Genomic DNA, 72,089 nt, shown 5'->3' on the forward strand with positions numbered 1-72,089 from the left:
ATTCAAATAATTACAACTCAAAAATTAAGAATTAATTTTCATTGTATCATATTAAGTATGCTTTTCCCAACCCTCCTAAAATGAAATAAATATATTTGCATTCCAACTCCTGTACAGAATCATAATGGTTTTACAAAATTTGAAAGACAAATGTATTTCCTCACCTAAATAAAGGCAAATTTGACTTAATTCTCTTTATTGAGACATATTTTAAAATATGAACATGCTATATCATATATGAATCATTTTTATAGTATCTGCATTACTCTAATGTAGTGATTTATGCAGACATTTCAATTACTCAAATCAGTTATCTTTGTTGACTGGAAAATTGATTGGTAGTCTTGAGTAGACCCTCAATTCAAATAGGTTTATGTTAGCTCTGACTATGTGAGAACAGAAAACTTAATTAGACAGGGAACCAGCATATGCATGAGCATGTGGGTAAAAACCCAGTAGAAAGGATTACTAGCTAAAAGAGTAGTTTACTCAAATTATGTCTGTCAGGTTTTGGGATGTTCTTTTTGTGGATTTTATTGAATAATACAAAATAATTAAAATAATAGTATGGGTAAAAAACATATACTGATAACTTTAAGGCTTTCTAAACTCTTAGATTATTCAGAGGTCCTTTCCTTTTTTAAAAAAAATACATTTATTTATTTACCTGAAAGAGTTACACACAGAGAAGAAAGGCAGAGAGAGAGAGAGAGAGAGAGAGAGGTCTTCCATCCAATGGTTCACTCCGTGATTGGATGCAATGGCTGGAGCTGCGCTGATCCAAAGCCAGGAGCCAGGAGTTTCTTCCGGGTCTCCCACATAGGTGCAGAGGCCCAAGGGCTTGGGCTATCTTCTACTGCTTTGCCAGGCCATAGCAGAGAGCTGTATTGGAAGTGGAGTAGCTGGGTTTCTAACCGGCACCCACATGGGATGCCAGTGCTTCAGGCCAGGGCACTAACCCACTGCCCCACAGCGCCCCCCTCCCCCCCCTTTTTTTAAGATTTATTTATTTATTTGAAAGTCAGTTACACAAGAGAAAAGGAGAGGCAGAAAGAGAGAGAGGTCTTCCATCCACTGGTTCACTCCCCCACTGGCTACAATGGCTGGAACTATGCCAATCTGAAGCCAGGAGCCAGGAGCTTCTTCCAGGTGGTCCAAGGACCTGGGCCATCTTCCACTGCTTTCCCAAGCCATAGCAGAGAGCTGGATTGGAAGTGGGGCAGCCGGGACTCGAACCGGCACCCAGATAGGATGCCAGCACTGCAGGCGCTAGCTTTACCCGCTATGCCACAGTGCTGGCCCAGATCCTTTCCTTTTACCCCCAAAGAAGAAATTCATTTTGATTGTAGGAAAATGTTTATAGATAACAATGACATATAGTGGGTCTGGCAATGTGGCACGGTGGGTTAAAGCCCTAGCCTACAGCTCCGGCATCCCCTGTGGGTGCTGGTTTGAGTCTTGGCTGCTCTACTCTATCCAGCTCCCTGCTGGTGCTCCTGGGAAAGAGGCGGAGGTTGGCCTAAGTCCTTGGGCCCTTGTACCCACTTCGGATCAGCTCAGCTATGGCCATTACAGCCATTTGAGGTGTGGGCCAGAGAATGGGAAACCTTTCTCTCTCTCTTTGTTTCTGCCTTTCTCTCTAACTCTGTCTTTCAGGTAAATAAAAATAAATCTTTTAAGGAGCGGGGGGGACACTGTGGCATAGCGGGTAAAGCCATCATCTACAGTGCTGGTATCCAATATGGGTGCCAATTCAAGACCTGGCAGCTCGATTTCTGATCCAGCTCTCTGCTATGGCCTGGGAAAGCAGTAGAAGATGGCCCAAGTCCTTAGGCCCCTGCATCTGTGTGGGAGACCCAGAGGAGGCTCCTGGCTCCTGGCTTCGGATCGGTGCAGCTCTGGCCATTGCGGCCAACTGGGGAGTGAACCAGTAGATGAAAGACCTCTCGCTCTCTCTCTCTTTATCCCTCTGCTCTCTCTCTGTCTCTCCTCTCTCTGTGTAACTCTGAATTTCAAATAAATAAATAAATCTTTAAAAAAAAGGCATATAGTGACATCAGCCATTATCCTACCACAATGACATAAGCATTGTATGTACATTTATACTTTTATTTTAAAAAAATCATGCTAACTTTATTGTTTTATGCTTAAATTTTATATATACTCTATAAAGTTATTTTAAAGTTTTGTTTATTTGTTTATCTGAAAGGCAAAGTGACAAAGAGGGAGAGACACAAAAAAATTTTCCATCTGTTTGTTTACTCCCCAAATGGCCACAATGGCCAGGGCTGGGCCAGGTCAAACTAGGGGTCTGGTACTCCATTCAGGTCTCACGGGTGGGTGGAAGGGTGAATGAGGGTCCCAAGGACCTGAGGCATCTTCTGTTGCCTTCCAGGCACATGAGAAGGAAACTGGATTGGAAGCAGAGCATCCAGGATTGCACCTAGTGCTGTGATGTGCGATGCCAGTGTTGCTAGCAGTCGCTTACTTCACTGTGCCACAACGCCAGCCCCACTCTCAACTATTTTCCAATACTTTTAATAGGTTAGTATTATGTCAATAAATGAATGCACTATACACAGTTTACTAATTTACTAATTCAGTTCTTCATGATTCAATTCATGAGTTGCTTTTGGAGACAAACAATTTTGATCAGTCTTCACTGGACAGCATATAGTTTTGTCCTCATCTCATTATAAACTGAGAGGGCAGAAATTGTACAAAGTACAATTTTATGTTAACTATTATTTTAAAGATTTATTTTATTTATTTGAAAGACAGAGTTACAGAGGGAGGTAGAGACAGAGAGAAGTCTTCCATCCGTTGGTTCACTCTCCAGATGGCTGCAATGGCTGGAGCTGCGCTGATGCAAAGCCAGGAACCAGGAGCTTCTTCCAGGTCTCCCCCGTGGGTGCAGAGGCCCAAGACTTGGACCATCCTCTACTGCTATCCCAGGCCATAGCAGAGAGCTGGATCGGAAGAGGAGCAGCTGGGACTAGAATCAGCACCCATATGGGATGCCAGCGCTTCAGGCCGGGGCTTTAACCCGCTGCACCACAACGCTGTCCCTATCTTAACTATTATCTAAATTTTAAGCCTTTTGCTTTGTAGGTCTGAATTACTCTCTACCAATGAACCCTTTATGCTAGCAGGAAAGGATAATGTCTTCTATTCTATGTGCATGTGAATAGTATTTAAATATATTTTCATTTTGTAGTTCTATAGGTTCAACTAGTATCCAATTGTATTTTTTTTTCATTTCTTGATGCTGATGAGGCTCACTTATTTTTTCTTTGTGCACATTCAGCTGTATTTCTGTGTGTGTGTGTCTGTATGTGTGTGTATGTGTGTCTCATTTGTGTTATTTGTTTGGTTTGAAGTTTATAGAGCTTGATTTTTCACACAGATTTTTAGGTAATTTTTGTCTGTTTTGAATATTGCAATATTTTCCCTAAATTTTCATTGCCCTTTTGTTATGGTTTATCCTGTTTTCATTAAAATTCTTAGGTTGTGCATATTTAAGTCTGCCAAAGTTATCCCTAGGGTTTATCTTTTTGCTACCTTCAAGAAGGCTTTCTCCACTCCAAGTATATGTGAAAATCAGCTTTGTTTTCTATACTTTCATAGTTGTGGTGCTCTGCAGATATATTTTTTAATTCACTTTGCATTTGAGTTCAATGAATGTGTGGGGAAATAATCTCTTTTTTTAATTACCCAGTTTATTTAACACATTTTAATAGATGCAAAATTGCTTAATTAACTCTGTCACTGACAGACTTCTGGCTCTAGATGATAGCATCTCCACCCTGATCCCAGAGTCCTTCAGTACTAGCTCTTATCAGTAAGAATGGTGAGTAGATTCAGTCACAAAGTATTGTCATGTGTCCAGTGATCTGTTTTCATGTTGATGTCTCATTAAACTGCCCTCTGCTTGAGGCTGTTTATCCAGCAGTGAATCCTCTTACTGTGTCCATCCAACCTGCCTTACTAGCCAGTGAACTCTCCTGTGAAGGATTTGCCTTACCACAAGTTCAAGGATCAACTTTTCTTTCAACATGTAACTGCAGGGGCATGACATGAATACTTATGGTTACTTTTTTTTTTTTTTTTTTTTTTTTTGACAGGCAGAGTGGACAGTGAGAGAGAGAGACAGAGAGAAAGGTCTTCCTCTTGCCATTGGTTCACCCTCCAATGGCCGCCGCGGCTGGTGCACCTCGCTGATCCAATGGCAGGAGCCAGGTACTTATCCTGGTCCCCCATGGGGTGCAGGGCCCAAGTACTCGGGCCATCCTCCACTGCACTTCCTGGCCACAGCAGAGAGCTGGCCTGGAAGAGGGGCAACCGGGACAGAATCCGGCACCCCGACCAGGACTAGAACCCGGTGTGCTTGTGCCGCAAGGCGGAGGATTAGCCAAGTCAGCCGTGGTGCCGGCCTACGGTTACTTTTAACTTAAGTCTTCTTTAGGTTTAGATGGATTTCTCTAAGCTGACTCCTACAAACTTGGAAGTAATGCCTTTGAATCCAGTCTTGTTGCTCTGACCCTCATCCCTACTCAAATTGAGTTTGCCTTGAAGAGTCTGGGATTTGCCTGAACATGGCAGTGCAGAGCAGACTTAGAGGGATCTTCGAATCTTCAGAAAGTTCACAGAAAATATCTTTGGGTAAAACTACACGGATTTCAAGGGTTCTTTTGCATCAAAATAAACTTCTTTTAATTCTACTTTCCCTTGACCTTTTTGAGGTACCCTCACAGTAGTTTTCTGTGTTACCAATAACAAATTATCAAAAATTTGCTGGCTTTAAAGAAAACAAATGTGTTTTCTTCTAGTTCTGCAGTATCACTAAGTTGAAATCAAGATGTTTGCAGGGCTGCACTCCCTGCAAAGGCAATAAGGCAAAATCTTTTCCTTGACCCTTCCAGCACTCCTTTACTGGTGACAATATCACTCTGATTTTTGTCTTGATAGTCACATTGCCACATCTTCTCTCTGTGTCAAATGTTCCTGTGCCCTTGTCTTACAATGACACTTGTGATTGCATTTAAGGTTGGTATGGTTGAATATGGTTTGATTGTGGTCTACAAGATTCAGTTGATAGAAGGTTGGTCCCCAAAGCAGTGATAATGAGATGTTGAAACCCTTAAGAGATGGGGCTCACTGGGAGGTAGTTAGATGACAGGAATAGCACCCTTGGGAGGAATTACAGCAGGTCTTATGGTACTGAATGGACTGCTATAAGGGAGCTGATACCTCTCAAGTCCCCTTCCTCCTGGGCTGCTTGCACTTCCATTATCGTGATGCCATCCACCATGAGACTGTCAGCCGAGCAGACATCAGTGCCATACCTTGAACCTCCAGCACTATAAGCTAAATAAATCTGTTTCCTTTATAAATTACCCAGCTTTTGATACTTCCTTGTAGCAAATTAAAAGGGACCAAGATAGTGTGTACTGAGATAAAGCAGGATAATTGCCCTATCTCAAAATTGTTATATCACTCACATCTGCATTGGCTTTGACATTTAAGTAACAGTTACAGGTTCTAAGGATTGGAGCTTTATATATTTTAGGGTCATTATTTACATAATTAGAGTACCCAACTTCTGAAATCAAATAACACTAGGTTTATATCTCAGATCTAGCATTCATTAACTGTGTTGACTTAGGGGATGATGTAAACTCTCTATGCTCCAGTTTCTTTATCTGGGAATATGAACAGGAAAATACATACTCCACATGCTTATAGATAAGAAAGTGCATGGGACACAACAAAAAATTAAAATTGTGTGCCAATATTCTCAAGGAACACATATACAAAATTTTCAACAAAATACTAGTAAATTGACACCAACAATGCATCAAAAACATCATTCATAAGTGGTATTTAGCTCAGGGATGCAGGGATGGTTCAACAAGTACAGATCAATAAACAATACATCACATCTACAGAATTAAGGGTAAAAATCATATGATCAATTCAGTAGATATGCACAAAGCAGTCAATAAAATTGAACATCTATGCCTGATAAAAATATCTTGAAAAATTATGTATAGAAGGAACATAAACTCAACACAGTTAAGACTATATAGGACAAACTCACATCCAACATCATACTGAACAGAGAAAAGCTGAAAGCATTTCCTGTAAGATAAGGAACCAGACAGGGTGTTTACTTTCATCACTCTTAATCAATGTAATGTTGCAAATTTTAACCATGGTCATTAAGCAACAGAAACAGATAAAAGACATATAAGTAGTAGAGGAGAAAGTCAAATTATCCCTGTTTGCAGTTGACATAATTTTATATATTGTGGGATATTAGATCAATATGTAAAATAAGTAGCATTTTTATACATCAATAATGAATTCATCAAGAAAAAATTTATAAGAATTATAAGATGAATCACAATTGTAATAGTTGCTCAATGGAAGAATAAATAAAGAAAATTTGGTATATATTCACAATGGATTATTATGCAGCCATAAAACAAGAAAATCCCGACATTTACAACAAAATGAATGGAATTGGAGATCATTATACTAGGTGAAATACTTCAGACACAGAAAAGATATATCATGTTTTTTCTTATGTGTATGTTATTATTTAAATAGTAAAAATGTGTATATGCCATATTGATATATAGATATTTGTAAATGTTGTTTAACTGAATTATAGTCCTTATCTAATAATATACATTTATTCCCTCATTTTGTGATCTTTTTCATGAATCCTACCCTGCTTTCAAAAAATGTGTGTGTATAATGTATATATATATATATAAAGTGAATATGGGAAAATGTCAAAAATGATTAAATCTATTTCAACTCATTTTATTCTATTTCTGTATTTAAAATATTTTTAAAAAGAAAATGACAACAAAAGTAGTAAAATCAGTACTGAAGATTCATTACATAATAGGCTTTGTACCGTTCTTTTCATATATAATTGTATTAAGTCCTTCCATAGAACTTTGAGGATGCTACAAGCTTGTGGGCAAGCCAAAGCTTAAAGATGGTAAACAGCTTATCTCTGAGCATACCATTTGGTAAGCTTGAAAGCTGGAATCCTTAAATACAAGTCTCACAAACGTTGAGATCTGTGCCCTCAAACAATATCTTACATCTTCTTATGAGTCTGCCTTGCCTAAAAGTCCTGCATTTAAAAGTTGTATGACATATCTTTATTGTGGTTTTATACCACAGAAGATGGAGAAAAGTGTCTCTCTAAATATCATGTCCATAAAAAGGTCAGGCATGACAGGTGAAATTTTAGCCATGGCTACATGGAGAGAAAACAATACCCACGAAATTCCCAACACCAAAAACGATTCTTGCCTGCTGAAATTCACTGACAGAAGCCACTTTAGGTCATCTCCTTATGCTTTGCTGAGGACTGCAGCCAGTGGGTCACAAGTATGCATCACCTGGGGAACTTGTTAATACACAGGACTTTGGACTCACCTTAGAGTTTCTAATTAAGTAGATATGGGTTAGACCCTAAGGATTTATAGACTTACCATGTTCCCAGGTGATTATGATGATAATAGTTTGGGACTCTCACTTTGAGGGCCATAGGTTAGTCAAGGACTAATTCTCAAAACTGGCAGCACATTGGAATCACTTGCAGGTACTATTAAAGCTGTGGACCCTCAGGCTTTATTCCATTCAACTAAATAAACATTTGATGGTTGATCTAGTTGTGAACATTTTTAGAAGGTATCTCAAGGATGTGCAGCTATGCCTTGGAAGATGGCCATTTACACTGGGCAGATAACCAGGCCCAGTATCCAGGGAAGGTTTCTTACATTGGGTCACATACAGCAATGGCTCCAAATAATGGACTTCCTACTTCAATAACTTTTTTTCTTGACTAACTTCCTGAGTTTGTACCCACATGACTGGACTCTCTTTTTTCACATCTATTTTCTCTCAAAGTACTATTTCCCGGAATTATGGTTCTTTTAAATTTCTGTGTATTTTTTCTGAAATACTTGACAGTTTCTTAGTGTGTTGATAGACGTTCTTCCCCAGCCTATTGTTTACTGTGAGGGATAAGCAGATATTGGCGTGATTTTTCCAATACAAATATTAAGGATTTCATCCTTTTGTGGAGAACCCTTTCAGGAATCATTTAAGAATATTTGAAAATTTTATTGACTTTTCCTCAGAATTTAAGAGTTAACAAGAAATCAGATTTAAGGCATATGCTCATAAAAATACTGCTAGCATTAAGTACCAGGATAACTTGAAATTGACATATAAGTAAATTTTATCTTACTTGTTACTCATGTTGATTTATCAAATTGACATATGTGTATTTGCTCAATAAAAGAGTCCATTGAAAGCATTTCATATTTTATGGTAAAATGTGACAGTAGTTATTAAATGATACTTTTTGTCTTTATGAAGATACTTGTGAGAAATTAGTTTCCATTCTGTTATGAGTACATGATGTGATTTTACTGAACTGTTCATTTGGTGTTGGGTTTTTAAGGCTTTGATTTATACTGCTGATTATGCTTCCCTCCTGACATTGGCTCATAAAAAGCTTAGAACCAAAATTTAAGTCTAATTTTAGTAAACTGTAAAACTTCTAGAGTGCATTTTTTGATCTAGTTTTATTCATGACTGCATTTAGGATCCCAATGTTTATTTTGCCTCAGTCCTAGCTATCTATGTAAATAAAATTTATGGGAAGCCATGGATTTGAATTGAATTCCTGCAGAGGATCTAACAGGTCAAACTAATATAGTTTAAGCATAGTAATTAAGAAGGTGGCCAGCTAAGTTATCACCATTGATTGGTTGATGAAGTTGTAGCCAATTAAGTTGCTTTCTGTGTCTCAGTTCCATTTTTTATACATGCTGTCTGATGGCACTTGTCAGAATTCTCAGAACTTGTTCTGGTTTGGGGAGCTGCCTGGTTTGTGGATCTTTACTCTTTTGCTTTGCTGGAGTAACCTTGTAATGGGTTATGTTGAACTTGTTTCCTCTAAATTTATGCAGATGTTCAGACTCTGATGTCTTAATGTTAATAGCTGATGTATCAAGGGTGGAACTTGATTTAATTATGACACCTGAGAGGTTGGGCTGGTGGGAAGGTTTTTAAGTCACTGGAGGCACGTCCTCTGGGAGTGGTTCTTGTGAGAGGGTTGCATGTTTGACTTCACGTTCTACCTAGCTACTCTCTCTGTGCTTGCTGACTAATCGTGTGATATTTTCTCTGTTCTGCCTAGGGGAGCTTCTACCAAACACCAGGCTATGGAGCTGTCTGATCCTGAACTGTGACCTCCAAATTGTAAGCTGAGATAACTTTTCTTTTCTAAGATGCTCCTATCAAGGATTTTAGTTAAAGTAACAAAAGAAGACTAATAGAAAACTCCACTGAATTTAGTTCAAGGGTGAACATCCAGCCTGAGGGCCATTTCAGGCCCACAAAAGTATTTGCTCTCGTCCTGCTGGAGCAACCGCAGGTGGGATTCAAAATCTAATAAATCTATAGCAGGCTAATTTATTTTATTTTATTTTTTTATTTTTTGACAGGCAGAGTGGACAGTGAGAGAGAGAGACAGAGAGAAAGGTCTTTCTTTTGCTGTTGGTTCACCCTCCAATGGCCGCCATGGCCGGCGCGCTGTGGCTGGTGCGCTGCGGCTGGTGCACTGCGCTGATCCGATGGCAGGAGCAAGGTACTTATCCTGGTCTCCTATGGGGTGCAGGGCCCAAGTACTTGGGCCATCCTCCACTACACTCCCTGGCCACAGCAGAGAGCTGGGCAGGCTAATTTTAAGTTGATATTTTTTATGACCTGTTAATTACATTATAAATATCCAAATGGCCCTTGACATAGAAAAGGTTTATCACCCCTGAGTTAGTTTGTTTTAGTAACAGTTTGGCACACTCAATGAAATTTGGTGAATGGTGAGTCCCAGAAACATCGGGTAACAGAGCATAAGTGCTTATTTTGCCTTGGTCCTGTCTGTCTGTCTTGGATTTTGAAGCTCCACAGACTTGTGTTTGCTCTTTCTGAGTTTTAGCATATCTTTGGTTCAAACTGGGATTGCAAGTTGGGACAGCTGCAAGATTGCTGATACAGGAGCTCCAGGTCCTGAGTCAGAAACAGAGTGAGTTTGGAAGCAATTGAAATAGGTCCTGCAGGAAGGCCTCAGGTCTGTGAGCAGGTCTGACAAGACTGAGCTGGTTTCAGTAGGCTGTTAAAGCTTTTAACAGGGAATCATAGATTCTTCTGGATTCAGGGAATCTAGTACCCTGTCTGGTGGACCTCCATCCAGGATTAGTTTATGTTGTGAGAGCACATCACCGTGAAGGGCTACCACCTGTCATTTTGTGCTGTAAGAGGCTGTGTAAGCTTTTTAGGTTTTGTGGCAGCTACCTGGGTCAGACAGAAACTGTATTGGTTCCAGTTCTGTTTCTCCCCTTGGAACTTCAGCTAAGTGCAGGTGTAAAAATTCTTAGAATCTCTAGTGTTTTTTAAAGGCTAATGGGTAAAACTTTATAGAAATAACTTGGAATTACAGTGACTACAATGAAGAAGTTTGGGTTTGGAAAAAATTATGTGTAGGGCACATGAGAAAAAGAAGATTCAAAAACTCCACAGAATCAGTGGAGTTAACTTTTAACAATGAACGCTTTTAAAAAACTAAACTTTACAGCAAGGAAAAAGTTTATACAATTCTAGCCCTTAGACCGTGGTGTCTGTTGCTTTAACCACTTTTTGCCTGGTTAACATTTTAAGCTTCAGACAATAACAAAATATCTTAGTCTGGCATTGAAAATGCTTTTTGTCTGTCATTTGTTAATTGGGCCTTCCCTGAACTGTTATTTAAAGTATATAGGCTCGGTTGGGAAGCTGTGTGCTTTTGTTATTTTGAGACTTGTCTTTAGTGAAGGGAATTGACAAATGTGGATACAGTCTCATTTATGGATCTGTCTCCCTCTCTGCACCCAGAGGAGAGAGAAGAGTAGATCACTGGGAGCTTCTTACAGTGAAGAAGGTAATTTAGATTTGTGTAACAAACCTCATTAAGACCATTTTGTCTTAAGTGCTTTTTCCTTTGTCATAGCAGATAAGGGTATGTAGCCCTGATCTGTTCACAATGAGCACTGTGACTGCAATCATAGAACAAAGATTCTGTGACTCTACTCTTTTGCTGAAATGAGTAAAAGGGTCAAGGGTTGAAGAAAATATCCTTACTGAATGATTTTTGAAGAAAGACAAATGAGCCTTTAGAAAAATAGTTGATGTCTGGGCATGATATAGCTCTTCTGCTGTGATAAGAAGTAATTTTTTTTAACTTTTATTTAATGAATATAAATTTCCAAAGTACAGCTTATGGATTACAATGGCTTCCCCCCCATAACTTCCCTCCCACCCGCAACCCTCCCCTTTCCCTCTCCCTCCCCCCTTCCATTCACATCAAGATTCATTTTCAATTCTCTTTATATACAGAAGATCAGTTTAGCATATATTGGGTAAAGATTTCAACAGTTTGCTCTTCAGAGAACTGGCCGATGGAGTACCTTTTGGAAGCTTTCCATTTAAATAGAGAACTTAAAAAATAACCTCCATTTTGGTGTTTCCCAAATATCTTCAACTTAATTAATATACTTAAGTAATATTTGGGGGTAATATCTTCTAGACTCCTTCAAATGACTGACTAGTTCCATGAATTCAAGCTTCATTAAGAGTGAATATATAAAGTGAGTATAAATGGGTGTGGTAAATCATAGATGATTTTGTCATAACTTCTGCAGCTTGAAGTCTTGTTCTGAGGAATTCAAGGGTAGAAATGTCATTTATTTTCAATTAAGTTAAAAGACTAAAACTTGTTCCTCAACCCTCTGACTTTATTGTTTGTTGATGGATGGTGTGAAGACAGAATAAGTATGGTTTGGGCTTGTGGTAGACTTCCTGATTTCCTGCATTGGTTAGGATAGGCTATTTGAAACTGTTCTGAAGAGAAAATAACCATTGACTGTGATCATTGAGAAACTGTGATGTATGTGTTGGAAAACATTGAGTAATAACCTGTTGAACAGATATTTGGCTACATCATATGTGTAAACATGTTCTATTAGGGCCAGGAGAATAATGGCAGGCAACTAGAAATAACTTTTTTTTTCTTTTTTTTAAAGATTTATTTATTTATTTGAAAGAGTTACACAGAGAGAGGAGAGGCAGAGAGAGAGAGAGGTCTTCCATCCACTGTTTCACTTCCCAATTGGCCACAATGGCTGGAGCTGCACTGATCTGAAGCCAGGAGCCTGGAGCTTCTTCCATGTCTCCCATGCAGGTGCAGGGGCCCAAGGACTTGGGCCATCTTCTGCTTTCCCAGGCCATAGCAGAGAGCTGGATCGGAAGAGGAATCTCCGGGACTAGAACTGGCGCCCATATGGAATGCCGGCGCTTCAGGCCAGGGCATTAATTCGTTGTGCCACAGCGCCAGACCCTAGAAATAACTTTTTATTCAGAGGAAGTGGACATGTGTTTTAGTGGGTGATGATAAGGGGTTAAAATGTGTTTTTTAAGAGAAAAAGTAATTTTTTGGCCTGAAGTAGAATAATTCCAAAAAGAGGAGAGGAAGTGTGAATATAGGAGAAATAGTTGAAGGGAGATATAAGAAATTTATAAAAAGTTTGTGAAAGAAATTTTCTTAGCTGTCTAAAATCATAAAGGAATTTAAGAAGAAAAACAGCATTAATATCAGAAGTAACTACTGAGTTAGAATTTTTTTATTTGTATTAAAACAAGATTTTTTTTTTTTTTGGTAAAATTGACCTGCCTTTAACAGGAAATAGTGTGGTATAAGATCTTAAAAGCACTTAAGGAAGCCATCCTGTCCATAGAAAGCCGAGTATTTTTCCTACAGGTTTGTGGCTTTTTGGAATGACGAAATGACCTTTGAATTCTTTTGACTGCCATTTTAGTTACCTTATTATTGTGACCTGTGCTCTTATTTTGAGTACGTTTTGAGCCTTGGATATTTGACCTCTAAAATTCAAGTTCTAGTTTAGATCTTTTGACTTTAAACTCAGTTTGGATCGTTCCGGAAGCATCACTGGACCCCCTAAAACTTTTTTTTTTTAAGATTTATTTATTTATTTGAAAGTCAGAGTTACACAGAGAAAGGGAGAGGCAGAGAGACGTCTTCCATCTGCTGGTTCACTTCCCAATTGTCCACAATGGCCAGAGCTGCGCTGATCCAAAGCCAGGAGCCACGAGCCTTCTCCGGGTCTCCCATGCAGGTGCAGGGGCCAAAGAACTTGGGCCGTCTTCCACTGCTTTCCCAAGCCATAGCAGAGAGCTGAATTGGAAGTGGAGCAGCCAGGTCTCAAACCGGCAGCCATATGGGATGCCAGTGCCTCAGGCTAGGGCTTTAACCTGTTATGCCACAGCACCAGCCCCAAAATATCTTAAACTGAAGAGATTATTTGATGAGTTGTACCGCATGGGAAATATGGTCAAATACATGATTATACATCTTTGAGTTGTATTTTTTTTTATTTGAAAAGCATAATGACAGAGAGAAATCTTTTATATGCTGATTCACTCCCTATATGGCTGCAGCATTTGGACTAGGTCAGGGTGAAGCTAGGAGCTCTATTTTGTCTCCCACGTGAATAGCAGGAACTTAAGTAGTTGAATCGTATTCTGCTGCCTCCCAGATAGAGCAGGGAGCTAAATTACAAGTGGAGGAGCTGGGACTCCAGCAGGCTTTCTGATAAACCATGCAGGCAAACTCAAGCAGCAGCTTATCCAACCCTTTGAGTTGTATTTTTATTCTTTGATCACTTGATTTTTGGATGGCTGGTTCATGGTGACCCAGACTAAAAAGCTTTTTACAAACTCTTGGAATTCTGTTAATAGTACAGCATGGAGACTGTTACTATGACTATATTCTCTCAAGGTCTTAAATCACTATGTTGAGACATCTGCTGAATCCTAAATGGTCTATCTTCAGCTTGAATTAAAACTCAAGGAAATGTGGTATCATGAGGTTGCCATAAATTCAAGATGATGTGTGGAGACTGGAAACCGAGGTTGATGATGACTAAGGGTGCCACTTATGTCTTATGTTTTGGGTAAACCTATTGAGATGAGCTTGATCAAAAGGAGGAGAGCATCAAAATTTGTGGGAGGTGGTAGAGTTGTACTGAACACACGAACTGGGCCCATCAGACCAATCCAGTAGAAACACAACAACAGAGTTATTTGGGTGGTTGCAAATAGCCTTTGTAGCCTGTCAATTGATTAGGCTGTAAACAATTACATAGTTAAGCTGTAGCCAGTTAACTGGTTGATTGAATAGGCTGTGAACAATTAAATCAATACCTCATTTCTGTTTTCTTATAAAGGTCAGATCATCATTGTTTGAGTTCTAGGAACTTTCTCTGATTCTGATAGCTGCCTACTTCATGAATCATTTTTGTTTTGCGTTGCTATATGAAAGTAAAATTACTTGGCCTAAGACATTTTCCTTCTAACAATACATGAGCTTCTTCAAAAAGTTCATGAATAATATAGTTTATTTAGTTTCACTTTTACATAAACTTTGTGAAGCCTTTGTCAGAAAGCACCTGGAAAATAGAACTAATATGGTTTTTAAAAGATTTTATTTGTTTAATTTATATAGACAGTTACAAAGATAGAGAGGGAGAGACAGAGAGAAAGGTCTTCCATCTGCTGGTTCACTCCCCAGATGGCCGCAATGGACGGATATGAGTGGATACAAAGCCAGGAGCAGAGTTTGTTCCAGGTATCCCATGTAGGTGTAGGGGCCCAAGTACTTGAGCCATCTTTGCTTTCCCAGGCCATGGCAGAGAGCTGGATCAGAAGAGGAGCAGCTGGGACTCAAACCAGTGCCTGTTTGGGATGCTGGCCCCACAGTGGGAGGCTTAACCTACTATGCTACAGGACCAGCCCCCAAAATATATTTTCTTTGTGCAAAATTTTGGAATCTACTCATAGTTTGCATAATACATATATTCTGTAAGCTTTTTGAAGGGCTTTGCTTTTTAATTGTTGGATCTTTTACTTTATGATTTTATACTACATTCTATGCATTTTTGTAAATTGGGCTAATTCCTGAAATTTAAGAATTAAATATTGAAAATTAAGTGTAAGCAATATTAATGATCTCATTAGAAATATGCTAGCACTATGAACTTTGTTTAATTGAAATAATTTATTACCTTCTGCTTTCAATTTTATTAAGTAATTCTAGTTTCTTCATTATTCAGCATTAAATAGAGCTGTTGAAATTATACAATCATAAGTTTAAAAGTGGGAGTATGCATAGGTGATTTATTTAGGTAACTAAATAAAACTTTGACATGAAAATACAGTTAATGCAGCTTCTGAAATAGTGTTTGGTATCAAAGTGTAGATTTTTTTCACAGTATAGAGTTTTGCACCTATCTTTGCTATCCAGAATTTTCTCCAGAAAACTAGTCACATTTCTTACAGTGACTCCATCCAGCCTCATAAATGAATACATTGTAACCTTATATTTCACAAGAAATACTATTTTGAAGGTATGCTAAATGCAGCCTAATAGCCATTTTTACATACCAGTGATGAAAGAGAAGTAACAAAAGGAGATATTAAAATTTAGATAAGGTAAATAAAATAAAAATCATTTAAAAGAGAACATAAGGGACTACAAAGAATGTACAGAGTGTATGGGTACAGAAGAGGGAGTTTTGGGGCTGGCGCTGTGGCGTAGTGGGTAAAGCCGCTGCCTGCAGTGCCAGCATCCCATATGGGTGCCGGTTTAAGACCCGACTGCTCCACTTCGATCCAGCTCTCTGCTATGGCCTGGGAAAGCAGTAGAAGATGGCCCAATCCCTTGGGCCCCTGCTCCCACTTAGGAGACCCAGAAGAAGCTTTGGCTCCTGGATTTGGATCAGCGCAGCTCCGGCCATTGCAGCCAATTGGGCAGTGAACCAGTGGATGGAAGATCTCTCTCTCTCTCTCAGCTCTCTCTCTGCCTCTACTCTCTCTGTGTAACTCTGACTTTTGAATAAATACATAAATATTAAAAAGAGGGAGTTTTGATGATTCATAAAGTGGAGAGGATGTATTAGGAGAAAGTTGAGGGTTTTATGGTTTTTGTCTGTTTGTTTTAAAGAATTTAAATTTTTTGAGAGGTAGAGTTATAGAGAGAGGGAGACACCATGAACAATGAGAAAAAAAAAATAGAAACAGTTCTTCCATGATAAGGAGAAGCTGAAGAGAAAGGCAAGAAAAATTGGTGACAAAAATAACATCTTTGGGATAATGTTAATTCTGTTTTCTAAACTACTGTAGATATAGTTATAAAAAGTTTTCCCCAGAAACCTTTTATCTAAGGTATACAAACATCATGCGTTTCGTAAATACAACTTTAGGAACATAGTGATTCTTCTCACTATTCACCCTCTGACATGCACTCCCACCCTTCTTCTTCCTCCATCAGCTATTCCCATCTATTTTCAATTAGCTTTATACACATAAGATTAACTCTATACTATGTAAAGAATTCAACAAATAGTATGAAAACCAAAAGTGTTATTCAACAATGAAGACAAGAGCTGTTCAAAGTCATTGCATCTCAAAGGATCAATTTCACTTTTATAGATTACCTTTTAAGTGCTCTATTAGTTACCAATATTAGGGAGACCATATGGTGTTGGTCCTTTTGGGACTGGCTTATTTCACTAAGTGTAATGTTTTCTAGTTGCATTCATTTTGTTGCAAATGACAGGATTCCATTTTTCTTTTTACTGTTTTGCAGTATTCCATGGTGTACATAACCCATAATTTCTTCATCCAGTCTTCAGTTGATAGACATTTGGGTTGATTTCAGATCTTAGCTGTTGTGAATTGAGGTGCATAAACTCTTTCATATGCCGATTTCATTTCCCTTGGGTAGATTTCCAGGAGTGGGATGGCTGGGTCATATGGTAGGTCTATATTCAGATTTCTTAGGTATCTCCATACTGTCTTCCACAGTGGCTGGACAGTCATAAAACTTTATTTTATTTTATTTTTTTTATTTTTTTTTATTTTTTTTTTTATTTTTTGACAGGCAGAGTGGACAGTGAGAGAGAGAGAGACAGAGAGAAAGGTCTTCCTTTTGCCGTTGGTTCACCCTCCAATGGCCGCCGCGGCCAGCGCGATGTGGCCGGCGCACCGCGCTGATCCGATGGCAGGAGCCAGGAGCCAGGTGCTTTTCCTGGTCTCCCATGGGGTGCAGGGCCCAAGCACCTGGGCCATCCTCCACTGCACTCCCGGGCCACAGCAGAGGGCTGGCCTGGAAGAGGGGCAACCGGGACAGAATCCGGCGCCCCGACCGGGACTAGAATCCGGTGTGCCGGCGCCGCTAGGCGGAGGATTAGCCTAGTGAGCCGCGGCGCCGGCCCAGTCATAAAACTTTAATGAACAGTTCCTCATAAGTTATAATACTAGTTCATATGCATGGATATATTACTTTTATTAATTTTGGCTGTATTTATATCATTTTAATTTTATTATCTTATTAAATTTCTTATTAAAAAGACAGAAATATATTTGAGCTAGAATTTCTTTGGAGAATTATTAGTTTTTAAATTAAATTTTCTCAAATTCTCTTTAGAGATCTAAGTTTGTAGCCAAGGAATATTTTTCATTCTCTTTTAGATTAAATATAAAGTTTTCTAGCCAAAAATTGGTTCAGTTATTAGGAATTCAATATATAGTTTTCCAGGGCCGGCGCTGTGGCTCACTTGGTTAATCCTTTGTCTGTGGTGCCAGCATTCCACATGGGCACCAGGTTCCGGTTCCAGTTACTCCTCTTCCAGGTCAGCTCTCTACTGTGGCCCGGGAAGGCAGTGGAGGATGGCTCAGGTGCTTGGGCCCCTGCACCCACATGGGAGACCAGGAGGAAACACCTGGCTCCTGGCTTCAGATCAGCGTAACTCTAGCCATTTGGGGGATGAACCAATGGAAGGAAGACCTTTCTCTGTCTAACTCTGTCAAATAAATAAAAATATATGTATGTATATAGTTTTCCAAACATCTAATGTTAATAGACATATCTTAAGATTGTTTTTAAGTAAATTGAATAATTTAATATTTTATTTACAGAGTTTCTAAAACATAAAGACCCTATAGTTTGGTAAATAGAATTAACTTTTCAAAGCCCAGGATATAATCACACAAAATCTACTCTCCTCTGGAGTTGAGTCCCTTCATTGGTCCTGTTTAAATAAAAAAAAAAAAAAATTTCCTTTTAACAATGTTTAAATTGTTATTACTTTAACTATTTCCATCTACTTACTAGCATTGCCTTAGAACTTATTCCAGTTTTGATATTTTGTTCTCATATTATTATAAAGCTGGGAATTGTCTGTAAAACATTATGGTTAGCATAACGGGTAAAGCTGCCGCCTGCAGTACCGGCATCCCATATGGGCACTGGTTCAAGTCCTAGCTGCTCCACTTTTAATCCAGCTCTCTGCTATGGCCTGGGAAAGCAGTAGAAGATGGCCCAGGTCCTTGGACCCCTGCACCCATATGGGAGACCCAGAAGAAGCTCCTGGCTCCTGGCTCCAGATCAGTGCAGCCCCAGCTGTTGCAGCCATGTGAGGAGTAAACCAGTAGATGGAAGACTTTTCTCTCTCTCTCTCTCTCTCTCTCTCTCTGCCTCTCCTTCTCTCTGTATAATTGGCTTTCAGATAAATAAATAAATCTTTAAAAAAAAAACAGTATTGTGGTATTTGTTTACAGGTATAAAATACTTATAATATGATCTACATTTTTTATATATTCAGAACTTATGTTTGCCTTTTCATCGCAGGCAGTGTAGCTATGATTAATAACAGCAACTGCTGATGAATAAAGCTGTAGAATAACATAGAGGTTGGGACTGGTGCTGTGGCACAGTAGGTTAATCCTCCACCTGCAGCATCCCATATGGTGCCGGTTCTAGTCCCGGGTGCTCCTCTTCCAATTCAGCTCTCTGCTGTGGCCCGGGGAAGCAGTGGAAATTGTCCCAAGTGCTTGGGCCCTTGCACCCATGTGGGAGACCCAGAAGAGGCTCCAGGCTCCTAGCTTCAGATTGGCCCAGCACCTACCATTGTGGTCATTTGTGGAGTGAATTGGTACATGGAAGACCTTTCTCCCTGTCTCTTCCTCTCACTGTCTGTAACTCTGCCTGTCAAATAAATAATTTTTTAAAATAATAATCTATGAAGATTTGTAACCAAATAGAGTAGGCCAGTGTGCGGTATCAGTGGGTTAAACTGCTGCCTGCAAAGCTAGGATTCCATGTAAGCAATGCTTTTGAGTCCCAGCTGCTCTGCTTCTGATCCATCTCCCTGCTAATACATCTTGGAAAGTAGCAAAAAATGGACCCCTGCCACCTATGTGAGTCACCACTGGAGTTCAAGATTCCTGTTTTAAGCTTTTTGAAATCTCAGCTGTTGTGACCATTTGGGGAATAACCACTCAGTGGATGAAAGAACTGTCTCTCTGTCCCTCCCTGTCTATAACTCTGCCTTTCAAATAAATTAATTGTTAAAGAATAATACACAAGGCTTTAAAATACAGATAACTGAATTCTGGTAGCAAAGTACAAAGAAGAAGTGACACAACATGAATTGCCTCATATAGATGTGATTGTGGGCAGTTTAGTATAGCTAGATAGCAATGGCTTATCTGTCCTTGTAGCAGATATATAAATCTGAGACTCAGCATTCTGTGTATAAAAAAGTCGTGTATAGTTTTAGATGTTAAAGCTGTTATTTATGCTGTCTTACTAAATCTCTAGTTCACAACAGTGCTGTTTTGGTGTGTATGATTTTTTAATGGTATGAAGGTTGAAGTGTTTAAAATCTCAAGGCAGCATAATATGGGAACCACCTAAACTTTGAAAACGAGTCACCTTCCCAGTTTTTCCAGATCCAGACAGTAGCAAAGAATTAACTGAAAAACCTTGACTTGACCATGATTTACACCTGACAAGTCTGTTACCCTATAGACTGATGTACTCCAAATGTGTGTGTATATATTTAAAAAATATATATATATAAATAAAATACATATAATTTTATTTTATTTGAAAGACAGAGAGACAGGTCTCTCATGCATTGGTTCACTCTCCAGATGCCTGTGAATATCCAGGTTCCTGAGCAAGGCCATACCCAGAGCCAGGAGCTCTGTCCAGGTCTCCCATGAGGGTGCCAGGGATCCAACTACTTAAGCTATAACCTGTTGCCTCAAGGATGTGTGTTAGAAGGAAGCTAGGATTGGATACAGAGCCAGGACTTGAACTCAAACACTCCAAGACTGGATGTGGGCATCCTTCTGCTGCACCAAATGTCCCCGTACCCCATGTATGTTTTCTCTTGCTCCTTATACTCGCAGGCTGGGTACTGATTTTAGATTTAGAGTAAATGAAACTGCCTTTCAAGGTACATAGGAAATACTGTAGTAAGTGAATTAGTTATAGACATGAGTAGAAGTGAAAGGCAAGGAATTATTAATGCCTGAAAGAGAAAACCATGGGAAAGAAGTGGCACAGCACTGAATCATGGTAAATAATGAATATACTATAAGAGATAGAGATCAGGGTAGTCAAAAGGCTACTGCATGCAGAAAGCTGAATATAATAATGCTATCCATCAGTTATCAACTCCTGATTTGAAGAGAGATTTAGAGAAGAAATGAGAAAAAAAAAAAAAAAAAAAAAACCATGATTGTCACTGAGAACCAGGACTGTTGCTATGAACCTAAGAGGAATCCCATAATTAAAAGACAGAAGGAACCAACCCCAGCAGTAGGAGCCCTAGGTTACTTATGGTTTTCTCCTTGAAACAGTAATTTTTCTGGCCTGAAGGAGAATTAGGGGATGTTAATCCTCCCCTACTATATGGCCCAAGAAATAGAAAAACTACATCAGTCATTGTCTCTCCACTCCGATACCTTGTTTTTTTTTTGTTGTTTTTGTTTGTTTGTTTGTTTGTTTTTTAAGATGGAATAGTATACCTGCATTCCCTTTGATTTTAAGTGCCCACGTCCCATGATTAATTTATCTGGCCAATAAATAGGAAAGGAGGCTTGAACATTACAGCGCTTCTCAATATTTTTCATGTTGTGGAACCCATATAAATTGATACTGATTAACACTAGACAAAGTAGAAGGGATTTGCTTGTGTCTGCCAGCAAGTCTTCATTTTTCTGACCAAAATTATAGTTATAAAAGAGGTTACATACTGAATTTAAATGCAATGAATGTTTTTTTTTTTTTAAAGAGGAACTTAAATACTACTGCTAAAATAAATCTTTTGGGGTGAGATTCTGATGCTGTGGGTAAGATGCTTGATAGATACCAGCATCCCCATACTGGACTGCCTGGCTTTGAGTGTCCATTTCTAACTCCACCTTCCTGTTAGTATGTATCATGGGAGACAGCAGATTATGGCTCAACTACTTGGGTCTCTGCCATCCATGTGAGAGACCCAGATGGAGTTCCAGGCTCCTGGGTTTTGCCTGGCTCAGCCTGGCTATTACAGGCATTTGGCGAGTGAACCAGTGGATAGAAGATAAATACTGTGTTTGAAAATCTAGAATTCCCCCAAAATCTGTTCCCTGTCTCAATATTTTCTTCAAACTTTTGTTCAAGCTTTAAACAAGGCACTTATATAAATACCTTTCAACATGAGGAATTCTGGGGCTATCACTGTAGTATAGTAGGCTAGGTCTCTGCCTGCAATCCCAGTATCTCATTTGGATGCTGGTTCATGTCCTAGCTGCTCCTCTTCTGATCCAGCTCTCTGCTTATGACCTGGAAAAGCAGTGGAAGATGGCACAAGGGCTTGGACCCCCGTACCCACATGGGAGACTAGGAAGAAGCTCCTGGCTCCTGGCTTCCGATCCACCCAGCTCCAACTATTGCAGCCAGTTAGGTAGTGTACCAGCAAGTGGTAGATCTCTGTAACTCTGCCTTTCAAATAAATAAATAAAATCTTTTTAAAAATGAAAATGAAAGACTTTCATACTGGAGAATAAATGTTGCTTTCTTTTTTTCTTAGAGATTGACTTATTTTATTTGAAAGTCAGAGTTAGACAGAGAGAAGGAGAGGCAGAGAGAGAGAGGGAGAGAGGTCTTCCATCCGCTAGTTCACTCGCCAATTGGCCACAATGGCCGGACCTGTGCCAATCTGAAGCCAGGAACCGGGAGCTTCCTCCAGTCTCCCATGTAGATGCAGGGGCCCAAACCCTGGGGCCATCTTCTATAGATTTCCCAGGCCATAGCAGAAAGCCTAATGGCAAGTGGATCAGCTGGGAATTGAACCAGTGACCATATGGGATGCCAGCACTGGAGGCAGTGGCTTTACCTGCTAAGCCATAGCTCCAGCCCAATAACAATCTTTTTTTTTTTTTAAAGAATCTATCATTTTAAGTATTGCAGTATTGAGCATCAAAAGGGGTTCAAGTTCAAATATCTTGCAAAGGCATTCATTTGACTGCAAGTAATATTGCATCCTCTGATCCAAGAACCTCCTTAAAGTTATCATAGATGTGTTTTTTGACACATCTCCCAATATACATGCAGTTTCTATGGAAAAATCCCATTCCTCTACAGCCCTTAGGTTGTCTGAAATCCTACTCCTACTTTGCCTTCTCCATCTTGGCTCAGTGTTTATTTTCATCTGTGGCCAATGCCCTAAGCATCTGAGGCAGACTCCAAGTGAGTGCAGTGGAGGATGGCCCAAGTCCTTGGGCCCTGCACCCACAAGGGAGACCAGGATAAGTACCTGGCTCCTGGCTTCAGATCAGCGCAGTGCACCGGCCGCAGCAGCCATTGGGGGGTGAACCAACAGAAAAAGGAAGACCTTTCTCTCTGTCTCTCTCTCTCACTGTCCACTCAGCCTGTCAAAAAACAAACAAACAAACCAAAAAAGTTAGCCTCAATCGCTCTGGCCAATTCAAAGAGAAGTGCCAAAGAATCACCAGTATCACAGGAGCAGGTTTGGAAGCTTATGGAAATGCATTTTTTCTTGACTTCTCTTACTGGGCATAAGGTCAGTAACAATCTGCAGGTGAGAAGTGAGCTGATAGGAAGCACTGTGTCAGGGCCACAAATAACATTATCATCTTTCCTTTGAGAGAGGATACGGTGAAGATACTTATTTTCCAAACATTCTAGGGTTAACTGCAACTTGGTAATGTCATCTGTGACAATCAAATGGCAAACACCAAAGCAAGTCACATAGGTTTACCTCTCCTGGACACTAGCTGTCCAATCAAAAACTATTTTCTTTAGAACTGGTCCAAGAATTAAAAAAAAAAAAAAAATCTCTTTACTTTCAGGGCCCAAGTGACTACAAAGAACAGATGCTAATGCTGTAGCTGCACTTTGCTCCTCAATCTTCCCTTTTTTTCAGAGCATGTTCATTGCTATCAATAAAAATTATTCTTGTTTCCAGAATAAATTTATACAGCAATTTTGAAGCCAGCACATTTTTAATATCTTCAAAAGCTGCTTGCCTTGTCTTTGTACTCTTATCCAGGGTTAGGTCAATTAATTCCTTCAACTTGTACTCTGAGTCATCTTGAGGTCCTTCCTCATGAAGGACTTCTTGTCCGTCTTCAGCGACACTGGAAGGATCCTTTGAACCACCACTCATAGTTTCTGTCAATGCATCGGCATCCCTAAAAGATTGACTGTTTCAATGCTGGCCACTTGCTGCTGTTACATTCACTGCCGCTGCTCTTGAGCCTCTGTCATCACTGCTACCGTGGTGGGAATTGTGAAATTATGTAACCTCAAAATGGCAGACAGACTTTAAAGACAGGCAGCCATCCGTAGTCCAAATAGTCTACTGGATGCTTGCTATATTTCCTGACAAATATTATAAAAATATTTGACCCTGATTTTGTTCTACTTGAAAAAAAGATGCACCATATTTTTAAAAAATTAATCATGTTCAGTATTGAAGTACATGGAATCCCAACGAACATTCTATGGAGCATTAAGATAGGAGTGGCAATTTGATCATTTGGACATGACAGGTGGCTAAGTTTGTGCTTATAGGATAGCAAACAGTTCAGTGAAACAGTCTTGAGTCAAGTAGTGAGACTATCCAGTAGTAGAATATCTTGTCCGTGTATGTAACATTTTTTTTCTCGAAGACTAATTTATCTTGTAAGAAAGTCATGATCCTCTATTTTTTCTAGTATCACATCTTTATTACTTCCAAGTACTTCATCTTCTTACAAATTTATTTATTTTTCAGCTCATCTGCTGTAAAGAATGATTTATTTCTTTTATGTAAATTCAACATATAAAAACATTTTTTAGATAATGTGAGTGGCATAATTTTACTCTATGCTGTCACTTTAAAAGTAATGAACCCTAATTCATAGTAGCACAACAGTGTACCTCATCTGAAGGAAAATGTAAAATTCCTTCTTTCACCAAAAATAATTATTTAGAATTGATCAAATGGTATTTTGGAACTTGGTAGTAGTAAATATTTTATATGAAATCATTGAGGTAAATCTGTACCTTTCTTATATTTCTTTAAAGTATATCAATATTAATTATTTATATACCTATATAGATTGTAATGGAATACAGAGACACTGAATTAATTTCACTTAGAAATATGAATCAAAATAATGAAACTTCTTATGCTCTGTTGGAATGGTGTTTACTGTTATTCCAAGTGGTGGTATCATTCAAACTAAAACAGTTTTTTAAAAAACTTCTGCAAATCTGATTATTTTGTATCACTTCTACCAAAGTCCATGTTAGTGGGAAACTGTGGTCAGACAGGATGTGTGAGGATTCTCTTTACCATCATCAAAATCATTTCAATTCCAAAAATTTGCCCCCCCACAAAAAATCTCATGGTATTTAAGTTTAATAGCTTTTAGCTTTCAAATCATTGGGGTGGGCATGGAACTGAAGAATAAAAACAAAACAAAATAAAACAAAAAAACAGAGAAATAAAGGATGTCCTTGTACCTTTTTCCTGTCTCTACATCAACTGATTGAGGTACCTCTATGTGTGACGAAGTTCTACAGAGTGAACAAGTCTTGTTTTGGGTCTAGAACTAGCACAGCCAACAGTAGTGGTTTGGAGACTCCTGCTGATTTTCTTACCCCTGTATCTTAAAAATCTAGACATTGAGGCAGTTGTGTTGCCACTCTCATTGTTGAGAATGGTGCACAACTTAGACCCTTACGTTTCCTTGATGATCTTGATAATTAGTGTTTGTTCTAAGTTTTGAACTTCTTGATTGACAGCTTCACCTATAATAGACTTTTCCATTTTTTTCTTAGATTGTTTTCAGGACAAAATGTGGCATTAGCTCTATAGACAATATAGCAGTGGATGATATTTCCTTTCTAGACTGTTCCCCCTTTCTTAACCCAGACAGAAAGTACACTGCTCAAGAATTCATGTATGCTAACAAGCACTGCATTACAGAGGATGGACTGTGAATGACCGTGCTGATAATAGATTACTTTCATTTGCAGTAAGTGGAAGTGTCCTGCTCCCTCACTGTTGTCTTTATCTCCAACAAACTTATGCAATATGGTGTGTTCATTTTTGAAGCATACAGGATTCGTATATCTCAGTAACAGAGGAAGGTGAGATGATTGGACTATTTAATTACATTCCTTTATGCTTATCAATACTTAGGACCATAATTCATTTAAAACTAGCTGATGGCTTTGGTATTTGTGAAGTAATTGGAAAACAAGTGTCTTCAAAGATAGAATGGAAACAAGTATTTACGACATGGAAACATTTTTCTAAAGATCAACAAAATGTTGATCAAAGTTGATTTATGTGGGTCTGGCGAGCCTCCATCTGAGAGGGTTGATTTTACTTTGTGTAAATAATCATGTGACAAGCAGCTAAAAGAGAAAAACAAAAAAAAAAAAGTTTGATAAAACATCAAGTAAAGTGATCTTCCAAGGAAAATAAACATCATGGATGTAAAATTGTTTAGGAGATCAATTCATAAAAACAGCACCTATTAAAACATCCTTAGCTTAATGAGCCATGTGTGGTCATTTGGGTAAACTTCTAAAATTACACAACATGGTTCAATTGTTGCCTCATTTCACTGTAAATGAGGTGAATATAAATTGTCAGGATAAAGTCTGACAAATTGTAAACCTTAGCATAGTTTCAGAGCTACAGTATTATGGTTGGATATTATTTGTTTCTTGAAACCAAACTTGTAATATCAAGAACAGTTTTCCATAAGAAAATTTTAAGTGCTCATATTTGAGAACCTCTGACTTTCAAAACTATTTTTATTTACTAATTTCCATTTTTAAAGATTTGTTTATTTACTTGAAAGTCAGAGTTTACACAGAGAGAGAAGGAGAGGCAGAGAGAGAGAGAGAGAGAGAGAGATCTTCCATCTTCCATCTGCTGGTTCACTCACCAGTTGGTCACAATGGCTGGAGCTGGGCCAATCCAAAGCCAAGAGGAGCTTCTTTTGGCTCTCCCACAAAGGTGCAGGGGCCCAAGCACTTGGGCCATTTTTTACTGCTTTCCTAGGCCATAACAGGGAGCTGCATTGGAAGTGGAGCAGCCAGGACTCGAACCAGCACCTATATGGGATGCTAGCAATGCAGGCAGAGGCTTTATCCACTAAGCCACTGCACCAGCCCCCTACTAATTTCCATTTGCTCCTCACTGAAACCCTGAGAGGTAAGTATGCTGGGACAGATACTGTTAGTGCTTTCCCTGTTTGAAACTATCAGCAAGAGTGGCTAAGATTTTGTCTAAGTTCATGAAAGTATTACTGACATAGTTGGTCTTAGAATCCAGTAACATTCATTTATGATCTGTTGCTTTGCCCAAGCTACAGTTACACTTATATGTGAAACTGAATTTTAACAAAGGTTGTAGAAGTCTTCTATTACATGTTTCTTTGTTGTTTTATGGATTATTTCCAATGATATCCATTTTAATCGCAGAGGTCAAACAAAGATAATTGGCTAATATTGAAATTGTGTTTATTATTTATCTTTACCTTATGAATATTTTTGCTACATTTTTAGTTATATTTTTCATTAAATATTTGCACAGTTTCTTCATTGGTACTTTCATTTGAATATTACATAAATATGTCAGGTTATCAGTTAAATAAGGCATTATAGTTTTGAATTTTATTTTTTACATTAAAAATGTATCTTTTTCTAACTCATGCCAGGGGATCCCAATACAATCCCATCAAGGTGGCATGTACCAATGCCATCTCACTAGTCCAAGTGATCAATTTCAGTTCACAATTGATCACACTGATAGGTCTAAGAGTCAAAGGGATCACACAAACAAGACTAGTGTCTGCTAACAGTAGCTGATAGAATCAAAAAGGGAAGGAACGATCCATCATGGGAAGCGGGATACACAGTAGACTCATAGAATGGCAGATGTCCTAAATAGCACTCTGGCCTCAGAATCGGCCTTAAGGCATTGGATATGGCTGCAGAGCCCCTCAGAGTATTTTAGGCATGGAAAGCCAAGACACCCTGTAAAAAAAAAAAAAGACCTAAATGGAAGATCTCTGCGAGTGAGATCCCAGTGGAAAGAACGGGGCCATCAAAGAAGGAGGTACCTTTCTCTGAAGGGAGGAGAGAACTTCCACTTTGACTATGACCCTGTCTGAATAAGATCGAAGTCGGCGAACTCAAAAGGCTTCCACAGCCTTAGCAACTCATGACTAGAGCCTAGGGAGATTACTGACACCTTAAACAAGAGTGTCAAATTGTTAAGTCAACAACAGGAGTCACTGTGTACTTACTTCTCATGTGGGATCTGTCCTTAGTGTGTTGTCCAATGTGAAGTAATGCTATAACTAGTACTGAAACAGTGTTTTACACTTTGTGTTTCTGTGTGGGTGCAAACTGATGAAATCTTTACTTAATATATACTGAATTGATCTTCTGTATATAAAGATAATTGAAAATGAATCTTGATGTGAATGGAATGGGAGAGGGAAAGGGAGATGGGAAGGGTGTGAGTGGGAGGGAAATTATGGGGAGGGGAAGCCATTGTAATCCATTAACTGTACTTTGAAAATTTATATTTACTAAATAAAAAATAAAAAAATGTATCTTTTCTCAGAAACAAATATTTCATGTATTTTTAGGACATGGACATCTATTTCTAGGTAAATTTTTCCTGAACACTTTGTATGCAGGCTCTAAGTTGCTGAATGTTTGCATGACTTCCTTTCTGTGTTTAGGAAAAGATGCTGATATATTAAAGGGGGGTCAGAAATACATTGGAAATTTAGAGCCTTGATATTTATTTTAGCATAAAGCTCATCAACCTTTGGGAGAGTGAGTGGTAGTAGAGGGTGCTTTTTGGTGATTTGATTGCCAGATTTCTCTTAAGTTTTGAGTGTCCTCTCTGAGTCAGTAACACTATAGCTAGAAGGCCAGGTTAGTTCCAGATATTACATATAGAAAAGAAAACAATTTCTGCTGCTTCGAATGAATACCCAACCAAAAAATCTTGGATTAAGCCCTAAATGTAACCTGCATTTTGACATTGGTTCTAATTACATAAAAACGAATTGTTTTAATATGTCATTGTATATTTTTATTATGCATGTTAAGAAATTCAGCTGTATTCAGATTTCAAATGGTATGTTTTAATTATAGAGTGGCTAGAATATTCTCTATGAATTATGAGTGGTGCTATTATGTTGCATATTATAAACTTTAATTTAGTTTTATCTAGACTGAGAAGAATAGGAAGAAAAAAATTAAGGTAATCACCTTAGCAACTGATTTCAGTAGTTTGGCTGGCAAATAACCAAGTCTACAGGGTTATTGTTTGAATTTTTTGAAAAATACTAGTTGAACATGTATTACAACTATAGAAACCTTTGAATTTTATTATGTAGAAAAGCACCTTCCAGGAGTAGCAGAAATAATGAAAAAAAGCAACTATTTTTAAAGCCATGGGCCTCTCCTAATGGAAAACATCTATTAAAGCACAGATTCCTACTGTTTTACTCTAAAAGACTAATCTACCAGAAAAATGACAATTTTATTGTCTTTATAATTTGAATATTATTACTAATATATAGGGAATAGTAAAAGTGATTTGAATATTTAAGCACTAAAAAACCTTGCTTGAACATAATTTGATATTCAGGCTCCTTAGGGAAACAATATTTTTGTTTCTCTATACTTTCTAATTATTGTTATTTATGAGTATTGTTGACACACAATTGAGAATATCTGAGGGCCTCTCCTATAATTTCATTCTGCACTGTAATTAAAGATACAGAATATTTGATCAACATAATTAGACAATACCTTGAACCTAAAGAATATATGTAACAGCAGTTACCTACCGCAGGTGTCTTCTCTTGAAGTACACAGAGAACAGTTTTTAAAAAGTACAGTTTTAAACATAAGCAAAATTCAAAGTTTTTAATGTGTTAAAGTCTCAGGGTATGTCTTCTTATTAGGCTAGAAATTAATCACAAGCCAATACTTAGAAAATGCCTATTGATTATGACAAATATAATTTTAATATTTTTGCCTTCTGTCCCCAAATATATAAGTTAAAAAATGTTTTGAACCAAAAAGTATTATAATACCACATAGCAAAACTTTGAGATCTCTTTTAAACCAATACTTAAAGAATAATTTATAGTCTTAAATATTAATGAAGTAATTAAGAGTGTAAATTAATGATAGAGCATGAATCTTAGAGATGATTTGGAAGATGTAAAAATTTCAAAATATTCTATCAACAGAAATGGATAAGGCAGAAATATTAATTTAACACATGTTCATTGAACAATTATGTCAGACAATGTTTGAAACATGTATACATCATAAAATGAAACAATCTCATTTCTATTGAGAATATATCATATACTTCTGTGTTAAACTGAAAATATCACTTCTCCATGTGTCCTCTCTCTCATATGTATATGGAGAGATACACATATATAAGAGTACTTTAAAAGTTCATGGAAAATGGAATGAAAATATAAGCTTATTTTGGTGCAAGATTTCTGAAGCCAATCATTGGTTTTCATATTTTCCATGGAGTTTTGGAACATGCATCATGTGGGTATGTCTGTATATGTGTATATACACACAGCTGTATATAAAGAAGTATGTGTTTGTAAGTAAATTACAGTTTTCTTAAAGGTGGTAGTGATAGGAAAAAAATACAAAAGACAATCATAGGTGAAAGTCAAATTGAAATATTACTTAGCAAGGCAAGGATAGACCTAAAAGAAAGCTTATTTAAGCAACTAATTACAGAGAGTCTGAGGCTTGTTATTTTCCCTTTTAATTTTTTAATTATAGCCATCTTAGGGGTATGAATTGAAATATCACTATTTCGATTAACATTTCCCTACTGACTAATGATGTTGAGCATCTATTCTTGAACTTATTGGCCATTTGTGTGTCCTCCTGGGAGAAATACCTGTTGAAGTCTTTTGCCTTTTTTTTTTTTAAATAGGGCTGTGTGTTTTATGTTATTATAGGAGTTCTTTATTCTGGATATTAAATCTTTATCAAATAAATGATTTGAAAATATACTTATGCTCTAGGTTTTCTTTAAAAATTTTGTTTTAAGACTTTATATTACATAAATATTTTAAATTCATGATAAAACTGAGTGGAAAATACTGAGTGTTTCTATATACCCCTTTCCCTTAAACAGACACACAGCCTGCCCTGCCATCAGCGTCACATGCCAGAGTGACTTGCTACATTTGCAGCTCATTATCACCCAGTGTCCAGTGTAAGTTTCATTCCTGGTGCTAATCATTCTATGAGTGTTGACAGATGTACACATTAATGCAGCATAGTTTACTTCTCTTAAATATTTGGGTTTTTCCTACCCATTCTTCCTTCCCCTGAGACCCTGTCAGCTAATTTTTTTTCTTTTACTGTGCTCATAATTTGTCTTTTCAGAATGTCATGTGGTCAGAGTCAGGAAGTATGTAGTCCTTTCAGATTGCCTTCTTTTACTTATTAATAGGCATTTAAGTTTCCTCCTTGTATTTTCTTGTCTCAACAGTTCATTACTTTTTAGAACTGAATGATACTCTGTTTTATGAACATACCACAGTATGCTTACCCATTCACCCACTGAAGAGCATCGCGCCTGATTCTGAATTTGGCGATTAAAAAAAGCTGGTATAAACTGAAAGTGCAGTGTGTGTGTGTGTGTGTGTGTGTGTGAGAGAAAGAGAGAGAGAGAGTCTGTCTGTGTGTGTTTTTTCTTATAGCCTTTCAACTCCTTTAGGTATATAGTAGAGCATGACTTCTTGGTTTAGATCAGTAAAAACTACCTGGCTATCTTCCAAGGTGACTACCAACTGTACCCACACTAGTAATGAATCAAACTTATTATTAATTCACATCCATACCACCATTTGATGTTTGCAATATTTGAATTCTAGCATCTTAATATATATCCTATGGTAATTCTTCCTTTTTTAAAATTTCCAATTTCTGATAACATGTGATCTTGAACTTTTTTTTGTATGCTTACTCTCCATCTGTATATCTTCCTTGAATAGGTATCTGTTTAGATCTTTTCTTATCTTAAGTGAGTTGTTTTCTTCTTTTTGATATTTAACAGTTCTCTCACATTCCAAGTAACAGTCTTCCTCAAATGTCCTTGCCAATATTTTGTGATTTGTCTTCTAATTCATTTTACAGTCTCTTACAAATCATCAATTTTTTAATTTGAAGAAGTCTAGATGATCAGTTATTTCTTTCATGGATTGTGCCTGTAGTGTTGTGTTCAAGTTTTCATGATAACTAAAGGTCATCTAGATTTTCTCATGTTGTTTTCTAGTTTTTTTTAAATATAATTTGGTATTTTACATTTAGGTGTAAGATCTGTTATTGTGTTATTGAGTTAATTTTTGTTATAGATACAAAGTCTGTGACTAGATAGGTTAACTTATATGTAAACGTCCTTTTTTTTTTTTTTTCAGCCCTGACTAGTAAAAAGTCTTGTGGTGGACATTTGGCATGACATTTCTGCCACCTGGGACACTGGCATCTTGTATCACAGCACCTGTGTTCAGAGTCCTGACTCTGCTTCCAATTCCAGCTTTCTCCTAATGTGCATGCTGAGAGGTAGCAGGCGAAAGCTAAAGAGCTTGGGTACCTGCTACCCAGGCAAATGACACATTGACATCTGGGTTCGTGGCTATAGCCCTAGGTGTCATGGGTATTTAGGGAACAAATCACTGGATAGAGATTGATCTCTTTCTCCCACTCTGCCTCTCTGGCTTTCTGACGATCTGCCACAATACAAAAGATAAAATTGGGAAGAATTGCTATCCTGACAACACTGATTATCGCTGACCATGAATGTGGAATGCCTCTTCATTTTTTAAAAATTTTTTATCATAGCTTTGTAGTTTTCCTCATATAATTTTGTAGGTGTTTTGTTAGACATTTTGGTGGATTGCTAATTGAAGTGGTATTATGTTTTAATTTAAAAAAGACATTTGTCCCCTGCTGTAACATCGGAAATTTGTAGGCTTCTATGTATTGATCTTGTATCCTAGATTTTTCCCACAACTACTCATTAGTTCTAGGATGTTTTCTTCTTATAGTTTTTTCCCTTCAATTTCTACATAGGTAATTCTATCCTATATTACCATAAGCAGTTTTATTTCTCCTTTCTCCATCAGTGTAATGTTTACGTCTTTTTCTTGGTTTATTGAACTACTTAGAACTACCAGTATAGTATTTACAAGGTGCTGGGAAAGCATATAGTGTTTCCATCTTAAAAATGATGTTACCTGTGGGGCCGGTGCTGTGGCTCAGTGGGTTAATGCCCTGGCCTGAAGCCCCGGCATCCCATATGAGCACCGGTTCAAGTTCCGGCTGCTACTCTTCCAATTCAGCTCTCAGCTATGGCCTAGGATAGCAGTAGAAGATGGCCCAAGTCCTTGGGCCCCTGCACCTGCGTGGGAGACCCGAAAGAAGCTCCTGGCTCCTGACTTCGGATTGGCACAGTTCCGGCTGTTGTGGCCAACTGGGGAGTAAACCAGCGGATGGAAGACCTCTCTCTCTCTCTCTCTCTCTCTCTCTGTGTGTGTGTAACTCTGACTCTCAAGTAAAAAATAAATAAATCTTAAAAAAAAATGATGTTCCTGTTCGTGGTTTGTAGCCATTCTTTATTATTTATTTATTTATTTATTTGACAGGCAGAGTTATAGGCTTTGAGAGAGAGAGACAGAGAGAAAGGTCTTCCTTCCATTGGCTCACCCCCCAAATGGCTGCCATGGCCAGAGCTGCACCAATCCAAAGCCAGAAGCCAGGTGCTTCCTCCCGGTCTCCAGGAGCCCAAGCACTTGGGCCATTCTCCACTGTCCTCCTGGGCCACAGCAAAGAGCTGGAGTGGAAGAGGAGCAACCAGGATTGGAAGAGGAGCAACCAGGATTAGAACCGGTACCCATCCATATGGGCGGAGGATTAGCCAAATGAAGCACAGCGCCCACCTGTAGCCATTCTTTATAAAGTTAAGGAAGTTCCCTTCTATTTATAATTCATCGAAAGATTTTGTGTGTGCTGGATTTTATCAAATGTTTTTTCTCTAAGTCTTAATGTAGTTATAGGATATTTCTCTTTTAACTTGGATTATAACAGATTACATTATTTGATTTTTAAAAGGTTTTTTATTTATTTGAAAGAGTTACACAGAGAGAGAAGGAGAGAGAGAGAGAGAGAGAGAGAGAGAGAGAGAGGTCTTCCATCCACTGGTTCACTCCCCAATCGGCCACAATGGCCGGAGCTGCACTGATCCGAAGCCAGGAGCCAGGAGTTTCTTCCAGGTCTCCCACACAGGTACAGGGGTCCAAGGACTTGGGCCATCTTCCACTGCTTTCCCAGGCCATAGCAGAGAGCTGGATTGGAAGTGGAGCAGTGGGTGTTGAACCGGCATCCATATGGGATGCTGGCACTGGAAGCGGCATCTTAACCCACTACGCCGCATCACTGGCCCCACATTATTTGATCTTTAAATGTCTGACCAGCCCTGCAAACCTAGAATCAGTCCCACTTGGTCATGTTACATAATTATGTTTGCATGTCATTTAGTTTTGTTTGCTAATTATTTCATTGAGGGTTTTTTATATTTATAGTCATGAAAGATACTGGTCTTTGGTATTTGTTTTGTAATAGTTTTGTTTGGTTTTCTTATTAGAGATAATGCTGAGCTCATAGAATGAGGAAGTGCTTTCTCTGCTTCTGCCTTTGGGAAGAGATTGCAAAGAATCTTCCTACCATTTTTAGGTTGCTATTTTCTTGGTTCAGCTTTTGCTTGCTGGTTGTGAATTTTTGACTGCCTTCCTGAGTTTTGATGACCTTGATTCTGAATTTTATGTTTTTATTTTGATGTCTCTGTGTCTGAGCATGGAGCTGCTTACTTCCCATTTTATTGAGGCCATTGCTGATTTTGTAGAAGATTCCCAGCCTACAGGTCTGCCATCCACGATGCCCCTCAACCACTCTAAAATTGGTTTGTGACACGTATTTCCTAAACGTAACTACATGTCTTTTGAGTGTATCAGGCATTTTTTAAGCCATAAATGTATCCTTCATTGTTCAAAATTTTGCCCAGAAATCTACTCACACAAATTTGCAGTTTAATTCTATGCATTTTATGATTCATACAATTTTTTAAAGATTTATTGATTTACTTGAAAGTCAGAGTTACACAGAGAGTAAGAGAGGCAGAGAGAGAGAGAGGTCCTCTATCTGCTGGTTTACTCCTCAGTTGGCCGCAACGGCCAGAGCTGTGCCCATCCAAAGCCAGGAGCCAGGAGCCTTTTCCAGGTCTCCCATGCAGGTACAGGGGCCCAAGGACTTGAGCCATCTTCTGCTTTCACAGGCCATAGGAGAGGGCTGGATTGGAAGTGAAGCAGCCGGGACAAACCGGCACCCATATGGGATGCTGGCACTGCAGGTGGCGGCTTTACCTGCAACGCCACTGTGCCAGCCCCAATTTATACAATTTTGAAGATAACACATTTATCAAATATTTTAATGTTATATTTGCATTAATCTACAACTTCATCACCTATAACAGTTACCTGTGTTCTATCATCCAGGCCCAGAGCTATTGCCACAAATGGTGGGTGATTTTTATTCTAGTATACTGCTATAGCTACTACTTTCTTTGTAAATGGGCCTTTATACAAGAATGTTAGAAATTATTATAAAATTCAGTGTCAATTTACAAAATATATTTGTCAGTCCATAAGTGGCCAATTCCCATAATTTGGGTTTAGCTTAGTAGAACTTAGCTCTAATGTTTGGGTCAAGCCTAGGTCTACATCTCATATTTCTGACCTAGCTTGGGCCAGTGGCTACCCAAGGCATGTTCTTCTTAGAGCAGAAAATAGGAACACAGGGTCACAAACCCAAAGTATGCATGCCTTTCAAATTATTTTTGCAGCAACATAAAGTTAGTTTTTAACTTTATTTTCCATACACTTTAAAATTTTTCTACATATTTCCAGCCCCTATCAGGGACATGCATTCAGATATCCCCTTGGATATAACAAGTCACATACCCATTCATCAATCAGTGGAGTGAGGATGCCTATATTAGGAGGAGAAGCAATGTTTGATAAGCAGTAAATCGAACTCTTTATCAGTTACTACAGAGCAGCATGATTAGAGTTACAGCAATATATTCAACATATTTTGTTTTCCTACTGGATGAAAGGTCTTCAAAATGTTCTCACATTTTTAAGAGATTCTTGTTTATTTGAAAGGCAAAATGGGCCAGCGCTGCGGCTCAGTAGGCTAATCCTCCACCTGCAGCGCGGGCACCCTGGGTTCAAGTCCCTGTCGGGACGCCGGATTCTGTCCCGGTTGCTCCTCTTCCAGGCCAGCTCTCTGCTGTGGCCTGGGAGTGCAGTGGAGGATGGCCCAGGTCCTTGGGCCCTGCACCCTCATGGGAGACCAAGAGAGGCACCTGGCTTCTGGCTTCGGATCAGCGTGGTGTGCTGGCCACAGCGCGCCGGCCACAGCGGCCATTGTGAGGTGAACCAATGGTAAAGGAACACCTTTCTCTCTCTCTCTCTCACTGTCCACTCTGCCTGTCAAAAAAAAAAAAAAAAAAAAAAAAGAAAAAAAAAAAAGAAAAAAGAAAAAGCGCTTTCTGTTGAGAAGATTGAGCTTTTATTGCATTAATTATTTCCTAGTAAGCATACCTGGATTTTAATAATGAGAATAATTTGTGTTTTCATTGTTTAAATTATTTGAGAGGAAGAAAGAGACAGAGAAGAGAGACAGAACTCCCATTTCCTGGTTCATTTCCTAACTACCCACCACAACCAGGTTGAAGCCAAGGGCCAGGAACTTAATCCAGGTCTCCCACATGTTTGGGAAGGACCCAAGTACTCTGGCTGTCACCCCTGGCCTCCCAGGGTGTATGTACGTAAGCAAGAAGCTGGAATCAGTTGAGAGCAAGACTGAAGAACCTGGGCATTCTGATACAGAATGGCTTAACTGCTAGGACTTCTCCATGTTTTGGTTTTAAAAATCTTTCTATATATGTTTCCTTGATGAATTTAATTGATTCTAATATTTCAGATCAAGATTTACTAGGTGTGTGTTTGGGGGCCTAATAGAATTTATTGGAGATTATCAGAAGATTTTAAAAAATGACCATTTGTGGACTCCCGGCAAGATGGCGGAATAGGAAGGGAGCACACTGATAGTCTGGGGAGAGATAGTTTAATAAAAGTGGAGATACTGCAGGTTCAAGGAAGAGTAGGGGAGGCAACAGCAGAAGAAACTCTTCCGGAACGCGTGACTCACAGCGGACCTGCGTGGACAGCGTGGGAGCCCACAGTTTGGGACATCAGCGGCAGACTCAACACACCAGCGCTGGAACGCGAGGTGAGCCGAACCTCAATAGCCCGAGACACCGGCAGGCAAGCGGAGAGAGGAGACTAGAGGGAACGACCCCCCGGGGGGGGGAAGTTCACAAGGCTAACTGGAAGAGAGAGAGAGAGAAAAAAAAAAAAAAGGGGTGACTAGTACGGACACGGGTTTCTCTCTCTCCGCTCACCTCTCAAGGGCGAGCAAGACAAAGAGCAGGCGCCATCTTGGACATACGTCATAAGCAGAGCGACCTCAGGTCTGCACCGGCCCTGAGCCTAGCAGAAAAACCTGACTCTGGGCGGGGCGAATTAACAGGAGATTAGGAGCTAGTAAATTTGTGGTGCTACTGAACTGAGACTATGAAAAAAGAGACCGTGGGGGAGAGAACTCATGGAATTCACGTGAGCACTCTCCAGGGACGCTACAATTCCGTAACTTTGGCAACCCAGTGGGAGGCTGAAGGAGAATTTGAGCCCACTCTGAGGGCCGAACAGATTCCCTGTGGGGATCTTGGGAAAGAGCTTCCGATCTCTGGCTCCTGTGGGTATATCATTTGCCTGCTAACTACCTCCAATTTCATTCAGCTGTGCGGAATTACTTCCCTTTTGAATCAAAAAAAAAAAAAAAAAAAAAAAGAGAGAGAGAGAGATTTACCACGCCTAACCTGGGAGTGTCACCTTTGGCACACCAAACAGAGCTCTCAGGCCACACCCATCTCAAGCCCTAAGGCTCCATCAAAAACAGATAGTCCACTTAATCTAGAGTCATAGTATAACAAGAAAAAGCACCACAGTGAAGAAACCAAATATCTCCAATATGCCAAATAACAAACGCAAAAACCGAGGTAATAAAAACAAGGAAGTCACCATGACGCCCTCAAATGAAAAAGACACCCCAATTCAAGATTATGAAGATGATGACATAGAAGAAATGCAAGAAGCAGATCTCAAAAAATTGATAAGAACATTAAGAAGTTCTCAAAAACAAATTCTGGAACTACACAAATCCTTAATGGACAAGATAGAAAATCTCTCTCGTGAAAATGAAATATTAAGGAGGAATCAAAATGAAACGAAACAACTAGTACAACAGGAAACTGTGATAGTGACTGAAGTGAAGAATTCAATAGATCAAATGAAAAACACAATAGAGAGCCTTACAAACAGAATGGGTGAAGCAGAAGAGAGAATATCGGACTTAGAAGACAGAGAACAGGAAAGGATACAGTCAGACCAAAGAAAAGAAGAGGAAATTAGAAATCTGAAACATATTGTCGGGAATCTTCAGGATACTATTAAAAAACCCAACATTCGGGTTCTAGGAGTTCCTGAAGGCATGGAGAGGGAGAAAGGATTAGAAGGCCTATTTAGTGAGATATTAGCAGAAAATTTCCCAGGTTTGGAGAAGGACAGAGAAATCCTAGTACAGGAAGCCCACAGAACCCCTAATAAACACGACCAAAAGAGATCCTCACCACGACACGTTGTAATTAAACTCTCCACAGTGAAACATAAAGAAAAGATCCTAAAATGTGCAAGAGAGAAACGTCAGATTACTCTCAGAGGATCTCCAATCAGACTCACAGCTGACTTCTCATCAGAAACTCTAAAAGCTAGGAGGGAATGGCGAGATATAGCCCAGGTACTAAGAGAGAACAACTGCCAGCCCAGAATATTATATCCTGCAAAGCTATCATTTGTGAATGAAGGTGAAATAAAGACTTTTCATTGCAAACAGAAATTGAAAGAATTTGTTGCCACTCGTCCAGCCCTGCAAAAGATGCTTAAAGATGTGTTACACACAGAAACACAGAAACACGGTCATCAATATGAAAGAAGGTAAAGGAAGGAAACCAAGGAAGGAAACCTCACAGCAAAAGATCACAGGGAATTCAAAGCATATATTAGAACTTATCTTTGGCAAATGGCAGGGCAAAGTTACCACTTATCATTAGTCACTTTGAATGTGAATGGCCTGAACTGTCCAGTTAAAAGACACCAATTGGCTGATTGGGTTAAGGAACAAAACCCATCTATATGCTGCTTACAAGAAACACATCTTTCCAACAAAGATCCATACAGACTGAAAGTGAAAGGCTGGAAAAAGATATACCATGCCAACAGAAATGAAAAAAGAGCGGGCGTAGCCATCTTAATATCGGACAACATAAACTTTACCACAAAAACTGTTAAGAGAGACAAAGAGGGACACTATATCATGATTAAGGGATCAATTCAACAGGAAGATATAACAATTATCAATGTATATGCACCTAACTACAGGGCACCAGTTTATCTAAAAGATTTATTAACGGACTTAAAGGGAGACTTAGACCCCAATACAGTAGTACTGGGGGACTTCAATACTCCACTCTCAGAAATAGACAGATCATCCGGTCAGAAGATCAACAAGGATACAGTAGATTTAAACGACACTATAGCCCAAATGGATCTAACAGATATATACAGAACTTTCAATCCTACAGCTAAAGATTTTACATTTTTCTCAGCAGTACATGGAAGCTTCTCTAGGATTGACCACATACTAGGCCATAAAGCAAGTCTGAGCAAATTCAAAAGAATTAGAATCATACCATGCAGCTTCTCAGACCATAAAGGAATGAAGTTGGAAATTAGTAACTCAGGAATCCCTAGAGCATATGCAAACACATGGAGATTGAACAACATGCTCCTGAATGAACAATGGGTCATAGAAGAAATCAAAAGAGAAATCAAAAACTTTCTGGAAGTAAATGAGGATAACAGCACAACATACCAAAACTTATGGGACACAGCAAAAGCAGTGTTAAGAGGAAAGTTTATATCAATAGGTGCCTACATCAAGAAATTGGAAAGACACCAAATAGATGAGCTTTCAATTCACCTCAAGGATCTAGAAAACCTACAGCAAATCAGACCCAAATCTAGTAGGAGAAGAGAAATCATTAAAATCAGAGAAGAAATCAACAGGATTGAATCAAGAAAAACATTACAAAAAATCAGCCAAACGAAGAGCTGGTTTTTTGAAAAAATAAACAAAATTGACACCCCATTGGCCCAACTAACTAAAAAAAGAAGAGAAAAGACCCAAATCAATAAAATCAGAGATGAAAAAGGAAATGTAACAACAGACACCACAGAAATAAAAAGAATCATCAGAAATTACTACAAGGACTTGTATGCCAGCAAACAGGGAAACCTATCAGAAATGGATAGATTCCTGGACACATGCAACCTGCCTAAATTGAACCAGGAAGACATCGAAAACCTAAACAGACCCATAACTGAGACAGAAATTGAAACAGTAATAAAGGCCCTCCCAACAAAGAAAAGCCCAGGACCAGATGGATTCACTGCTGAATTCTACCAGACGTTTAAAGAAGAACTAACTCCAATTCTTCTCAAACTATTCAGAACAATCGAAGAAGAGGGAGTCCTCCCAAATTCTTTCTATGAAGCCAGCATCACCTTAATTCCTAAGCCAGAGAAAGATGCAGCACTGAAAGAGAATTACAGACCAATATCCCTGATGAACATAGATGCAAAAATCCTCAATAAAATTCTCGCCAATAGAATGCAACAACACATCAGAAAGATCATCCACCCAGACCAAGTGGGATTTATCCCTGGTATGCAGGGATGGTTTAATGTGCGCAAGACAATCAATGTGATACACCACATTAACAGACTGCAGAAGAAAAACCATATGATTATCTCAATAGATGCTGAGAAAGCATTTGATAAAATACAACACCCGTTCATGATGAAAACTCTAAGCAAACTGGGTTTCGAAGGAACATTCCTCAATACAATCAAAGCAATCTATGAAAAACCCACAGCCAACATCCTATTGAATGGGGAAAAGTTGGAAGCATTTCCACTGAAATCTGGAACCAGACAGGGATGCCCACTCTCACCACTGCTATTCAATATAGTTCTGGAAGTTCTAGCCAGAGCTATTAGGCAAGAAAAAGTAATTAAAGGGATACAAATTGGGAAGGAAGAACTCAAACTATCCCTCTTTGCAGATGACATGATTCTGTATTTAGGGGACCCAAAGAACTCTACTAAGAGACTATTGGAACTCATAGAAGAGTTTGGAAAAGTAGCAGGGTATAAAATCAATGCACAAAAATCAACAGCCTTTGTATACACAGACAATGCCATGGCTGAGGAAGAACTTCTAAGATCAATCCCATTCACAATAGCTACAAAAACAATCAAATACCTTGGAATAAACTTAACCAAAGACGTTAAAGATCTCTACGATGAAAATTACAAAACCTTAAAGAAAGAAATAGAAGAGGATACCAAGAAATGGAAAAATCTTCCATGCTCATGGATTGGAAGAATCAATATCATCAAAATGTCCATTCTCCCAAAAGCAATTTACAGATTCAATGCAATACCAATCAAGATACCGAAGACCTTCTTCTCAGATCTGGAAAAAATGGTGCTGAAATTTATATGGAGGCACAAGAGACCTCGAATAGCTAAAGCAATCTTGTACAACAAAAACAAAGCCGGAGGCATCACAATACCAGATTTCAGGACATACTACAGGGCAGTTGTAATCAAAACAGCATGGTACTGGTACAGAAACAGATGGATAGACCAATGGAACAGAATTGAAACACCAGAAATCAACCCAAACATCTACAGCCAACTTATATTTGATCAAGGATCTAAAACTAATTCCTGGAGCAAGGACAGTCTATTCAATAAATGGTGCTGGGAAAATTGGATTTCCATGTGCAGAAGCATGAAGCAAGACCCCTACCTTACACCTTACACAAAAATCCACTCAACATGGATTAAAGACCTAAATCTACGACCTGACACCATCAAGTTACTAGAGAACATTGGAGAAACCCTTCAAGATATTGGCACAGGCAAAGAATTTCTGGAAAAGACCCGGGAGGCACAGGCAGTCAAAGCCAAAATCAACTATTGGGATTGCATCAAATTGAGAAGTTTCTGTGCTGCAAAAGAAACAGTCAGGAGAGTGAAGAGACAACCGACAGAATGGGAAAAAATATTTGCAAACTATGCAACAGATAAAGGGTTAATAACCAGAATCTACAAAGAGATCAAGAAACTCCACAAAAACAAAACCAACAACCCACTTAAGAGATGGGCCAAGGACCTCAATAGACATTTTTCAAAAGAGGAAATCCAAATGGCCAACAGGCACATGAAAAAATGTTCAAGGTCATTAGCAATCAGGGAAATGCAAATCAAAACCACAATGAGGTTTCACCTCACCCCGGTTAGAATGGCTCACATGCAGAAATCTACCAACAACAGATGCTGGCGAGGATGTGGGGAAAAAGGGACACTAACCCACTGTTGGTGGGAATGCAAACTGGTTAAGCCACTATGGAAGTCAGTCTGGAGATTCCTCAGAAACCTGAAGATAACCCTACCGTTCGACCCAGCCATCCCACTCCTTGGAATTTACCCAAAGGAATTTAAATTGGCAAACAAAAAAGCGGTCTGCACCCTAATGTTTATTGCAGCTCAATTCACAATAGCTAAGACCTGGAACCAACCTAAATGCCCATCAACGATAGACTGGATAAAGAAATTATGGGATATGTACTCTTTAGAATACTATACCGCAGTAAGAAACAACGAAATCCAGTCATTTGCAACAAAATGGAGGAATCTGGAACACATCATGCTGAGTGAAATAAGCCAGTCCCAAAGGGACAAATACCATATGTTCTCCCTGATCGGTGACGACTGACTGAACACCAAGAGGGAAACCTGTTGGAGTGAGGTGGACACTATGGGAAATGGTGGCTTGATCAGCATAGCCCTGACTGTTAATGAACAACTTAATACATTATCCCTCTTAGTAGTTTTTTTTATCTGTTCTACTTAATATGACTGGTTTAGATCTGTAATTGATGCACAGTTATTCTTAAGTGTTGAAAATTAACTGAAATGTGATCCCTGTTGAACATGGTGGTGGGAATGGGAGAGGGAAGAGATGTATAATTTGGGACATGCTCAGGCTGACTTGCCCCAAGTGGTGGAGTTGGAAGCATACCAGGGGATTCCAATTCAATCCCATCGAGGTGGCATGTACCAATGCCATCTCACTGTTCCAGGTGATCAGTTTCAGTTCATAGTTGGTCATGGTGAAGGGACTGGGAGTCAAAGGGAACACATAGACAAGTCTAGTACCTGCTAACGCTAACTGATAGAATAAATAAAGGGGAGAGTGATCCAACATGGGAAGTGAGATACTCAGCAGACTCATAGAATGGCAGATGTCCTAAATAGCACTCTGGCCTCAGAATCAGCCCTAAAGGCATTCGGAGCTGGCTGAAAAGCCCATGAGAGTATTTCAGGCATGGAAAGCCAAGACACTCTGGCAAAAGATCTCTGTGAGTGAGATCTCAGTGGAAAGAACAGGTCATCAAAGAAGGAGGTACCTTTCTCTGAAGGGAGGAGAGAACCTCCACTTTGACTATGACCTTGTCTAAACAAGATAAGAGTCGGAGAACTCAGAGGGCTTCCATAGCCTTGGAAACTCATGACTGGAGCATAGGGAGATTACTGATGCCATAGACAGGAGTGTCAATTGGTAAAGTCAACAACAGGAGTCACTGTGCACTTACTCCTCATGTAGGATCTCTATCCTTAATGTGCTGTACATTGAGATTTAATGCTATAACGAGTACTCAAACAATATATTTCACTTTGTGTTTCTATGGGGGTGCAAACTGTTGAAATCCTTACTTAATGCATACTAAACTGATCCTCTGTAAAAAAAAAAAAAAAAAAAAAAAAAGAAATTATCAATTCCCAACTTGACTCTCACTGGGATTAAACATGACAATAGGTCTGCTCTGATTTCATCATCATTTAAAAAAATCATCTATTATTTTTCACTTTATGTTTCTGTGTGGGAGCAAACTGTTGAAATCCATACTTAATGTATACTAAGCTGATCTTCTGTATATTAAGATAATCGAAAATGAATCATGATGTGAATGGAAGGGGAGAGGGAGTGGGAAAGGGGAGGGTTGTGGGTGGGAGGGACGGTATGGGGGGGAAGCCATTGTAATCCATAAGTCGTACTTTGGAAAATTATATGCATTAAATAAAAGTTTAAAAAAAAAAAAAAATGACCATTTGTTCTTTCAAATATTTTAGCCAGCTTCTGTTCTAGTTACTTAAGATAATGCCAGGATAAACATGAGGATACTTGAAACAGTTCATGCCAAGACAGAATTGTAATTTTTTTAAAAGATCTATTTATTTATTTGAAAGAGTTACACGGAGAGAGGAGAGGCAGAGAGAGAGAGGTCTTCCATCCGATGGTTCACTCCCCAGTTGGCCACAACGGCCGGAGCTGCGCTGATCTGAAGCCAGGAGCCAGGAGCCAGGAGCTTCCTCCGGGTCTCCCACATGGGTGCAGGGGCCCAAGGACTTGGGCCATCTTCTACTGCTTTCCCAGTCCATAGCAGAGAGCTGGACTGGAAGTAGAACAGCCGGGGCTTGAACTAGCGCCCATATGGGATGCTGGCACTGCAGGCCAGGGTGTTAACTTGCTGTGCCACAGTGCCTGCCCCACCAAGTTAGAATTGTAAACTTGGTTTGGTATAAGAAAATTTTTATAATCCATGCTCAGTTTTTTCATGATATACGTGTTCCATAAACTTTTTGGCAGCTCCACATATATACAGATTTTCTACTTGCATTCTGATTGGTGGTTGGGGAATGGGAAGGAGGGTTACAAACATAAAATATATAACATAATCTATACATTTGCTTATTTTCTGGTTATAAAATCTCTAGCAAGAAGGTAAAATAGGAAACAGAAAGAAAATGCTTGAAAATATAACAGAGAGAGTGGGAGATTCTCCATCTGCTGATTCACTCCCAGATTTTCATAGTGACCTGGGTCCAAAGCCAGGAAATAGAAACTCCATCCTTGTCTTCCTCCTGATCGGCAGGTGACCAAATACTGGGCCATCTTCATTTTCAAGATAACAGGCGTATTTTTTTTGGACAGGCAGAGTGGACAGTGAGAGAGAGAGAGACAGAGAGAAAGGTCTTCTTTGTCCATTGGTTCACCCTCCAATGACTGCTGCAGCCGGTGTGCTGCGGCTGGTGCACCACGCTGATCTGAAGGCTGGAGCCAGGTGCTTCTCCTGGTCTCCTATGAGGGTGCAGGGCCCAAGCACTTGGGCCATCCTCCACTGCACTCCTGGGCCACAGCAGAGAGCTGGCCTGGAAGAGGGGCAACCGGGACAGAATCCGGTGCCCCGACAAGGACTAGAACCCAGTGTGCCGGCGCCGCAGGCGGAGGATTAGCCTAGTGAGCCATGGCGCCGGCCACAGGTGTATTATGCTAGAAAAAAGGCTATGAACTGATGTTACATTTTACTTACAATAAGATTATATTATGTAGTGTTATATTGACTTCAGTGTTCCATATTGAACTTTTTATCATGTTAGAATTTATGCTCAGTTATGACAAAAATTCAGTTGACATTGTGGAGTGCTGCATGGGAGTGCCCCCGTACCTTCATGAGCATTGGGTACTGAAAAGCACTAATACAGTTCGTTATAAAGGCTTTTCATATTGCAATGTGATTATTTTGCAATAGCACACTGTGTAGAAAACAATACTGTCAGTTGAAATACATATGATACACTTAATCTACTGAACATCGTAGTTCAGCAACACAGTCCACTGTCAGTTTCATTAGCCTCTTTGCAGTGCTCCCTGCAAGCTGTGTCTCCCTGCCACTGCCCAGCATCAGGAAAGAGCATCATGCTGAATATCGCTTGCCTGGAAAAAGATCAAAATCCAGAATTTCTTTAGAAATTCATTTTGCACCATTGTGAAGTTGAAAAATAGAAAGTCAAAATATCCTCATTTAGGGACTGTGTATTTCATTCTTAATCAATAATCATTTTAATTTCAAGCAAACTTTTAACACACATGTTACCAATATATCACTTTTCATTTATTTGGTAAACACTGGGTACGTCCAATATAAGTGACTCTAGAGGAAAAACAAACAAATAAAAAAAAACAAGATATGACCCGAGTAATTTCAGAGCTCTGTGTCTAGTTAAAGAGACAGGAACATAAACATTTGCATTTGGAGTGAGAGTTTGGAGTAAGTGTAAAGTATTTTGGCAGAGGAGAAGAGAAGAGAGTTTATAACTGAATTAATAACTAAATAAATTTATAACTAAATCAATACTAATCTCATCATGGGCTTGCGTTAAGAAGGTATCACCTTAAAGTTAAGTAGGATTTTTTTTGGAAAGCCTTTATTTAATAAATATAAATTTCATAGGTACAGCTTTTGAAATATAGCTGTTCCCGCATATCCTCCCCAATCCCCACTCCCCTCCCACCTCCTACTCCCTCTCCCATCCCATTCTTCATTAAGATTCATTTTTAATTATCTTTTTATACAGAAGACCAACTCTATACTAAGTAAAGACTTCAACAGTTTGCACCCACACAGATACACAAAGTATAAAGTACTCTTGGAAGACAAGTTTTACTGTTAATTCTCATAGTACAACTCATTAAGGACAGAGGTCCTACACGTGAAGCAAGTGCACAATGACTCCTGATGTTGACTTAACAATTGACACTCTTATGTATGACGTAAGTGATCACAACTAGGGTGTTTTTAAGAAAATTATTAACCCTGGACTGTGAAAAGCTTTTTTTTTTCTCTGTGTGATAATGTGAGAAAGTAGGTCAGCTATCATCCTGTTAACAAGTCGGTCTTCCTGTGAAGGATCAGCTGTCCTAAGCTTCAAGAACTCTTTATTGCAGTTTGCTGCTAAGTGGGGCTCAGAGACTTCCATTATCTTTCAAGAATTAGCAACGGTGATCTCTGCTCTCTTCCACTGTTTTAAGTGAAATATGTAATAATATCAGATATTCATCAGGATAGAAAAAGTTCTGTGTAAAAAACTCTGGATACCCTTGTTAATAAATGATATTTTCCAGATGTTTTGTGTGTATCATTGTGAATTTTCAAAAGGTTGATATTAGATATTTAGGTTTTCCAAATTTCTTACCCATAAAACCTTTTTGTTTTGGAAATAAATATATTCTGCATAGAACAATTTTTCTGTGGAAAAGATATTGGAAATGTTGGGTTTTTTCATTACTTTGTAGAAACAACAAAGAAATACAAGAGAAATAACTACTATCTTTCCAATTCCTAATTATAATCACTCAAGGATAAATGAAAAAAATGATTTCTTAAAAACTTTCGATTGTCAAATAATAAAGATTCAGAGAAAGTCGCAAGTATAGCACAAAGAAACACTGTATGCCCTTCGTGTGGTGTTTTTCAGTGAATTTATGCCTCAAGTACAGTATCAAAACTATGATACTGACATAGGCTCCATATGTGTAGATAGTTTCAGCATTTTATTGCTTGTGTAAATTTGTGTAAACATCACCGCAATGGAGATTTTCCATCTGCACTACTCACTCTCATCTCTAACCTTGAAGAAAACACTTTATTTTCCATTTCTGTATTTTGTCATTTTAAGAAAGTTGTATAAATGGAACCATATAGTAGAAGATATTTTAGGGCTTTTTTTTTCTCAGCATAATCCCCTTAAAATTGATCCAACTTGCGTGTATAAATGCTCCTTGTTTCTGCTGAGCAAGCTCCTTGGAATGAATGTAACCCGCACGGTACTCTTTTCCAGAGGAAGTGGGTATTTTTCCATTACCACCAACAAACTAGAAGGTCCAGCTTCTCCACGAATTTTTGAGCACTTTGGTGTTGTAACTATTAGTGTTTTTTTTCTTTTTTATTTTATGAAGTTCTTAACAGATATAGATCAATATCTGATTATGATCTTAATTTGCATTTCCCTGATGTCTAGTCATGTAAACTGTTTTCTGGTTTTTTTAGATTTATTTATTTGAAAGTCAGAGTTACACAGAGAGAGGAGAGGCAGAGACAGAGAGAGAGAGAGAGAGAGAGAGAGAGAGAGAGAGAGGTTTTCCATCCGATGGTTCACTCCCCAGTTGGCCGCAACAGCTGGAACTGCGCCCATCCAAAGGCAGGAGCCAGGTGCTTCTTCTGGGTCTCCCACACGGGTGCAGGGATCCAAGCACTTGGGCCATCTCCTACTGCTCTCCCAGGCCATAACAGAGAGCTGGATAGGAAGCGGAGCAGCAGGGATGCCTGCGCTTCAGGCCAGAGCATTAACCCACTGCACCACAGCGCTGGGCCCATGTAAACTGTTTTCATCTGTGTGTTTACAATGATATATTCTTTGTTGCATTGTTTCCTCATGTCTATTACCTGTTTTATAATAGTTTTATAACAGGGTTTTTTTAAGATTGTTTTGGGGGTTTTATATGCATTATACATAATAAGTCTCTGGATGATAGGTGAAGAGAAACACATTTCCTTCCAGGCTTCAGATTGTCTTTTTATTCTGTTAACAGGATTCTAATTTGGAGAGTACATATGTAATTTCCATGAAGTCCAGTGTACTACTCTTTTAGGGATCTTACTTTGTTACCATGTTTAATAAAACTTGGCCAAGTTCAAAGTCCCAGGCTTTTATGTTTTCTTCTAAAACTTGTATCGCATTGCATTTTATGTTTAAGTCTTTGATCTGTTCAGTCAACTTTTGTATAAGATGTAAGGTCAGCAGAAGATTCTTCTTCTGTTCTTCAACTGCTCCAATTCTATCAAAATCTTGTCCATCTTTCATGTAATTGCTTTTGCATTTTTGTCAGCGTTTATTGGTTGTATTGCCTAGAATTGTTTTGTGGTTTTCTGTTCTCTTCTGCAGAAGACTGTAATCATAAAGTAATGACAATTAGAAATATGAATTATCCTGATTTGATCAGAACATGTTGTATACAGTTATTAAAATGCCACCTCCACTCCATAAATATGTACAATTATTGAGTGTTAATCACAATTTAAAAGAAAATATTTAAGGTGATGGAAGTGCTAATTAACTTGATTTGGTCTTCACATATTGAACACATGTATTGACTAATCGCATCAGACTTTCTAAGTTGGGACAATTAAAATAATTTTAAAATGAGAATAATGATAAGAAAAAAGAGAACTAGTGCTGGAGAGAAGATCCAGGGGTCAAAGATGAAGCTTGCAAATGCACACCTTCAGAAGATTTTGTTGGCATACTGTTCTGCATCATGGAGTTTGGTCTGTGTTTCTTTTAAGATTTATTTATTTGAAAAAGTTCCAGAGAGGGTGCAGAGATCCTCCATCTACTGGTTCACTCCCCAGATGACTGCAATGGTCTAAGCCAGGAGCCTGGAGCTTCCTGCAGTTCTCCCTTACGGGCGGCAGGAACCCAAACATTTGAGTCATCTTTCATTGATAATCCCAAGCCTTTGTCAGGGAGCTGGATCTAGAGTGGAACAGTATTAAATATTCAGACAATATAAATTTCTTATGATTGTGCCATTTCAGTGTCTATTTTTCTTTACCTAACATAACAAATTCATATAGCCCAAGAATTTTAGTAGTTTAGTTTTGATTTTATTTAGTCTATGGTGATAATTTCCAACAAGTGTGCAGAGACAGTTGAAGATTCTGGTGATGGGAATTACAGTGGTCATAGATAAGACCCAGAGGCAAGAGCTGGGGGATGAAGCAGGTGATGTTGTGGTTAGTTCACCTGGAACATTGGGTTTAAGAGCAGGAGAGAGTTAGAAATGAGTCCAGAGACAAGCAGAGTACATGGAAGTCCATGTTAAGAAATTTGTGCTTTAATTGTAAAGTAACAGGGAGTTACTTTAAAATTAAATGGAAGCATTTTCAACTTTAGAATAGTAGCACAACCAAATCAAGGTTTTAGGAAAATTCCCCAACAGCAGTGTGGAGGTGAGCAGCTCTGAAGGAAGAGGGACCACGAGGAGCCACCTCAGTCTTCCCCTCAGGAGGCAGTGGTCTGAAGTTGCTTTCAATGGAGAAAGAAGTGAGTAAGCACTTGGGAGGGAAAACTACATATCTGATAATTGATTAGCCGTGGAGGATTTCTGTGTTGGGCAAATAAATAACTGGCAGTTTTATTCCGTCTTCCTAATATGAAGCAAGGAGATTCCACTTTTTGATTCACAGAATGTTGGGATTTATTTAGTAAATGGAGAAACGTCTAATAGCTGGTCAGACAGATTTTAAACTTCAAGGGACATTTGTGTGGCAGACATAAAATTAGGAACAATCAATATGTAGTGGCAATCAAATACATTGAATAGATGAAACACATGGAAAGGATATATACAATGGGAAGAAACATAGTGTAAGACAGAATCCTAAATAATATCAACATATGAGGAAGATGATTACAAAGGAAACAGTAAATAGAAAAGGGAGAAAGTTCTTGGTATCATATAAGATAAGAAAAATTGTAATTCTAAAAGGAAAAAGCTAGTTTTTGAAAAATGTGCAAACCATTAAATAATATAGACACTCAGAAACCTCTATTAGACTTAATAGTAAGGAGAAATTGACAAGTGTGGATTTTAGGAAGAGATAGAATTAAGTTTGGAGATTAGATTTCACACGCAATGATGTCAAATCTATCTCATATTTTAGTAACCCTAGCATAAAATTGAAAGGAATGATTTATGATTTATTCATACTACGGTGCTCTTGTTAGGATTTCTACCATTCTCTGAACCTAATGTAATCAGTGTAAACAGTCTCCTTGCAGGGTAACATACCTTCCAGCTATCTTTAAATATTTAAAAAAATCAAATGTGATTTCTCTGCTGGTACATAAGGGAAAATGGTAGTTATACTGAACATGTACACATAGCTTTTGAATTTCACTGATAGATATAAATATTTATTAAAATTTATCCTTACCAATATAAACTAACAGCTTAGGAATAGATTTTCTTCTTAAGATTTTAACAGAAGACCAGTTTCCATTTCTCCTTTATCCCAAATGATGGATTCCCTGAAATAAGAAACATTATAGTGAATAAGACAAGAGGCTGTGTTTTGACTGTCACAGGAATGGTGAGGACTGGCATTGTCAGTTGAAGAAGAGCAATGGGATAGTGGGATAGTCAAAAAGATCTTATGAATTGATCCAAGATGATAAGTGAAAATTTTCTGCACTTTTAGTATTGTGATTCCTAAGAAATAGTTCCACCTAATTATAAAAGGTCACAATCATTTCATTGGAAATTGGTCTATGCACAGCATGTGATTTCCAGGTATACCTATGAGAAGGTTTCCACAAACATGTAATGTTGAATGAGGCAAAGTCAAATATTCTGTTGACAAAAATGAACTCTGTTATATCAAAAGAGACTAGTAAAACAAAAATTGTGAATTTTTGTGAAGCATAATTATTACAGTTTCTCGGATAAGCCAAATATAAATGCTGTGTGTTCAGTGGATAAGAAATTTCAGTGTATTCATCCTGATTAGAGGCTGTAAGTGAGCAGAGGATAAGAAGCATGAAGATGGGAGTTTGATAAGACAGGAATCAAATCTACGCAAAACAACCATCTACCTAAATGAAAATTTTAGCAGAAATATGATGGAAGTGAATCATTTACAAAGAGTACAGATTTTAGGACAAAGAATAAAAGTTTAAGGAGATAAAATAATACTCATATAAATAACTGGATGAAAATTCTATGCATAATCTGTGATGATAAATGATAATGGGGCCTGTGTAATGTAAATGTGTATTAAAAAAAGCATTCATAAAATTAAAAGTGTTTAAACTATTTAAATAGAAGTAAATGAAAATTAAGAACATAGTCATATAAAAGGACTGTTAATGAACCTCAAATAGTATAGTATATAAGCAGATTAAAAAGATGAACAGAGATTTATGTTGCAATGAGAGTCAATTCCACATTACCTTCTGAATCAAAATAAGAGTGGTTAAAGGTGGAATCTGGAATGAAGATAGAATTTTGTGACTTTTTGACTCTGATAATATAGTCAAATATATTTTTGAAAGTTAAGAGTATATAATGAAAATCTACTCATTGATATTTCAAATTATTTCTATCTAGTTTGTTTATCAGAATAAGAAAAGTAAATGTAGGTAGTATTTGAAAAAATATAATTAGGATTAATTATACAGATGTTGAACATGAGCTTCAAAAATGAAAGTATTTCAACTAAATATGATACATATACAAGTATATCAAAACTGAGAAAGAATTTTATGAATTTCAAATAGCATTTGTGTAGGTCATATTCACAAAATCTAAAAAAACTAAAATTGAAGCTAAAATACTGAGACAAGCACATGTATATATTTACATAAATATTGAATAAAAGAGTAATTTAGCACCACAAAAAGTATATTTAAAAGATGATTGAGAAAATGAGAAGTTTACATATCAGAACATGAAACTGAAATATTTTTACATAAGAGAGGGTGTAAAAAGTGTGTATTTATATATCATAAATGCTTTTGTGAATCATGTATCTTAATTTTTTTTAATTTTAATTTTTTAAAAGGAGAAAGAAAGAGATTGATCCACTGGTCTGTTCTCCAAGTGCCTGCTACAGCCAGGGATGGGCAAGTCTGAAGTAGGAGCCCAGAAATGGGTCTTTCACATAGGTGGCAGTGGTCCCAGTCCTTGGGCCATCATCTGCTTCCTTGTATGATGCATTAGCAGGAAGCTACCCAGATCAGAAACAGAGGAGCCACGACTCAGACCTGTACTCTGATATAGGGTGTAGATATCCCAAGCAATAACTTAATTCTACATCAAACACTCTTCCCACAGATGCTTTTTGCTGTGGAGACATATTAATGATGAACGAATCACAAACTTCAAAAATTTAGAACATAAATTTAGAGAGGACTTCTGATTCCATTCATTGTAGAAAAGGTGATAAGGACTAGTCTGTTGTTCAAAACACTAATAGGATAGGACATGTGTATGAGATATTAACACAGGTAGCATAGGGAATACTCAGAAAACTTTATCAGGCATAAGCATTTGGTACAACAGTGAAATTGAGACCACCTGGGATGTTTGTTTCCCATATCACAGTGTCTGGTTTTGAGTTCTAACTCAGCTTCCTGCTAATGTACACCCTGGAGACGGTGAACGATGGCTCAAGTACAAAGGTACCTGCCACCAACCTGGGAGACTTGGATTGAGTTTCAGGTTCCTGGCTTCAGTATGGCCCAACCACGGTTATTTTAGGCATTTGAGATTCTCTCTCTCTCTTTTCCTCCTGCTCTCCCTTTAAAATGAATCAATTAAGCGAATAAAAATAAAAACAATAATCTAAGTCTCTAAGGAGATGAAAAACAATTTGAATGTAAAATACACAGAAAGGAAAGAATAGTAAATGGTAAACAGTAAGAGACAACTAAGGCCAAGAATAATTTCTTTGAAATTATAGTAAATGTGATAAAACTAACAAATATTTCGGGAAGAAACACTACTTATTAATGTCAGAAATGAAAAAGTAATTATCTCCATAAACCTCACTGACATTAAAAGAATATAAAGAGGGGCTGGCATTGTAGTGCAGCCAGTTAAGCCTCTGTCTGAAATGCTGACATCCCATATTGAAGCGCCAGTGCATGTCCTGGCTGATGTGTCTGGGAGAATAGCAGAAAATGGCCCAAGTGCTTGGGCCCCTGCAACCCATGTGGGAGACCCAGATGGAGTTCCTGGCTCCTGGCTTTGGGCCGGCCCAGCTCCAACTGTTGGAACCATCTGGGGAGTGAACCAGTAGATGGAAGATCTCTCTGTCTTTCCTTTTGTCTCTGTCGCTCTGCCGTTTAAATGAATAAAACATATCTTTAAAAATGTATATAAAGAGATCATCTTGAGTTTGTTGTGTTTTAAATTGACAGATGTCACCGAATGTTTATATGAATAATAACATCCTCATGGGGGTAGATATTTGGTATACTGCTTATGATGCCACACGGGATGCCCTCATCCCATGTTAGAGAGCCTGAGATCAGGTCCTGGCTCTGCTTCCAATCCCAGCTTCCTGCTAACGTGCAGTACATGATGGCTCAAGTAATTTGGTTCTGCCCTTCAGGTAGGAGACCTGGGTTAAGTCCCTGGCTCCCAAATTCAGCCTAGTCTAGCCCCAGCTATTATGGATATATTGTGAGTGAATCAGAAAAGTTTTCTCTTGTTCTGTCTTTCTTTCTCTCTTCCTCTGCCCCTCTATTCCTCCCTTTCTTTCTCTCTCTCTCTCTCTTTAAGTAAGTAATTTTTTAAAAAAATATTGTGAAAAATTTTACAGCTTGGAATAAATGTGAGAATAAATAAGACTTGAAAGAAATGTGGATAAAACTCTATTACAGTTGTTGAATTTGTAATGAAACATTTTTCCACAAACTCAGCTTTAATCGTAGATGACTTTACTAGTGAATTCTATCAAACTTGTCAAGATGAAGTTATCGCTACTGAACATCAACTCTTTGAAGAAAAAAGGAGAAAATTTCAACTCATTTTCATTATCTACAATAGTGTGTTATTCTGATTTCTGCTATTATCATAGAAAACCACAGACTGGTAATTTGTAAGTAGGAAAAAGTTTATTTGGTTTTATGGTCTGCCAAGTCCAAGAGCACATTGGCAGGGTCTGGTGGTCTTCCTGCATCATAGCATGATGGAAAGGTATGTGAGCATACAACAGAAAGAAAGGGGCCAAACTCTCAGGATACCTGACTTCCACAATAATGGCCCTAAACCATTCATCAGAGTGGAACCCTTATGATCTAATCACTCCCTAAAGGCCACATTTCTTAATACCATCATAAGGGCAATTAAATTCCATTATGAAGTTTGGAAGGGGCATTTAAACTATAGCAATGTCAAAACATAAAACACTTGGAAACAAATTTAAGTCGTACAAAACATTTAATTAAGAATTGAAAATATCAAGATCTGCTTTAAAACACAATGCTTTTAGTTAGCAGTAAAGTATTGTATGCTTAAGAATTTGTTAGAAGGGAAGACAGCATATTAAATGTTAGCACAATTTACCTTTTAAAACATATTCATTTGAGAAGCACTCTGAAAACCACCATCTGCTACTTTATTCTCCAAATACCTAGTGGGACCCAGGACCCACTTGAACTAGGAGCCATTAACTCAACCTAGGTTGCCCACATGGGTGACAGGGACCCAAGTAATTGAGCCATCCCTTACTGCCCTGAGGGCAGCTGTTAGCAGGAAGCTAGAATCTGAAGCAGAGCTAGGACTGCAATCCAGGTTCTGAGATTTGAGGTGCAGGCATCTCAAGAGGTGTCTTAACTGCTATGCCAAACATTCACACTCCACACCCCCACCCTGGTTAATTTCCTAGGAGAAAAAAATAACAAAAATGAACAAAGCAGAAAATGCAAACATTATTAACTACCAAATAAAGATATCAACAAATGCCTTCCAATGGATCCCTTTCCTGGGATAGATACTGGTGAGTTCTGTCAAATTTTAATGAACTGATAATGTCCAAAGAAATTATTCCAGTCATATGAAATGATAGAATTTATTTTGTGTAGCTAATGTATCACTGATAATGAAACCTCCAAATATTAGAAAACTGTTATCCAGACACCCTGTGAATATCTATGTGCAAAAGCTTACAATGCTGCCAAGCTAAATTCTGTAATACAATAATGAGATGCACTTGGAGATGAGGGCCATATAACATTTTAAGAATTTTTGAGGTCTGACACTGTGGCCTAGTGGGTGAAGGCCCTGTCTTCGACATCAGCATTCCTTATAGGCTCCAGTTTGAATCCCAGCTATTCCACTTCTGATAAAGTTTTCTGCTAATGCACTTGGGAAAGCAGTGGAAGATGGCCCAAGTGCTTGGGCCCCTGCTACCCATGTGGGAGACCCAGAAGAAGCTCCTAGCTCCAGTTTAACCCAGTTTCGGTCATCTGGGGTGTTAACCAGTGGATAGAAGATTCATATTTCTTTCTCTCGCTCTCCCTCTCTCTCTTTCCCACTCCTTCTCTCTCCTCTCTTTCTCTCTCTCCTCTAACACTGCCTTTCAAATAAATATATTAATCTTTTAAAAAAGTATATAAAACATTTGACAGTCTATTAATTAATGTAATCAAATAATCATGGAAAAATAAACCAATAAATGCTAAAAATGTTTAAATGATTCTCATAATATGCAAAGAATATTTGGCTTGCTAGAGCTGATGTATAAAATAAATGTAGGAAACTATGGAAATATTTCCATGAAGAAGAGGGATGTGTCAAGAATACTGTTTTGCCAGTGTTGTGGTATAGTGGGTCAAGCTGCCACCTGGGATGCCACAGCTTTCCATATGGGTGCCTATTCATCTCCCAGCTACTCCACTTCTAATCCAGCTTCCTGATAATGGCCTGAGAAAAGCAGCACAGGATGGCTCAAGTGTTTGGGCCCCTGGCACCCATGTGGGAGATCCAAATCAAACTCATTGCTCATTGCTTCAGTCTGGCCCAGCATTGGCCAGTGTGGCCATCTGAGGAGTGAACTAGCAGATGGAAGATTCTCTCTCTCTTTCTCTCTGTAACTTTTATTTTCAAAACCTTTTTTTAAAATAATACTATATAATATTCTGTGGTTTTGCTCAATATGTGAGACATCAGATGAAATAACATCAAATTATTATATCAGAATATGATTATATCAGCATATCTCAAGAGCCCAAGAGTTTATCTTAAAGTAAGCTTCCAGTGCTGGGTTGTATTGTGACTCCCAGAATTTATGTCCACCTTGGTTTTGTAGTGATGCTTGAAAACTCATATCCATTTAGAATATCTGACCTTATTTGAAAATATAGTCAGTGTAGATTCAGTCAAGTTAAGATGAGATCATATTGGATTAAGATGGAGTCTACTCAACGACTGATATCCCTTAGAAAAAAACGATTTATTTATTTGAAATGCAGAGTTGGCTTGGGGATTGGGTGAGAGGGAGAGGGGGAGAGAGACAGAGAATCTTCCATCTGCTGGTTCACTCCCCAAATGGCTGCAATAGCCAGGAGCCTGGTACTCCATCTGGTTCTCCCACTTTGGGCACAGGAACACAGCACTTGGGCCATCTTCTGCTTTCTCAGACGCATTAGCAGGGAGCTGGATTGGAGTAGAGTAACCAGGACTCAAACCAGTATCCTTATGGGATACCAGTTTCAGGTTGTGGCTTAACCTGATGCACCACAACTCTGGCCCTAACGGATGTCTTTTTAAGAAAAAAAAGGGGAATTTGGGCAAACACATTGGAAAATAATATAAAGACATACATGAAAAATGCCATGTGATTGGATGATGTATCTGCAAACCAAAGAAAGCTAAGAGTTACCACCAGAAGCTCTGAAAAAGCAAGGAAGGACCTGCCTTCGGAATGTCAGAGAGAGCAAAGTGCTACCACCACTTTGGCCTCAGACTTCTACCCTGTTCCAAATGGGAGAAAATCAACATCTGTTGTTTGAAGACTTCCAGTTTTGTTTCTTTGGAATGTAGTGTTAGGAAAATAATTTAATTTGCGCATCACTAGTATTATGTTATAAGATGTTAATAATTCTGAAAAAATATGACTCCTTAGTAAGTTGAGAATATGCGGTGTTCTATAATAAGTAGTTTCTGTGTTAGACTATTTAGAGATTTTAAGATGCTACTGGGTTTTAAAATCCTTCAGAGACATTAAATTAGGATTATTCCATCCATTTGCTTTCAGGACCTTCTTTCTTTGAGTAACAGTTTGACATCAACAGGACATTTACATCCAAAGGAAGTTTTAAAAAATGAACTATATCATCCTATCTCAAGAATACTCAAGCCATACTGGATGATTGCCATTTTATGTATCTACCTGCTGACAGAAAATAGGATTTCTTAGATTTCCTTGTAGACACGAGCACTTTCATACCCCATAGTATTTGTGAATTTGTTTTATTGCAACACTCATCTCCAATCACTGCATTCTTCAGAAACGGGAATAGTATTATGGGGTGTGTCATAGCATTCTTCAGCTGGTCTCAGAATCTTAGAGTATAATCCCAATAACGGTTTAATTCTGAACTTCAACTTGCTCAGTTATTCTAGGAATAATTATTAGGGGCTAGCATCGTGTCACATTGATTTAAGCTGCTGCCTGCCATCCCCGCATCCCATATTGGAGTGCTGGTTACAGTCCCATCTGCTCTAATTCCAGTCCACTTCCTGATAATGAGCCTCTGAAAGCAGTAGAAGATGTCCCTTTTGCTTGGGCCCCTGCTACCCACATGAGAATTGCAAATGGAGCTCCTGGCTTCCACCTAACCCAGTCCTGGCCATTTCAGCCATTTGGGAAGTAAGCCAATCGATGGAAGTTAATTTCTCTCTCTCTCTCTCTCTCTCCCCCTGTGTGTGTGTTTGTGTGTGTGTGTGTATGTGTGTTTGTCTTTATACCCCCTGTCTCTGTGTCACTCTGCCTTCCAAATAAAATTTTAAAAACAATAACCATTCAACAGAGTTATGGTTTAAATGAGATGACACAAAAAATACTCAAAATGACAAACATGTTTTGTATACAGTAGCTCCTTTTCTTAATGTTTCCTATTTTCCTAAATGTTTTATTTATAAAAATTTATGAATAAATTTATATGGAATAAAGGATTAGAATACTGAGATCTCTATGCTTATAAAGATATTGATCAATATACCAGTTATAGTATGTAGAAAGGTGGAAACTGGTTTGATGATCAGCTGTAGTCAAAAGGCAATCATTGTTTTCCTTATTGCATACCTGTGTAGCACTGACATTAATTGTACCATGTAAATCCAGGAATTGACATCTGTTCACAAGACTGCTGTTTTCTCATGTGGTACCTATGGGAAATAAGGAAATACCAATCCAGCTCCCTGATTGTGTGCCTAGGAAAGCAGCAGAGGCTGCCCCAGGTGCTTGGACCCCTGCCACCTACATGGGAGATCCAAATGAAGCTCCTGGCTTCGGCCTGGCTGTTTGGGGAGTGAACCAGGGGATGAAGATTCCCTCTCTTTCTCCAGGATTTTAAATAAATAGATAATAAAGATAAGATTTATTTCTAAATTTAAATTAATTTATTTGCATTTTTTGTCTTTTCTATTTCATGATTTTCTCATCTGTATTGTGAGGAACTATTCCATAAGAATAATTATGATAATTAATGATAGTTTTTACTGCAGGCAGCGTTTCCCAAGCTAAACTATGTTGTGAAGTAATAGCCTTCTTAAATTCTTTATTAAGGCCTACAATGCAATGAGAAGTAACAAATTACATTGAATTCTTGGTGTTTCAAAGAGGCAATTATGTAATTCTAAAAATATTTTCTCGATGATTTTGAGAATGGAATGAGATTTGTAGAGTGATAAACTTACATACATCATGGAAATAGCTGGTATGACAAAGTCTTTTATTTAAATTGTGCTACCAGGAGAATATTGTTAGGTTTTGAGTATTACATGACACAAGAACACAATATTTTTGGACTGCATACTTTAAATGTTTTCCAGGTACCTTCAGTGGGCACTATGATATTCTGCTTGTCCTTTGTGCCTGGGAGGAGGAACAGGATGAAGTCTTTGAAATCTGGAGGCTAGCACCATCGCCACCACAAGCACAGAGCCAGCAGTGGTCCATACCTTGGGAAATTCATCTGGGCATTATATCTTCATAAAGAGCTTGCTCCCACAGCAGTTCATGAGAGCAGCCAGACTTTCAAGCCAAGTTATATGTAAGAGAAACACAAACTGCAAGTTATGGAAAAAATAAAAATAATCTGTTGATAAAACAAAAGGAGAAAATAGAATGGTTAGTGTCAGAGCAGAGAGGAATTGAGAATTTATTCGAGTTGGGTTTATGAAGGAGGAAAATGAACAAGGTAGAATGAAAAGGAAGGATTACTTGAATAGCTGAAAGAACATCTATGGATATATTCCATGGCTATTAGAATTTTGAAAACCACTATTTTCAAACACTGCCCATGTAAAATACAGAGTGGTAAAATACAAGTGTTTCATAATTATTCTTAGTCATTTAAATTTAACTGAAAAGTGATCCCTGTTGAATATGAGTGGTAATAAGAGAGGTCTGTGAAGTGTTAAAATTGTTAAATAGCACCAGATGGCTTTTTGTGTTGAAGGCCACCTATGATACCATTTTCCTTTGTTCAGTTCGCTTTGTTGTTTATTTCCTATAAAAGATTTGAGTCACCTAGGTTGGAACCTAAAAAAATTTAGCTTTACATAAAAAAGACACTAGGCATTCAAGGATGATTTCACAAGAGCTTTGCTTCCAAGGTACTGATGCATAATTATGTGTTTATATTTACAATGAGAAATGCCGTCTCAGTCAGATCTGAACATATAAATTCTCTCCAGGGTGTTCCCTAATATTTGAGCATTGAAAAGAAAGCAAACAAGGTATATCTGGAAAGTTGTTAGCTAAGTCAGGTTGGGAGAAATTTACATGATTTAAACCTTTTTTGTTTCAATGTTAGACTATTTGGATAGACCTTGTCCACAACAGAAAGAACACTCCCCCTGGGAGGCGGGCATACTGGATGCCTCCTACATCCTTCTGCTCTCATAGTCTATCTTCCCTACAAAAAGACTGCTTGGTTGTTGTTTTGCCTTTTTGTTGTTGTTCTTTTTGTGGTCACAGTATTAATATATGTGAAAGAGTTTTCTTTCTCATAAAATGGTTGGATTTACTTTAGATGTTAAGTGCTCCTCATCCACCCCCCAAATCCTATGTGTTAAACTCTTGGTCCTCAAAGTCTCTTGTAATGCTACTAAGAGCATGGAAACTTAATCAAAGTATGGTGTTTGGAGATGAGAGCTTTGGGAAGTGGTTGAAATAAATTGAGTGATTAGGGTGGAGCCCCAGGGTTAAATCGAGTAGCTTTATAGGAGACATATATGGCAAGCACAGGCTTCCTGTCTTTTGCCATGTGATGCTCTGTGCTTGGGAGTCAACCAGCAAAACCAGCACAGGTGCCAGACCAAGGAGGTCCACTTGATTTTGCATGGTGAACTTCCGAAACCATGAGCCAAAATAAACTTTTTCTCTTTATAAGTTAGTTGCCTAACTATTAGTTATACTAATTAATTAAAAGCTGATCAACCTATTCATCAAGAGTTGATTTCATCATTTACCTCTCCTGGTCCAGTCTTATCTCTCAGGTAGATAGTTACTGCAATATTAGTGCTGGGATCAGATGAGAGTTTAAGAGAGAAAGCTCAGTCAGCAATTTAGAAGAAAAGTAGCACATCATACAGGATAATATCAAACTTCAAATTGGGCAGAAATCAAGTTACAATCAAATGTAGTTTTTATCTTTTTTCCATCTTCCAGATTTCTTGAATCTACAAGAATCTAGCTCTATGTGTCCATACATATCCTGAAAATTGCAAACTAGTTTTATTTTTATAAGACTAAATATTATGACTTAATATTTTTCATATTAAACATGAAATTATAAAATTCCAGTTGATTTCAAAGCTTTTCTATCTAGAACTTCCTCGAAAGATATTCTAAGGACTATTTTTAGGCTGTAGTAACTAAGGATCCCATTCATTATTTTCTCCTGGTTCTAGAAGTGTAGTCCCCACTGCTTTAAATGTCTGTGTGGGAATAACAAATCATGCCTGAAAGAAATGTCAAAAATTAATGATGAATGGTTCACTGTATGAATATTTATGATAAAAGATTGAGTACAGACAGATAAGGAAAGGTCATGCTGTGAATGGTTAGGTGTCATGTAAGAAATATATTTATCAGGTAAGCAGAATGACCTCCCAAATTTTCATGAGAAACATCTCTGCCCTTCACCTTGGAAAACACCTTTAAGTAAAGAAAATCTTTTTTTTTCCTTTTGAGTAAGTGGGGTGGATAGGAGGAATACAGGCAGATTAATGAGAGAGGTCAGACCTCTGAGCAACTTAATTTCCAGTAAAAATGCCTCTTTAAAAGAATTGATATTTACCATCTTTTGATTCATACTTGTTATCCTTTGGTATAGATATGTTGTGATCAGTGTTCCCCTGAATATGGAGATGATTTGTTTGCATGTTTACCTGATGGCATCATTAAAAATGACCTTAATAAGATGGAAAATGTTTACTGAGATGTAAAACATATACTTCGTTTTTCTTACACAAATGAAAAGGCAGTTATAAAGCAAAATGCTGGATAGACCATTTATGTAGCTGCAAGGCATCTTCATAGAAGTGTACCATAAAGCTGGGTCTGTGTTCTCTGAGGCCTATTGATGCCACTATGAGGGTAGCACCTGGCTCTTTTCATTTCACTCAGGTGGATTAGGCCTCCCAATTTTCACCAGTTACAGGACAATTCTCAGTGACCATAGAGCTGGAGCTGGACACATTAATCAATAGAAGTAATTATGTGTTATAGAGTATTTGATGATTTTATAGGCTAGGACATTTGGGTAGAATCACTTAACATGGCTCACCTATTAAATATACTTTTGAAATAGTGTACTGCACGTATTGTTAAGTTGCATTCTTTACCCTTTAAAAAAGTTCAGTTCCCTTGAGTATTATATGAATGACTGCCAATGTTTTAAAACTGTTTTTTCCCTATGAATGCTTCTCATCCATATGAGTGATTGTTTCTCGTTGTTTCTTATCCATATGAATGATGAGACAACATCTTTAAAAAAAAAAAAAACTGAATTGCAGTATTCTTCACCTGTACAGTTCTTTCTCCCAGAGTATTTCCAGACTTTGTCCTACTATATAGCAATATCTGAAAAGGTAGTAAATTCTATGCTTGAAACACTTAACTTTTTTAAAGATTTATTTATTTATTTCAAAGTCAGAATTACATAGAGAGAGGAGAGGCAGAGAGAGAGCAGAGAGAGAGAGAAAGGTCTTCCATCCACTAGTTCACTCCCCAATTGGCCGCAATGGCCAGAGCTGCACTGATCCGAAGCCAGGAGCCAGGAGCTTCTTTGGGTCTCCCACATGGGTGCAGGGGCCCAAGGACTTGGGCCATCTTCTACTGTTTTCCCAGGCCATAGCAGAGAGCTGGATTGGAAGTGGAGCAGCCAGGTCTCGAACCGGTGCCCATATGGGATACCAGCACTTCAGGCCAGGGCATTAGCTGTGCCACAGCAATGGCCCCTGAAACACTTAACTGTTAAACCTGGGAAATATTTCTATTAATTTTTGCACATGAAAAAACTCCTATGACTCCTAAGACCTGTTTCTAGCATTTCAAGTAAAATTTGTATAATTTGTGTCTGGTAGTTTTGCTATGTATAGTGGAGCCCTGAGAATCTTATAGAACGAAGAAAATGTGTTTCTAGCACAATGATGTGGTGGAATAAGCAAGAGACTGGTCTATTTTAATGAAAATGATTTAAGAAATTATCTTCTTTAGACCCTGCTACTTCTTAAAAAGCCTTTTCATGAAAAGTCTTTTTATATAATGCACTGTTATTTAATATTTTATTCTTTTGGCAGTGGGTTTATAAAGTGTCAGTTCATATTGAGCCACTATTGCAGAATACCTGAAACTGGGTAACTAGTAAAGAATAGGGATTTATTTCTAGAGTTTAGTACTGGGAGTCCAAGGTTGAATAGCCTGCATCTGGCAAAGTCCTCCTTGCTGTGTGATCCTATGGCAGAAGGTGGAAGGGAAAGAGAGAGTATGCATATAGAGAGGGTGCTGCGTTTACTTTTATAGCAAATGCACTCTCTTGATAAGATACTTTCTCTCACAATAGCACCATTAATATAGAGCCCTCATGATCTATAGTCACCTGTTAAATGTCCCACATCTCAATAATTGTGCAATGGGGATTATATTTCCAACATTTGAACTTTGGGAAATGTATTCAAATTTGAATGCATTGAATTGGAGAATCCTGCTTTTAGAGGTTACAGAAAAGACAAAAACTCAGTTTTCACCTAAATTTCTGTTTGATTCTTAGTATGCTGTCTTTGATATATCTCAATATTTGAATCAAGGCTGGCCTATTTTCACTCAGTGGTAAAATGCTCACAAAGCAATAGAATATACAGATCAAATTTTCTTTCCAGAATCTGTTAATAAAGAAGGAGGTAATATAATATATTTAAAAATAAAATAGGATTATTAATTGTTCCAATCATATGTAATATTTCTGTTCTTAGTTACAGATCATTTTTCATTATCACATGTATGGAAATGGCACTGAAGCACTCATCTTGATCCAGATATTGGTTTCAAACCAATAGTCCTACTTAACCTCACTGCAGAACAAGGAATATCCAGAAGAGAAAAGTGCTATCACTTTTTGAACATAAGAACTTCCAACTCAAATTTGAGGGTAGAGTTGGGAAAGGCCACCATGGTGAATATTGCGCTTGATGACATTGTGCTCACCAACAGTTGTCTGTCATTCCAGTTGTAGATTATCAGTTCTTAGCTTCATGAATTCATAGCTGACTGGGAACAGCAGCTCACTGCTGCTGCCCAGAACCTCAACAGAGTATCATAGCCCTGCATATTGCTGTTCAAGAAAAAGATCAAAGTTCAAATTGTGGTTTCTGTTCCTTCCATCTCATCATAAAATACAAAATCGTGGGAGCTGGTGCTATGACATAGTGGGTTAGGCATCTGCCAGTGGCACCAGTATCCAATATAGTCGCTGGTTCAAGACCTAGCTGCTCCACATCCTGTCCAGTCTCAGCTGATCACCTGGGAGGGCAGTGGAGGATGGCCCAGGTGCTTGGGCCCCTACACCCACATGGGAGACCTGGAAGAAGCTCCTGGCTTTGGATCGGCCCAGTTCTGGCCATTGTGACCATTTGGGGAATGAACCAGTGGATGGAAAACCTCTCTCTCTGCCTCTCTCTTTCTTTGTCTGTAACTCTGCCTCTCCAGGAAATAAGTAAATCTTTAAAAATAAAAAATCGTATGTTAAGCATTGTAAGTTGGGGGTTGCCTTAATCTCAATGACCCCATTGACATGTCAGTTTGAATAAGCTTGTATACTGAAATGGTTTAGATGATTAAATATGTACATATGTCCTTTTACCCTAAAATAGCCTTGAGTAATTTGTATAAAGAGTTATACTAAAATGTTGAGTTGACAAATGTTCACTATAATGCATATAGTGACATTGTTGTGGGAAGTAGAAATATCAAGCACCATTAATTTGTGTGATATACTAGAGGTCTGAGATAAATGAATACATTATGTATTATTAAAATGACAAAATACATTTAGCTAATCATTAATATGATTAGTATTAATGTTTGAATGATGACTTTAATTATAGAAAAACAAAATGCAGGGGCTGATGTGGTGCTGCAGTTAAGCTGTTACTAGTATCACCAGGATTCCATATCAGAGTACTGGTTTGAGTCCCAGCTGCTTCCCTTCCAATCCAGCTCATTGCTAATGTGCCTTGGAAGGTAGTGGAAGATGGCTCAAGTATTTGAGCCCCTGGCACCCATGTGGGAGACCTAGATGGACTTCTGGGCTCCTGGCTTTTTGACCTGGCCTGATCCCAGCCTTTGCAATAATTTGGGGAATGAATCAGAGGATGGAAGATCTCCTTCTGTGTTTTTTCCCTTCCTTTCTGTCAATCTGCTTTTCAAATAAATAAATCTTAAAAGAAAACCAAAGTGCCATTCCATTGGCATCTAAATTATATCTCTTTTAAGTAGTGAGAAGTGTCTTATTAAGAATCAACCTCTGACTTTCAATATGATGGGTGGAATGTGAAACATTGCCATTCTGTCTCTATGTCCCAATCCATTTCAAAGGGAATATTTTCATTTGCTTAAGTGGAAGATTCTAGGTAGATGTTTCCCAGATGACAATTAGTTAAATAGACTTTTTGTCTGACATATTTCTAACCATATATGGAATAGCATAAAAGAAAGCAGAGATTTTAAGATTGAAGTGTGCCCATGTGGATTTATTGGCAAACTGTTTGGCTGCCTCCTTGAGAAAAGCTTTGCCTTTTATTCTTTGTTGGCTGTTTCAGTGAAGGTATAGTAGGACTTATACAAGTCTGACCTTTTACAAATAGTAGTTTTAAGTTTACAAAAAAAATTCAGAGCTTCCAAATAGTGAGGGTATAAAAATTTTACATTGAAACCTTTTAAAATATATTAAATGACAATTAAGTCAAATACAGAAGTAATAATCCGCTCCTGTTTGGGATATTCAGATCTTATGCCTGTAGTCTTGAATAATGTCATTTAAAAAAAAAAACTTTCAAAAGGAAAACATAAGAATATGTATAAAGTGGTACATACACTATTTATCAAAATAAGGGCATATATTATACTACTAAGGTTCTTTATGTATCCTTGCTACTTGAGATATTAACACTTTTGGTGAACACAGAATAAGAGAATCTCTGTTTATACAAATAACTCACTATGAAAAGGGGAAATACATAAAATACCAACAAATGACTCTAATATGTGGTAGGGTATAATTAAGTGTTAGGAGAAGTATAAAAACTTAATAGGGATATAGAGAAGATAAAATATCTAGTTAAAGGTATCTAATTTGAGACTTTCTTACAGGATGCTTAGATATTTGAAGGTCATGGGAGAAAAAGATTCCTTCAACTTGTAAACACAGGTATCCAAATCAGTATAGTAGGAGCAGATAATGAAAATGGTAGTCATGACAGAGCAGAGATGGAATAATTTGGACTGTGGAAATAGCCCTAGTTCACACAGACTTTTCATCCATAGTCATGTTTACGGTCTATGAATTCTGTCAAGAATAGCTGCAAATAGAAAGGGCAAGACGAGGCAAAGCAGAAATATTTAGGAAGATGTAATTGAACTCAATCTGAAATCAGTGATTCTAATTAAATAAACATATGCACTAGCTTTTATTAGCAGAAGTAATACTAACTTATTGAGTCACCAAAAGTAATATTTAAGAGCCTGTTTAAATGGCAGTTTTGTTAATTGCTCAGTAATGAAGAATGAAAGTAATTATTCAATGAATTTTAGTAAGACAACCAGTATTCCTCTTCTAAATATCCAAGTGCAAATTCAAGGATTATCATATTCTATACTTATTGACAGATGTTTCATAAGCTCTAAGTATATATAATGATGGCAGAGGTCAATTCGTGTGTCTGAGTGTGTGTGTAAGTTTTGGGTTCACATGCATATGTGAGTGTGTGTATTATTCCCACATGTACTTCAAAGAAGGAGTTACACAATCTGTTTCAGAATATATCATGATCACCAGCTTCTGCTTAAGAAAAAAATATGTAAGACCCTCATTCGCTGAAGTATTTGATAGCACTTGAAAAGACTTGCATACTGTTGAGAATGCTGGCAAAGCAACACAGATTCCTTAGTTAGGAAAATCTGGCCAATTATGTGGCTCAATGATTTAGTGAACCCTGTACAAGATGTATAGGGCAAAGTGTGTGTGTGTGTGTTCTGAGGTTTAAAGACATGAACTTGGATTTTGGCATTGCTCACTGACTGTGATGTCACCTAATGTTGAAATTTTATTAAGTGATTTTAAAGATAATTGTATGTCCTAAAACTTGGCATACAGTCATTTTCCTTTTTTCTACCCCTTTTCCCTGCTGGGAGATTCTGAGACTAAACCATGCATAGGGTGAAATTTCATAAATATGTGTTGTATACTGCTGTTCTGCCTTTCTCATATTCCATTCATTACTCAAAGCCAGGGTTCAGAACTCCGTCACCCTTCCTGTTTCCTTCAAAGAAATTAATTGATCTCACAAAAACCCAAAAATAGCTAAATATAGCTATTTAATTTACTTAAAATAATGAAGAGAAATGAACAGTCTCAATAAAGATCCATAGGTAAAAATGGATAAAGAAGCAAAGATGAGATTAAAGTGGCTTACTGTTTTGGCCCTGCAAACCCTTATAACATGGTACTGAGGTTCATAGAAATTTGATGACCTTATTGGGTATGATGTTAGTAGAAAAGAGAAAAGAAGTTTGTTTTTGTATATAAAGGCCCACTGCAGAAAGTTTCCCAGTAGAACATCTCTTGGTTTTGAACACCCAAACTTTACAGAGTACCTGTATTTCACTTTATCCTGTTTTTTTCTCTGTGATTTTTGTTCTTTTTTTTGGCTAATATTTATATTTGAAAAGTATATTTGCATCATCTAAAACAAAACTCAGTAGAATATACTCTATACCAAATATTGCACAGGAAATACTGCAAGTTTGATTTCAGATATAATTGGTAGCCATGAAGATTTGAAAATTTCATAGAATGGTAACATGGAGGATTTTCTCTTGGGTGATTCTGTAGCTAGAAGTGGTACAGCACCAACTGTTCTGTAACCCATTATTTCTGATGAATATATGTCTTCATTGTCTTTCACATGTAGTCATATTTTGTCTAATTTGAACACTGAATTTTAAAGGTTGAGAAAGTTTTGGAGAGATTGTGAAGAAGAGGGCAAAGCAAATGAATAAAGTAGATTATAGTGTAAGAGAGATAAAAAGAATAAAGTATTTGACTAAGGAAAGCTATGTTTGAAGAAGCAGATAAAAAACAGTTGAAGACCTCTTGAAATATTTTACTGAGTGATCCACTGCCAAGTTTGTTTCTATGAATATGTGATGGTTAGAAGAAGACAGCAATGAAAACCCAGCCAAGCAGAGCAGCTCATCAAACCAGTAAATACCAATGACTTTAAAGAATTTATGATCCTAGCAAGTGCAGTGATAAACATCATACCTTTATTGGTGGTTTACCGTATTTCATTTCTATTTTATTAACTTAGTTGAGGGTGATGGGTAGTGAAATGAGTTATAGTTCCTCCCATTTAAGTAATGGCACATTTCCTCTGTAGCCTAGCATTTTAAACTCAAACATCTAATTTTCAGGAGCACATTACTAACAGGAGATGTCACCTCTCATGTTAGGATAGCTGTTATCAAAAAGATGCGATATAAGAGGACTTCAGAAAGTTCATGGAAGAAAGGAATTAAATGATATGTTTATTTTGGTGAAATAAATTGAATTTAAGTACAGATTTTTCACAATATGCACTTCTAAGAACTTTTCAAAGACATCTTGTAAGAGTTGGCAAGATTGTAGAGAATAAGGAACCAAGTTCATTGTTGGTGAGGATGTAATTTGGCACAGACAATATGAAAAATAAATAATATTGCGTTATGATCCACCAGTTCTAATTCTGGACATACACTCAAAGAACATGCTATCAGTATGTTGAAGAGATATCTGTATACACATATTCATTGCAACATTACTTAAAATAGGCAAGATACAGAGTAGATAAAGTGTGACAGAAAGAAATCTTGTCATTTGCAACAACATGGATAAAACTGCAGGATGTTGTATATAGTGAAATAAGCCAGGCCAAAAAATGGTAATTATTGCATGATACCACTCATGTGGAGCCTGAAAAGGACAAATATTTAGAAGCAAAGTAGGATCTTGGTTACGAGGGGGTGGTATGGGAGCATTTGGGAAACGTTGATCAAAGGGTATACAATTGCAGTTAAACAAGAAGAATTGGTTCAAGAGATCTAGTATACAACATGGTAATTATTGCTGATAGCAAAACACTGTGTATTTGAATATTACTGAGAGTAAATTTAAATATCATCACAAAAAATGATGTACATTAGATAATGGCTATTTTACTTCTTGATTTAGTCATTTAGTTTTTACACCCGTTATCAGAAAAAGATGAGGCAGCAGCCACAAACACAGCCTGTTTAATTAGGAATTACAAGAAAAAGGTGATTGGAATAGAAGATCAAGAGTTACTGGGGAGGGACTGGTGCTGTGGCATAGCAGATAAAGCTGTGCCTGCAGCGCCAGCATCCCATATGAGTGCCGGTTTGAGTCCTGGCTGCTCCTCGCCGATCCAGCTCTCTGCTGTGGCCTAGGAAAGCAGTTGAAGAAGGCCTGAGTCCTTGGGCACCTGCATCCGTGTGGGAGGCCCAGAAGAAGCTCCTGGCTCCTGGCTTCAGATCAGCACAGCTCCGGCTGTTGCAGCCAATTGGGGAATGAACCAGCAGATGGATGACCTTTCTCTCTCTCTGCCTCTCCTTCTCTCTCTGTGTAACTCTGACTTTCAAATAAATAAATAAATCTTAAAAGTTACAGGGGAGGCATTTACTGTAGAGTATCATATTTTGACTTCTCCTCTGAGTATATGGAGAGACACTGCAAGGTTTTATGAAGAGTGACATGAACTGGCTTTCATTTAGAAAGGATCACTCTAAACATAGAATAGAGAGTAGACTACAGTGTGGTACAGGGTACCAGCAGCAAGATAGGTTAGGAGGATGTTGAAACTCCTCAAGCAAGAGATGATCATGACTTAAACCAGGATGGTAGAAAAGAAGATAGTAGGAGGGAGGCAGTTTCTGAGTATATATTGAATATATATTAATGTGGAACAAAGCTGTCAGATTAGATGTGAGGTGAGATGGAATTAGGGGAATCAGAGAGGAACTGTGATGCCTAAGAAACTAAAAGGATGTTTGCCAGCAATGGAAATGATGATGACTATGGGAGGCAAATGTTGTATGGAGGGAATTTCAGGTATGTTGGGTTCAAATATTCATCAGCTGCACAGGTACAGAGGTCAACGTAGCATTTGGATGAATCCAAAGCAGGGAGAGAGGCCTGAGAGGTAGGTATTAATGTCAGAGATGTCATAATTTGCATGATTGTGAAATAATTGAAATGATGAATATCTGTAAAGAAGAATAAAGTAAAAAGACCAAGCTCTGAGGCTTTTAACAGTAAGAAGTCAATAATGTGAAAAGAGAAGCAAAAGAAAGAGATGGAAAGAGCAGTGTGTAAGGCGATTGACTATTAGTTGTGGGTGTTCTGGAGGCCAGAGGAAGATGAGTAACGTGAGGGAGGGACATTATTAAATGCTGCTGCTGCTGCTGCTGTGTTAAATGAACACTGGAGTGGGTCACTGGATCTCACAACATTGAGGTCAATGGTGAATTTTATGAGAATAGTTTTGCACAGTGTGTGAGTGTGTGTGTTCTTCCTCAACCTTGAAAAGCCCTGGATGATAAAAGGACTTGAAGTGAAATGTACAACTGTGGGAGTGGCCTATATTTTTAGAAAGTGTCAGGGATTGACCAGAAGATGGCAGAAAAAGAATAAGAAGTGACTGGATGTTCTAAAGTGGATAACATGTGCCTTGAAAGAGGAATGAGTTTTGGTTTAAGAGCCGGGAGATGATGCTCTGGTTCTCAGACCTGCATCTAGTCAGGATCATCAGTAAATTCCTCGGATATCCAGTGTCCAGTGAATAAGTATTTCTGAGATGGAAGCCAGAACATTAGATAATTCTATATAATTGAGAATTATAGAAATTCTGAATTAAGGTAAGAGATAGGGTAATATTCTGTGAAAGCGTGAGAATTTGAAGGACTTTGTATGAACAGAATCACAGGGCATGATGAAAAGGATTGGGAAGGAGCACAGAGACTTTAAAGAAACGTTCGTGGGAAAGGGAAGGGAGAACTCATTTCTGTGCAGGAACACAAGACAGGGTTGGGATATTGAACACGTCTATCTCTGTATGAAGTGTAGGGGTCATAATAATCAAAGTCAAGGATGAAATTAACTAAAGGTGATGTTCTGTGAGCTATGCACATATAGCACCTTAAAATGCATTTGTTAAATAACTACTGAAAAAAATTTAAATTTTAGTACTTTATATATAACTTCAAATGATTACCTCATTTCTTGTTAGGATTGACACTTTATCATTTTCAAAAATGCACATTTATGTTGTAAATGTGTTCCTTCACATATATAATTTGGATATATCTTAGCAATTCTATAAAGAAAAACATTGTATATTTAATTTCCTAAATAATATGTTTTTCTTCTTATGAATTGAGATCATTATTGAAATAGATATATGCTTGAAAAGTCAGACATAATAGTATTTGGGGTAGTCTTTCAGCACAGTAGTAAAGATGCCAGTTAGGGGGCCTGCATCCCACATCAGGGTCCCTGGCTTCAATACTTCCCTCAGGCTCCTGATTCCAGCCTGATTCTTGCCTGTGCAGGCTCTTGAGATAGCATCGATGTCCTAGGTATTTGGGTTTCTGCCACTCACGTTGAAGACCTGGGTAGAGTTCCCGCCTTTGGCTTTGACCCAGCACCAGCCATTGCAG

General features: G+C 38.1%; 1 long non-coding RNA gene and 1 pseudogene across 1 annotated transcript; one reads left to right on the forward strand and one right to left on the reverse strand.

The window, feature by feature from the left end:
* Nucleotides 1-9,123: 9,123 nt before the first annotated feature.
* LOC149122575 (uncharacterized) lies at nt 9,124-33,122 on the forward strand. Its single transcript, XR_016219319.1, has 3 exons — nt 9,124-9,297; nt 30,717-30,797; nt 32,929-33,122. It is a non-coding gene; the product is annotated as an uncharacterized LOC149122575 (long non-coding RNA).
* On the reverse strand, nt 18,202-23,717 carry LOC100342821 (interferon-related developmental regulator 1 pseudogene; annotated as a pseudogene).
* Nucleotides 33,123-72,089: the final 38,967 nt, after the last annotated feature.

The sequence above is a fragment of the Oryctolagus cuniculus genome, chromosome 13 (genome assembly GCF_051225735.1).
Source record: "Oryctolagus cuniculus isolate XC-2025 breed Fujian yellow rabbit chromosome 13, ASM5122573v1, whole genome shotgun sequence".
Taxonomy (NCBI): domain Eukaryota; kingdom Metazoa; phylum Chordata; class Mammalia; order Lagomorpha; family Leporidae; genus Oryctolagus; species Oryctolagus cuniculus.